This window comes from Physella acuta, unplaced genomic scaffold, assembly GCF_028476545.2.
Source record: "Physella acuta isolate Inbredline_101_S28 unplaced genomic scaffold, ASM2847654v3 ptg001299l, whole genome shotgun sequence".
NCBI classification, from domain to species: Eukaryota; Metazoa; Mollusca; class Gastropoda; family Physidae; genus Physella; species Physella acuta.
The window spans coordinates 1-55,327 of NW_026732814.1; the positions used below are offsets into that span (position 1 = coordinate 1).

Here is a 55,327-nt window from a genome sequence, read left to right on the forward strand (position 1 = left end):
GCTCTATATAAGCCTCCTCCCCCCTCAAGCACATGCACCATATAACCCCCCCCCCCCCTCAAGCACAGCACTATATAAACCTCCTCTCCCTCAAGCACGGCACTTTATAACCCCCCCCCCCCCCCCCCCCCCCCCCCCCTCATACACGGCACTTTATAAACCTTCCCCCTCCCCCCCCCCCCCCCCTCATGCACGGCACTATATAAACCTCCTCCCCCCTTTAGTACCGTACTAAATGAATCTTCCTCTGCTACACGGTACTATATAAACCTCACAAGTATTTCAACAACACGACAAATGAGCACTCGATGTTTTTTGTAGCAAACAGAAAAAAAATAAATAACAATAACAACAGCAACGAAATATTCTTAAAAATTATTTATATTTTTTCTCACCAAGATCAAAATGTAGATTCAAAATATTTTATCTCAGATGACGCTCTAGAGAACAAGTTGTCGCAGCTGCCGCCCTCTCCCCTCCCGTAACTCTCAGGCACGGGGAGCTAGAACAAAATAGAAACTACCAACCCCACCCCGGGACAGTAGAATGAGAAACAGCATAGCTATACTTATGTAAGAAGACCTTTTTGAAAAGCCTGGGAGAAAGTTGAACCACAAGAAATGCCTCATCAACTTATAAAATGTTCGAAATCCTTTGTGGAGAATACTAAACCAGCGGAGGTCAAGGGCAAACCAGCGGAGGTCAAAGGCAAACCAGCGAAGGTCAAAGGCAACCAATCGTCGGTGGTCGACACCAAAAAACACAGCAAGCCGGAGATCCATTGCAATGAATGCATCAATCTGTTTAAGAAAAAAGGGAGTTGAGGGAACAACACAAGCTGATCTGTAATGCTCTCATGTCCCACGAAAAGCTCGCCCCACAAATCGAGAGAACCCAGACAACAGGTGGCGCCAGCAGTTTCCAAACGAAACAGCGACGTGGGAAAAACACCAGCGCGAGACATCGAGCACGTTGTGAACATCTTTCCCTTCCTGAAAGTCACCAAAAGCCTGTCAGTGTCCCGCCGAGGCCACTGCGGAAGAGGCTGATCGGCAAGTCTGCGGTGTCTATCGGCACCAAAGTGACGGTCTCAGCGAGCCCTGGCTATAGGTGCTGGTAGATGGTCAACGAGAGATGGCTTAGGCAGCGAACAGTTGAAATATTTGGTAAAAACTTCCTAAAATATATTTACCAGAAGGATCCTCGTACTGAAAGGCACAAGACCATAGAGTTACATCCACGCCACTGCCATCCTGCACTCGTTGCTTTTTTTCTTTTAACTCAACAATACAATTTCAGACACGAATAAAAACTGTAAAATGTAATAAAGCCAGCATTGAAACCATTTGCTTCTATGCTTATTAATGTTTGGGTGCATGCAGTTTTTTTTTTTAGCAAATGTGATTTCGTATAGCCCGTAAGGAGTCATCCATTTATGGACGTTTAGGGGTAGAGGGTTCAAAAACTACTTGTGTGGTGGACGTGGGAAGAGAGGGGGGGGGGGGTGTGCTGATTAATTTGGACGTCCACTTATAAAATTTAACATAAAAATGTGTTGCAATAAATACTTGACCCTCATATATGTATTTTAACGGCAGTGCGGTTCAGGCATTGCTCACTAGTATTCAATGAAATCACGGTATTTATAAAAAGGAGTACCTCTGTGATAAGCGAGCAATAAAGGAATATAAATAGGGGACATAAGCAAGGGGTGGCTTTTTGACTTGATGATTGACTACTATGCTACCTGTCATGTTGTTGTACTTAAACACACGACTTAACGTAACAACGGCTGTGAACTTTTAAAAACTTTTTATTCCAGTTTTCGGTTTCAAATGAAAACAATCACAGTGTGTAGGGGAGGGTTTTTTTTTTTTTACACTAGGTTGGTTGTAGGGGTCCAAAATATTCCCCGATATACTATTGTATTTGTATGAAAACTTTCAGTGATTAATGTGAGTCATGATGTTTTAATTTACCCAGCTGTTTCAATAGATAGTGATGAGTATATTCAGAGGCGTAGCGACCCTTCCGGCGCCGGGGACAAACTTTTCAATTTGCACCCCCCTCAAACTTTCGATTTGCACCCCCCCTCAAGATTTTGATTTGCACCCCCCCCCCCTCAAGATTTTGATTTGCATCCCCCCTCAAACTTTCAATTTGCACCCCCCTCAAGCTTTCAATTTATTTTTCCAACCCATTTTGGTCAACATCGTGTATTTTAAAACACGAAATAAAAAGACTAAAATTCAGTTTCTATCATTACTTTAAAAAAATGCAATAGTGTGACGTAACTCTACCCCCACCCTTCTCCCCTTCATCACACATAGTAAAAATATTTCGACCAGTGTTTCTTCCAGACTTTTTTCTCCGGGGGGGGGGGGGGGCACTTGAAATTTTCGGGTGGGGCGGTAGACTTTCTTCGGGGGGGGGGGGGGGGGCGGACACTGTTAAAAGTATATATTTTCTATATGAATTATATAAACTCTGATTTCGACCCCCCCCCCCATCCAGGAGTGTGACGTCATTTATGGACGACCCCCCCCCCCCCCCCCAGAATAAAATGAATTCAATGAGAAAAAAGGGCTATGTTCCGGAAGGCTCCAGTGCCTTAATTGGTTGGCTGCTAATGACTTTAAAGACGGCAATAATTGCATCGAGATATCGTCACAATGGCCGAGTCAGGGAAGCGATCAACTTCAGTTAATACATCTACTGGTACTGGTGTATTTGTGGAAAGACACAGTTTTATATGTATTTTTTCATTTTTAAAAAGATATTCTAAAGTTGCTGTATTTTTAAAAAGGCTGGGGAAATTCTCCATTATAGCATTTTGAAAATAAAAGTGAAGGCCTATTGCACTAAAAAAAAAGTAAAACGAAGGGGAAAAAGAGACGTGTATCAGTGAATAGGGCCTCTGATTTCTACATCTTTCAATGTTAATATAACGTTTTCATGCATGAAGGAAAATAATAACGAAAGGGAGGCAACCTATTTCTGTGTGGATCCGGCATTTATCGTTTAAGGTTCCTGCATTCCAAGAAGACGTTCTATGGCCGAAGAACCAAAGTCTGGCTTCACATTTCCTGGTCTGATAAAGATCTCTCGTATGCGCGCGCATGTGTGCTTGTATGTGTGTTCATAGTTGGATACCGCACTTTTGTTGTGTGTGTGTGTGTGTGTGTGTGTAGATGTATTTTATGTATGTGTGTTGGGGACCTAGGAAAAAAAACTAATTTTATTTATAACTGCTGTATCATTAGTATCATTGTTGTGTTATTGGATCTGTGTGTTGCCCTGATCCTGATTGGGTTTGGGTTCCGATAAGATCTTACATATTTTAAATAACTAAATTTTTAATAAACTTTCCCAACTTTTCCCAACTTCATCTTTAAAACGACCCTACTAGATACAGCAGTTTTAACGTGTTACTTGCCCAATAATGGTACGTGAAGGAAACGTTATTTGTCTTGTGCAATGTACCGAGACTAAAAAGTTGGTTTAGACAAGAAAAACAGTTGAAGACTGAAGAGTTATTTCCGGCACAATCATGCATGTAAAAAGAGACAGCTAATTGTATCAACCAGTCTAAACACGACAACAACCTCCGTTAGAAACTCGCGGGTGATGGCACAGAGTGATGACTATCTGGCCTTATCTTTCAACCACCAACATGCCAATATCTGGCAACCCAAAGCCCAGTGTATAGAATGCTAGATGGCAGACGGCAACTTGATCCACGGCGACGCCCATTGAGGACTGGGAATAGTAATCTAATAAGGGAAACTTTAGCTTGAAGGGGATACCGGATACAAAGACCGGATTACAGTTGTCGTGAGAGAAGCGCTGTCCCTGAGACGGTGTCACTATACGTTGTTTTTGTCCACGGGCCGTTGACGTCGTCGCTCCTGTCCGACCCCAGTCCGGCTGGAAGAGAAAACTAAATCCCTGGTCAGGAGTGTCGCCCCTCCCCCCGTCACCCCCCCCCCCCCCCCCTCAAGATTCTTCACTCCGTGAGAGCGTATCGAGTACTATAATTAACGTGTCTAATGTCAGCGGAGACTTGTGAATCTTTCGGTGTACGTGGAGTTGTTTTTACACACCTATGTGTGATTGTTGCCTGTTTGTAAACTTGGTTTTAAAGAAGAAAAACTTTCTTGGCATGCATGTATTCGCTTTATTTAGGACGAAAGGTTTAAGTGGAACGAAAATTTAAGTTGGGGACCAGGGGAGGTCGATAATAGACTCTAGACACTAAAGATCGATTAAGTAGTTAACAGTCAGCAGAGTTGTAGGCCCATAGGGGGTTGTATATCTAGACTCGACGGTCTAATCGGGACACAATGTTTTTTTAAAGAGGGGAGAATATTTAAGGTCTTACGATAGAAAGAAGGTATTGTGTTTACAATAGGTCACTTGACTATAGGTGTAAAATGTCCAGGATGGTCGAATTGTGACAGTAGTTTTAATGATGTAAGGGCAACTACAGAGGTTAATGGTTATAAATAATCTAATGGCAACAATTGGTCTAATGACAAAGGTGGGTCAAATGTGAACACAAGGGAATATATTTTCTTAGTATCCTTTGAAATATCGTTAACCATAAATTAGTGTTATGGTGCGGCACCACTAAAGACGCGTTTGATTGTCGTTTTGGTGTAACATTTTAAAAGTCGCCAGTCTTAAACAAAATTTTATAATTTTATTCTAATAAGTAATGGTCAGTACAGGTTGTTTAAATCACAAGTTCCCAGACTTTTTTCGAGTGACATCCCCTTTTTACTTTCTCGTATATACGAAGTATAGAGAAAGTCTTGTAATCGTGCACAAAAATCACATTAAATTTTGACAGTTTTCACCGTTTTACTCCTCAGTCCTTCATCACATCCGGGATATAGAAGACTTATTTTAATCGGGCAAAAATAATAAACTCAGATATATAAAAATTTTGGCGTTTTATGCGTAATGGAGTTGGAAAAACTGGATTATCCAATTCTGTCCGTGTGTGTGTCCGTGTGTAAACACGATAACTTTAGTACCGTTACAGCTAGGTTGATGAAATTTCATATATAAGTATTTTATCAAAATCGTAGATCCGTATCAACTTTTGAGCGATTTCCGATAACCGGAAGTGGTACTTTTTTTACTTTGAATTTTTCAAAAGCCTATAACTTGAGTACTATTTCAGATAGATAAATGAAATTTGATATGTAAGTAGAAGATCTAATTCTCTACCTTCTGTCAAATTTTGAGTAATTTCCGTTTATCGGAAGTACTTATTTACGCTACTTCCGATTTCTCAAAAAACGCATGTAAATTTATAAAGTACTAATAATATTGCGCACTATTATGCACATCTTTATTTAGCGTTCACTTGGTGTGCATTTCTTTTTTCTACGAGATTATATTCTATTTTAAAAAATTTGAGTATTTAAAATGGATTAAAAATCATGTCTAGAAGTATATATCCCGAGTTGCCATCCCCCGTAGTGTTATATTAGAATATTTGAGAAAGTTTAGGGGAGATCACTCCCGATTTATTATAAAAGCTAAGCAACCCGCAATTTTGTTTTTTTCCCACGTTTTCTTTAACTTGCTTTCTCTGTTTGTTTGTCTTTCCAATCAAATCTTGCGATCGAAATTTCTGGCACTTCCCAGTTAGCTAGCGCGCTGAAATTTTCAGGGAAGCTTTCTTTTGGATGACCATTGAATATTCAATTGTTATTATTACTAAATTGATCAATGGAAACATTTTATTGAGCATTTTAGACCGCTATATAATCTATATATATAATTCTCCTCTGCTAGCGTTAGAAAAAAAACCAGCGACGCGTACCTCGCGCGCAGTGAAGCGAACGATCACATGTCGCCACAGGCTTAGGGGCAGAGAATTTAGCTTGAACCGAGTTTAAACTTACAGGAGGTAGGCCAGTTTGGGGGAGACGATATGGTCGAGTGGTTGGGCACACGATTGCTATCCCACTCGACACGGGTTCAAATCTATGTGTTCTAGTCAGTAACGTATTCAAACAACGTGTTTTTTACGAGTTGTCTTTTTACGAGTTGTCTTTTTACGAGTTGTCTTTTTACGAGTTGTCTTCGTTTACCCAAAAAAAGTGAAAAGATAAAATCGATAGCAAGATTTTAATGCAAACAAACAGACAAAGACTAAAAAGTAGAAAATAATAATCATTAAAAAAGTTTCAAAAAACCCACGTTTTCTGATTGAACTAAAAAGTAGAAAATAAATGCTATAGGCCCTACATCACAATAATGCAAGCGATCACTCTACTATAAGCGAGCAAAAACGTGGGGCGCCGTGATTTTCTTACAGTTTCTAATACTGTTGACTCTCTACAAGCTCCCTAATAAAAGTCAATAGTATTATCTAATCAATAGTAATATAACTTTTACTTCGGCGCCCCACGTTTTTGCTCGCTTATAGTAGAGTGATCGCTTGCATTATTGTGATGTAGGGCCTATAGCATTTATTTTCTACTTTTTAGTTCAATCAGAAAACGTGGGTTTTTTAAAACTTTTTTAATGATTATTATTTGTTTTGGTTTAATCTACAAGTCGGAAAACCCTTCGTTGGGGTCGCGACCCAAAGATTGGGAACCCGTGTTCTAAAGTGTTACTTACATTTCTTCTTACTTTTTACAACAATTTTAACGCGAACAGCTGTTCTAAATTTGTGTTGTACAGTGGTTTTCACAAAACTCATTTCATATAATTATATATAGATCTAAATGCATGACACGGCATCTTACAAATGTAGGTTTAGTTGAGTCATCTATACACATTTTACAAAAACAACTGCACTGTATGCACAAAGAACATGCGTCCTCTCGCTTGTTAAAATAAAATATCACTTGATCAATTTGCCCCCTGTCACCTTCTTGTGAGGCCGGGTTTCAGCTTCACGATTAACATATCAATTAAAAAGATAAAACTGATTTAGTTACGGGCAATATCCGTACCATTGTGAACTGCCGGCTGGGCCCCCGCGTGTGACCCGTTGCTCCCTGCTGAGATCTCTCAACACCCCTCTCACACCCAGCCATTTAACTGACACAAGGAAAAAATAAGGCACATTAAAAAAATAATTGTCGGTGTATTATTTTTTTTTACGCGACAACCTGTATGATCACCGTCAAATGAAATGTTGTATAAGGTAACCCGTGACTGACAGTCAATGATACAAACTGTCTTAGCGCTTCGTCACGCTGCCGAGAAAACGATACATAAATTAAGAGTTTATTACCAAGGTTAAGGTCAGAAATGGAATGTGATTTTTTCTCATGGAGTCTAAGTTTCTATTCTATAAAACTTCAAGGGGTGTTCTAAAAAAATATGAATATTATATAACAACACGGTTGGATGTTCTAAAAACGTATGAATGCTATATTAAAACCATGAAGGGATGTTCTAAAAAACGAAATATGTTATATAACATCAAGGGATGTTCTAAAGAAATATATTATGTTAAGTTACATCAAGGGAGGGTCTAAATAAACATGTAAGCTGTGTAATATAAGTGGTTAGTCTAAAAAATAAAAGGGACATTATGTGGACGGTTCACTTGCAATTGTGTGTTGATGACAGCTATGCTATGCTGTAATACTTGGTAATATTCAACATTTAAACAAACATTTTTCAAACAAAATGGCCGAATGGTGGAAAATTAAGAGCAGTTAAGATCGGAAGTGGCAGACAATTGGCAGAGAAACGGCAGACAATTCTCAGAGAAATGGCAGACTATTGGCAGAGGAAAGGCAGACATATTTACTTCATCTTCCCGACGTTGATGTCCTAAAAATAAACATATTTGATGAATCTGATGCCCTTTGTCCAACATTTTAAAAACCCCATTTCAGCCACACCCCCACTATCGCTACATCACCGTCAACCGGAGAGATACTGTTGACAATGTTTATCTCTGTCGACACGCAGGAAATAGTTCACACTGCTTTATAAAATATTCAAACTTAATTGTTTATGAAATGCAGATAAATATACGTCAAAGGAGAATCATATTTTTTTTCCTGAGCCGTGCACGGGCCGCCGCCCTCACCCTCCGTGGGCCCAACTGACGTGGCCACAAGTCTACTTCACTCACACGACCCGGGGCGAGATCACGGCTTAGAGATTAGTTTCCCTTCCCCCCTGCGAAAACTCGCCCTGACAAGATATGGAAGCGAGACAGCCGCCGCCATATTGTCTGCCATTCTTTGATTAGCAATGATGGGAAAAATTATTTCGATACGCTGAAATTCTTTCCTTCCCTACGCGACCTTCATCAATTTGCTCTTTCTCTCGTTCTCGAAAAAAATATTTTTAGTGGTTTGTTCCAGATTTTCTCGCATGCTGCTAAAGATGGCTGGTAGCATTAGCAACAGATCCACGGAGACTTTGTTCGGAGCAGTGCTTGTATCAACCGATACATAAAAGTATCATGCACTGGTTGAATCAATTGATACATACAAGTATCATGCACTGGTTGTATCAATTGATACATAAAAGTATCATGCACTGGTTGAATCAATTGATACATAAAAGTATCATGCACTGGTTGTATGAATTGATACATAAAAGTATCATGCACTGGTTGTATCAATTGATACATAAAAGTATCATGCACTGGTTGTATGAATTGATACATAAAAGTATTATGCACTGGTTGTATCAATTGATACATAAAAGTATCATGCACTGGTTGTATCCATTGTTACATTGAAGTATCAAGTACAATATACAATAAACCAACACAGCTGTACAACAACAGACATCAAAACATCCCCTCACATGAAAACATCCCCTCACATGAAAACATCCCCTCACATGAAAACATCCCCTCACATGAAAACATCCCCTCACATGAAAACATCCCCTCACATGAAAACATCCCCTCACATCAAAACATCACCTCACATCAAAACATCACCTCACATCAAAACATCACCTCACATCAAAACAACCCCCCCATATCAAAACATCCCCTCACATCAAAACATCCCCTCACATCAAAACACCCCTTACATCAAAACACCCCTCACATCAAAACACCCCTTACATAAAAACATCCCCTCACATCAAAACAACCCCCATATCAAAACATCCCCTCACGTCAAAACATCCCCTCACAACAAAACATCCCCTCACATAAAAAACCCCCTCACGTCAAAACATCCCCTCACGTCAAAACATCCCCTCACAACAAAACACCCCTCACATCAAAACATCCCCACATATCAAAGCAACCTCTCACATCCCTTTGCTCGCAAGAGGACATAATATTTGATTTGTTTACTTAAGACCACGTTGTCATGGAAACATCATATACAGCCCACAGTCCGGTTCCATTTGTAGTGGAACTTTTTAAAGCAAGATTATATTCAAATGTTTTTCTTTCAAATAAAACAAAATAAGAACCTTATCAAAAAACTTGTTTAGACAAATAATACATTTAATCATGGTGAAACGTTATCCCATTAGCGTTCACTGATATTACATGATATCACATTATATTACATTATATTACAAGCACATTGAAGCAAGCTTCATGTCAAGACAACCGCGTCCCGTTAGCGTAACCTATAGTCAAGAGTTATTAACCCTTAATAAGATCCGTACGTTATTTTGTTTCTAGTACTGTAGTGGATGATTTCTTCCTTAAACTTGGGCCATCAACAACTTCGACCCACAAGTTTAGTTAGAATTTTGCTAGTTTGTTTCTGTGGTCTTGTGAGCTTGTTTGGTTCGCTGTAGTGGTGGGGGCTGAGGCTAGGGAGGGGGGGGGGTAATCTACAACCCGTTATACTGTAATTAAATATTCCAGGTCACGCGAGTTCTGGGTTAATTAACTAGGGCTGCCACAGGAGATGTACATTTACAGATGGTGGCGTGGACTCGCAAAGTTTTCGGCCGTTGGTACCTAACCCTAGGGGTCCCACATTGTACAACATTCATCGGCTCCTATTGGGTATAATTTAGACTCGCATGTCTTAATGCTCAGGGACCTTCCATAGTAAACCATTCAGAAGTGCACTATTGTATATATCTTGAGGAACACCCTATTCTATACCATTTAGGAGCACGCTAATGATTATAATTCAAGCATCCTAATGTATATCATTCAAACACCCTATTGTATATCATTCATGCACCTTATTGTATATCATTCAAGCACCCTATTGTATATCATTCAAGCACCCGATTGTATATAATTCAGGATCATCCTACAAGAAGATGAACAGCGCCTTGGTCTCTTAACCAGCTCGTACTAGTCGATATTTCATTGTTGACTACAGAAATTCATGTTAAACATCTTGTCACTGATTATAAATATTTCATGTGTTCCAATATCTGTTGTCATAACAATCGATGGACAGTTTGCATGTGTTGTGGCGATAGCTTTAAAAAAAAAACAATCTTTCATTAGCGACTCATTTTATTCATACATTTTTTCAGCGATTACCACCCTCCCCTTACAACCCCCCTACCCACACACACATTTCGCCAACTCCGACATCATGATCCGAGATGTAGACGATATCTCTAATTGCCTCTACCAACCATTTATATGGCAACCACTGGGTAATAAAACATAAGCGAACAAAGAGATTGCCTCAAATACACGCTGACCTTCTCCCACACTTCAAGGGATGTAATACATCAAAGGGAGAGCAATACATTTTAAACATTTAAACCTTAAGCAATGTGTGTACAACTTTGTGAAAATACGATGCAATAAATTAAGTAAACAAAATAAAAAAATAAAAAACACGGCTGTCCTTTTGAAAATAATAGAATCAAGTGCACCGCGTTCATCTTGAATGTAGTGCCGACAGCAGGACTGTGCGGTTGTATTCACGTCTCTACAATTCTGTGTCGGTCCTGGGTCTCCCCCTCTGGACCGATGATTGCGCTATTACCCGGCCTGCCGCAGCGCTCAACTATAGCATGACGGCATCACGGGGTGCTGGCACCACTGCCAGGAACCCGATACCTGTAATGAGGTCTGTGTCTTGCTCTAGACCTCCCACCCCCGCTCCCCTCCCCTAAACCGCCGTGGCGCTTATGGATATAGCATATTTAATTGATTCAAATTGCGCGTTTTAAAAGCCCTCATAATGGAGGGGAGGTGGGGGAGGTGGTGGGGTTTTCCGTCAACAATCGTGTCTAGAATAAATTAGTTATTTTTAAACGTACAAGGGAGGTTAGTTGCGTGCGTGGATATTATTATTAATAACACAATATGAAAACATGCAATGTGATGTAACAATAATTAATTGCATGAAATGAAAATATCGTGCTGATATTCAGATGTTCAACTTTTTCATCATTCAAACTGTTGACACGAGCTCTTTATCTGATTACTCTACATATAACACGTACTCAAAGAGGCGATATTTTGATTTAGGGTCAACATCAAATTACTCTTTGTAGACAAACTGACCATTAAGAACAACATCAAATTACTCGAAATTGACAAAATAAAATCTACACAGTCCATTTTCCCGCTGTGTCGACGGTAAGCACTATTCACATACTGTTTGCCTTTCATGATCTCAAGCAGATGGGTTAAACGCTTTCCGACTTCTGATACAAAGTAACCAATACCTGCATTAATGCCTACATTAATGCCTACATTAATGCCTAGATTAACGCCTACATTATGGGGACCGATACAAGTGAGCGTCTAGCAGTACCTTAGATGCTAATTTGTCTACATAGCCAGGTTTCCACGTCTACACGTTTTTAATTGCCAGTTTCCTGTTTTGACGGAAGTTAAAAAAAAAAACCCGCAATATGACACATGTCACATCCATTTATCACCAGCGGTGTCATCTTATAAACGTAACATGAATAAATCATTTATGAACATTTCTTACATTGTTGCAGCCTTATTCTTAGCATGTGTATTGTGTAATTGGAATGGCAAGTGTTGTTTACGTTTAACTACGTAATGATAAGTTATTTTAAACGAAAATAAAATGATACAGATGCAGTGGCGTAGCCAGGATCGTCTCAAGGGGGGGGGGGGGTTTACAATTTTTACCCGGGGACAAATTTTCGATTTGCACCACCACCCCTCAGACTTTTTATTTGCACCCCCCCCCTCAAACTTTCGATTTGCATCCCCCCCCTCAAACTTTCGATTTGCACCCCCCTCAGACTTTATATATATACCAAGGGGTATATGGGGGAGGGGTTATGACCCCCCTAACCCCCCCCCCCCCCCTGCCTACGCCACTGTACAGATGGTATAGTCCTAAGCAAAACATACATAAAATTTGGGTGTAAAAATTTAGGTTCTAAAACAAAAGAAAATTAACCTTTAATTAATACATTCTTAGTGTCTTTAAACGCTTGTTATAAAGGTGCGTATATTCGTTTTATTTTGTCCTTTTTACTTTCTCGTATATACGTAGTAGGCCTATAGAGAAAGTATTGTAATCGTGCAAAAAAAAAAAATCGAGATTTTTACAAATCTCGACGTTTTACACCTCACTGATACGGAAAAACATAATTTTGCAATCTTGTCCGTATGTCTGTGTGTGTGTGTGTGTGTGTGTCTGTCTGTGTGTCCGTGTGTAAACACGATAACTTGAGTACCGTTACAGCTAGGTTAATGAAATTTCATATATAAGTATTATATCAAAATCGTAGATCCGTATCAACTTTTGAGCGATTTCCGATAACCGGAAGTGGTACTTTTCCTACTTTGAATTTTTCAAAAGCCTATAACTTGAGTACTATTTCAGATAGATAAATGAAATTTCACATGTAAGTAAAAGATCTAATTCTCTACCTTCTGGTAAATTTTGAGTAATTTCCGTTGACTGGAAGTAGTAATTTACGCTACTTCCGATTTCTCAAAAAACTAATGTAAATTTTAAAAGTACTAATAATATTGCGCACTATTATGCGCTTTTTTATTGGGCGTTCACTTGGTGTGCAATTAATTTGTCTACGAGATTTTATTCTATTTTTAAAACTTTAAGTATTTAAAATGGATTAAAAATCATGTCTATAGCCCGAGTTCCCATCCCCTGTTATTTTATATAAGAATATTCGAGAAAGTTTAGGGGAGATCACTCCCGGTTTATTAGAATCTAGGAATTGTAAAAATCAAACATAAATAATTGAGAACTCATTAATATCACTTTAAACTGCCAAATCTGCATAAGTACAGTATTTACGTACAGTACTCACGTTTGATGCTGGTCTGCCAGACTTGACCTTGCAGATCTAGAGACCACTGCCATCACAGGTTGAGCAGACGCCAAAGCTTCCAGACATTCGATCTATTTGGCATGGAGGATTGCATAATTTCTGCATTAGTTGTGCTAATACAATTGAGCCCTCTTTCTAGATTATAAATTTCTCTATGTAACATTTACCCTCAGTAACTTTTTTTTTCTGTAACTTTTTACTTTCTCGTATATACGTAGTATAGAGAAAGTATTGTAATCGTGCAAAAAAAAAAAAAATCGAGATTTTTACAAATCTCGACGTTTTACACCTCACTGATACGGAAAAACATAATTTTGCAATCTTGTCCGTATGTCTGTGTGTCTGTCTGTGTGTCTGTCTGTCTGTCTGTCTGTGTGTCCGTGTGTAAACACGATAACTTGAGTACCGTTACAGCTAGGTTGATGAAATTTCATATATAAGTATTTTATCAAAATCGTAGATCCGTATCAACTTTTAAGCGATTTCCGATAACCGGAAGTGGTAATTTTCCTACTTTGAATTTTTCAAAAGCCTATAACTTGAGTACTATTTCAGATAGATAAATGAAATTTCACATGTAAGTACACGATCTAATTCTCTACCTTCTGTTAAATTTTGAGTAATTTCCGTTGACGGGAAGTACTAATTTACGCTATTTCCGATTTCTCAAAAACGCATCTAAATTTATAAAGTACTAATAATATTGCGCACCATTATGAACATCTTTATTCGGCGTTCGCTTGGTGTGCAATACTTTTTTCTATGAGATTCTATTTTATTTTAAAAAGTTTATGTATTTAAAATTGATTAAAAATCATAACTATATCCCGAGTTCCCATCCCCTGTTGTTTTATATAAGAATATTCGAGAAAGTTTAGGGGAGATCACTCCCGGTTTATTTTCTCTTGCTGTGACTTTTTCTTTTAGTACATTTTGCTCTTTTTAATTTCATATATCAGTAAATTTCTGCTTTACAGCATTTTCTCTCTAGATCTTTTCCTATAACTTTTTTCTTTGTAAATATCTCTAAGTAGGCCTACCTTTATATCTTAATAGCTTCATCTCTGTGGATCTTTTCTTTGTGGATCTTTTCTTTGTGTATCTTTATGTCAGTAACACGATCCCTTCGTAACTTTTTACCCTCTCGTGCATTTCATTAGTTTTTATTTTCTAAAATAATAGTTCGTTATTCTGTAACTTTTTTTTTTATTGTTGCATAAGTTCCCATAAATCTCTTGCTAGTTGATTTGAATTACTTAAAATTTATCTGGCCAATTTCCCCCTTAGCCCAAGTGTTGTTGTTCCCTTACCGGTGGCAAACGCCAGTAGTTGTCGGGATTGTACGGGCCGCTCCTTCAGCCGTCTGGTTAACGTGTGGAACCACACCGTGACGGATGAAGACAATTTTCCAGGCGACACCCAGACACACAAATGAAACAAGGTGGATTCAAGTACGCTATTCATAATGAAAAAAATGGGGAGGGGGAAATGGTGCGTTGAAAAAAGAACCTTAAAATTTTTTTTTGCTAGCGCCACGAGTCACCGGCCCCTACCCCCGAGTGATCTCCCCGCTCGCTAGCGACGACGGCGGACGGCGGTCCAACCGTCGCGGCGTCGCTCTTCTGTGAGTGGGGGTTGAAAAAAAATACACCGCGAAGAAGGTAGACGGGGGCTGGCGTTAAAAGTTTGTAGTTGCGGGGAGGTCGCGAGGCTAGGGCGCATTACTTGAGCGTGAGTGGATGTAAACAGGCCAGCGATTACCGCAGTGAGTGTTTTTGTTTGAGAAAAAAAGGGGAAGTGTCCGTGTCTTTCACCTGAAGGCGGAGGAAAGGGTTGCTGTTGTGATTCGTATACGGACCAGTGATCTATTTATTTATAAATATTTGAGGTTTATGTTTCTGTTTACCTCTCGACCCGACGGGGTAAACATCGGTGCGTGTGTGTGATCAAGCGTGGTGTAGTTTATTTCATCAATGAGCTGAGTAAGGTAGATGAAAACGTTCATTGGCGTGGTCGTCTTACGACTTTATAATTAATTAGTGCCTGGATGATTATTTCTGCGTTATACGCCAGACCAGGATGGTGTCTGCTTCACGGATGGCTGACCACCTGAGTTGTCTGGAACCCAGGTGTAGGTGAGCACAGGATCGTTGAGTGCTGACCAGTAGGTGTTGACCTAAGGGGAGCTACAATGGAGGTTTGCTGGACACAGAGGATTTACCTGTTGAGCCAAGTCTTAATGGTGTGGGTCACTTCTAGCTATGGTAAGTAATTTTTTTCCCCTCTTGAAACATATTCTGCGGGCCTACTGTAGTGAGCGATTATGGTTGACAATAATAAAATACAACATAAAAATGAAGTAAGTTTTATTAGCTCATAAATCAATGACTAACAATTTAATTAAGCAAAAATTAATTTAAAAACAAGTTTATAAAACTGTGTACAAGGCTAGCTAACCTAGCTAGATTTATTAAAATGTTTCAAACTTAATGTTCAGTTTAATATGCGAAACGTCAGTTAAAAATTCAATAAATATTTTATAATGAGTGTGAGTTTTTTATATCATAAAATAAAATGTCAAATAATATAAAATGATTAAAACAAGCGCGCTCTGACCAGAAAACTGCAAGTAAGAAAAACATATCGACCTAAATTAGAGATCAACCGCAAGGACAAACGTCACTACACACGATTAGTAACACACGTCCAGACAAACGTCACTACACACGTCCAGACAAACGTCACTACACACGTCAGACAAACGTCACTACACACGTCCAGACAAACGTCTTTTTATACGTCGCCGACACGTCATCTTATAATAGCCTGATAGTGTGCCGGTCTTATGTTAGATTTAAGCGTCTCTAATTTCAAAGTCTTATATTTTAGTGTCTTAAACATTGAAAGATATTAATATATATGTAGTTTGTTTAATCGCCCAAACATTAATGCTATATTTTAATGCGTTCAGTCGTCCGTGTTAGCTTAAGGACACATTGGTAAGATCTAATTTCCACCGTTGACTTTAAAATACCTGCACCGACATACACATTAGCTCGTGCTGCTTTGCTATACAGGGTACACTAGTGAGCTCAAAATTTTGTCTACCAACTTACTAAAGAAAGACATAAACAGAATTCTTTTTACACAGATAAGCAGATTTTAGACCTAAGCAGATTTTTTTTAGACATAAGCAGAAAGTATTTAGACGTATGTAGAAAGTCTCCAGACCTAAGCAGAATTTCTTTTAGACCTACGCAGAAAGTATTTAGACCTAAGTAGAATATTTTTTTTAGACCTAAGAAGAAAGTCTTCAGACCTAAGCAGAAAGTATTTAGACCTAAGTAGAAAGTATTTAGTCCTAAGCAGAAAGTATTTAGTCCTAAGCAGAAAGTATTTAGTCCTAAGCAGAAAGTATTTAGTCTTAAGCAGAAAGTATTTAGACCTAAGTAGAAAGTATTTAGTCCTAAGCAGAAAGTATTTAGTCCTAAGCAGAAAGTATTTAGTCCTAAGCAGAAAGTATTTAGTCCTAAGCAGAAAGTATTTAGTCCTAAGCAGAAAGTATTTAGACCTAAGCAGAAAGTCTTTAGACCTATGTAGAAAGTATTTAGACCTATGTAGAAACTCTTTAGACCTAAGCAGAAAGTCTTTAGACCTATGTAGAAAGTCTTTAGACCTATGTAGAAAGTCTTCAGACCTAAGCAGAAAGTCTTCAGACCAAAGCAGAAAGTATATAGTCCTAAGCAGAAAGTCTTTAGACCTATGTAGAAAGTCTTTAGACCTATGTAGAAAGTATTTAGACCTATGTAGAAAGTATATAGTCCTAAGCATAAAGTATTTAAACATTTACCTTTTCCCTTGACAAACCCGGGACTAACCCAATAAGCCGTTTACGTGCTTCTTTTGTCAATGTCCCCCTCTACAGCGTGCCTATTTCTGCCGTATTTAACCCAAAAGATCGGTCTGTTTTTTTAAAACATGAATAGAAATAAGAAGAGTACATTTCGCTAATCGCCTGCTACGTTGGATGAACAAGGATAATGGACCGCGGAAAGGGGCTTTGAGATCAGGTATATAACCGGCTATTGTAGCATACGAACGGCAGTTACGCCGAACCCACATCGCTGACGATGAAATCCCCGGAGCCAATTTGAGCTAGAACAGGTATATTATACCTGTTGAGCTAGCTCACTTGGGCTCAAGTTGTATAGACCATCAAGAGCGATCTTGACTGAATGAAGTTGCGGCGGTACGGGCCGCTTGACGGGGGGACAAGGACCTGTTAACAAATTGACGGCATCCAAACTGTGTCGGTAGATGCCGATAGAAGTTCTGGGGGACAAAATACACCAGCGATTACATCAGTCAATTATCCATTAGCTCATCATTTATATTCGCACTGTGCACAACACATCCAACTGTGTTGAAAATAAAACACGTGTGTTGTGTCGTTAGACGTGTTGTAGCCATAAAATAAATTTACCACTCGGAGAAAAATAGAGAAATAATGAAACATAACGTTTCTATTTTTTTGAGGGTTGATATAATTTGTTTAGGTATGAAGCTAGCGGCATGATAGTTGCTTGATTCAGCATTCAAAAGTCTTACATTCCTTATTACAGAAAGCCAAAATCTTACATTCCTTATTACAGAAAGCTAAAGTCTTACATTCCTTATTACAGAAAGCCAAAGTCTTACATTCCTTATTACAGAAAGCCAAAGTCTTACATTCCTTATAACAGAAAGCCAAAGTCTTACATTCCCTATTACAGAAAGCTAAAGTCTTACATTCCCTATTACAGAAAGCCAAAGTCTTACATTCCATATTACAGAAAGCCAAAGTCTTACATTCCCTATTACAAAAAGCCAAAGTCTTACATTCCTTATTACAGAAAGCCAAAGTCTTACATTCCTTATTACAGAAAGCCAAAGTCTTACATTCCTTATTACAGAAAGTCAAAGTCTTACATTCCTTATTACAGAAATTTTATTACATATATCCTTGGATGAGTTATTGCAAGAATATTAAGTTTGGATTTGACCTATCTTGATATTTTCGGATCAATACACACACAAGTTAAAGGTACAGCTAAAAAGTGAACCTTCTAATAACTAGCTTGACACTGACACCAGACCCTATTATAGAAAAGCATTATTTATCAAAATCCTGTATCTCGACTATGTCAGGTATGTTACCCCATCCCTCTCCAACAATTGTTCACTTTTGGTTTGATGTCACCCCTCTCCCCCACTACTTAAAAAAAAATTACGTGATTAAACATTGTTTTGAAAGTTAGTTTACTTTTTATCAAATGGGTGTCACCCCCCCCCCCTCACACACACACACACACAATCCACTCCCGCCCCGTGACGCTTATTATATACAACTATTATAGCCAGGAATTTCAAGTCAGTGGTCATCTTATACGCAGGATGTCGTCAATTTAGTGCGAGTGTATCCTAATTCTATTTTAAAACTTAAAAAATTGGATGGGGGGGGGGGGGGGTTATGTATAGGCCTGAAAATACCATATTTCTTTTCCCCGACCAAATAGGTACACATGTTAAGAGTCGTTTAATTTTAACTATCGACACAAATGAACTGAATTTAGGGAGGGATTCCGTGTTTAGTTTGATAAGACACCAGACAGTGATTCAGTTCTATCCAAGGCGGCTGTCTCTAACGATCGCGGTGCACGAGACGTGTCTTGAAGACGCTAGTCTAGACGGGTCATCCCACAGTGATATTGTCCAGGACAAATCTATCTCGCTGTGGGAATTCCCGATGAGAAAATATGTTTCCTTATATTGGCTGAGTTCCATTTAGGGCAACATAACATCCATGTTTGTAAACAACACACAAGGACACACACAAACACATACGTGCTCGTATATATATATATATATATATATATATATATATATATATATATATATATATATATATATATATATAATACAATGTATCAACATAGCACGCATATCACGGAGAAGTGCTATCTACATCATAAAAGGGGAGGGTGAACCCAAGGCCTTATTTAAGCGGACTCAAAAATGTACACTTGTATATGTATGTATCGAATGTATATTATTATGATGAATATGCTGTAAATGAAGTTGGTTATAAATGTTTTGTATGGCGTATATTATGTACATCGTATTTTTAAAAAAAAAATTGAATCCGTCCCGCTTTATTCAGGAGCGTTTCTTGACTCTGTCCTGACTCCAACACCTCTCGAGTCTGTAGAGAAGAAAAGTGCCCATGTTTGGAATAAAAAGGGAAGATTCCATGTGGACCACTAAGAGAAAAACCTGATTGTTTAGATTGTAAGACGTACTTGGTTGTTTGATGAAGTTTACCCAACGGTCTTAACGTGGTCGGGCTAGGACATGGTCCTATAGGCTTATATTAGACGTATACTTAAAGACTTTCACTAATATTAGACATATACTTTTACTATAAACTAGTATTAGGCCCAACACCAACTCTTTGTCGGCCGAGGACATTGTCCTATCCGACCATTTCTTTCAGCCAGCCTACTTGTGTCATGTCCTCCCCGACAATTTCGTTCAGCCAGTCTACTTGTGTCACACGACTGGCATCTAGGCACGTTCTGCGATCACCAGAGAAAACAACGGAGGGCCCCTGTGCCCCCCGGACAGAATGGTCGACTGTTCCAGGTCACGTGATAGCCGTGGCAAGCCTGGCTGATCGAACAGACGGCGTACAAACACCAACACGCACTGATACGTAAGCCATCAGGTCCAGCTAATGGGTACTCACACTGAAGAAAGTGAAAAAATGTAACATGCTGGTACCATTGTATGGCCAAGGTACAACAAACTATTTACTGTTTAAACTTGTTAGATGTTTTTTATACAGGCGATTGGTTGATTAAAATGTTTATCGTATTTTTAAAAGGTTGATGTTTTTAGCATTATTGTTGTGACCGATGTTCTTTCTGTCATTAGCATGAGATTTATAATTAGATTCACAAGTTTAGAGTTGTACATTTTTTTGTGTAGCACTGGCATAGTATTGTAAATGCGTTCGGGGAGGGTAAATCATAATAGATTCAATTAACAAAATCGTAAGGTACGAATTCCAGTTATAATTATTAGGGATAGGGTAAAGTTTAATCATCCTTCTCAAAAGCCTATGCGTATATATATATATATATATATATATATATATATATATATATATATATATATATATATATATATATATATATATATATATATATATATAGAGAGAGAGAGAGAGAGAGAGAGAGCATCTATACACATAAATAATGTACATACATGTGTGTTTTGTTTTATATACATGTATATATTTTTTGACTATAGATATAACGTGTACAATGTGAATTGGCATTTGTGCATCTCAATGCGACATAAACTAAAGCAGGGGTCTCCAAACTACGGCCCGCGGGCCGGGTGCGGCCCGCGAGGTCCTCTCTTCCGGCCCGCGGAGATCTTTTTGTCCACGGAAAAAAACGTTTGTTGGTGATGGCTGAGGAATTTTGCCCAGAAAAATCAAAGACACACTGGAAGAAACTGGCCCTCGAACTGAAATTTTATAGTTAATGCGGCCCTTGGACTGAAAAGTTTGGAGACCCCTGAACTAAAGAGACTGGTCAGGCAAGCATTGAGTAATTATGTATTGATTTGTTGACAGCGCTAATTAAGCTTATGGCCGGCTGACCTCTTAAAAATGTCGTCATAGAATGGTTGGGGACATTCCAGAACCGATTGAGTCCCACTTAATCCCTACATAACTGATGTATGGCTGTTAGGTTTGATGAGTCCCACCTAATCCCTACATAACTGATGTATGGCTGTTAGGTTTGATGAGTCCCACTTAATCCCTACATAACTGATGTATGGCTGTTAGGTTTGATGAGTCCCACCTAATCCCTACATAACTGATGTTTGGCTGTTAGGTTTGATGAGTCCCACCTAATCCCTACATAACTGATGTATGGCTGTTAGGTTTGATGAGTCCCACATAACTGATGTATGGCTGTTAGGTTTGATGAGTCCCACTTAATCCCTACATAACTGATGTATGGCTGTTAGGTTTGATGAGTCCCACCCAATCCCTACATAACTGATGTATGGCTGTTAGGTTTGATGAGTCCCACTTAATCCCTACATAGCTGATGTATGGCTGTTAGGTTTGATGAGTCCCACTTAATCCTTACATAACTGATGTATGGCTGTTAGGTTTGATGAGTCCCACTTAATCCCTACATAACTGATGTATGGCTGTTAGGTTTGATGAGTCCCACTTAATCCCTACATAACTGATGTATGGCTGTTAGGTTTGATGAGTCCTACCTAATCCCTACATAACTGATGTATGGCTGTTAGGTTTGATGTGTCCCACTTAATCCCTACATAACTGATGTATGGCTGTTAGGTTTGATGAGTCCCACCTAATCCCTACATAACTGATGTATGGCTGTTAGGTTTGATGAGTCCCACTTAATCCCTACATAGCTGATGTATGGCTGTTAGGTTTGATGAGTCCCACTTAATCCTTACATAACTGATGTATGGCTGTTAGGTTTGATGAGTCCCACTTAATCCTTACATAACTGATGTATGGCTGTTAGGTTTGATGAGTCCTACCTAATCCCTACATAACTGATGTATGGCTGTTAGGTTTGATGAGTCCCACTTAATCCTTACATAACTGATGTATGGCTGTTAGGTTTGATGAGTCCCACTTAATCCTTACATAACTGATGTATGGCTGTTAGGTTTGATGAGTCCTACCTAATCCCTACATAACTGATGTATGGCTGTTAGGTTTGATGTGTCCCACCTAATCCCCACATAACTGATGTATGGCTGTTAGGTTTGATGTGTCCCACCTAATCCCCACATAACTGATGTATGGCTGTTAGGTTTGATGAGTCCCACCTAATCCCTACATAACTGATGTATGGCTGTTAGGTTTGATGTGTCCCACCTAATCCCTACATAACTGATGTATGGCTGTTAGGTTCGATGAGTCCCACCTAATCCCTACATAACTGATGTATGGCTGTTAGGTTTGATGAGTCCCACCTAATCCCTACATAACTGATGTATGGCTGTTAGGTTTGATGAGTCCCACCTAATCCCTACATCACTGATGTATGGCTGTTAGGTTTGATGAGTCCCACATAACTGATGTATGGCTGTTAGGTTTGATGAGTCCCACCTAATCCCTACATCACTGATGTATGGCTGTTAGGTTTGATGAGTCCCACCTAATCCCTACATAACTGATGTATGGCTGTTAGGTTTGATGAGTCCCACATAACTGATGTATGGCTGTTAGGTTTGATGAGTCCCACCTAATCCCTACATAACTGATGTATGGCTGTTAGGTTTGATGAGTCCCACCTAATCCCTACATCACTGATGTATGGCTGTTAGGTTTGATGAGTCCCACCTAATCCCTACATCACTGATGTATGGCTGTTAGGTTTGATGAGTCCCACCTAATCCCTACATAACTGATGTATGGCTGTTAGGTTTGATGAGTCCCACCTAATCCCTACATAACTGATGTATGGCTGTTAGGTTTGATGAGTCCCACATAACTGATGTATGGCTGTTAGGTTTGATGAGTCCCACCTTATCCCTACATCACTGATGTATGGCTGTTAGGTTTTGATGAGTCCCACTTAATCCCTACATCACTGATGTATGGCTGTTAGGTTTGATGAGTCCCACCTAATCCCTACATAGCTGATGTATGGCTGTTAGGTTTGATGAGTCCCACCTTATCCCTACATAACTGATGTATGGCTGTTAGGTTTTGATGAGTCCCACCTTATCCCTACATAACTGATGTATGGCTGTTAGGTTTGATGAGTCCCACCTAATCCTTACATAACTGATGTATGGCTGTTAGGTTTGATGAGTCCCACCTTATCCCTACATAGCTGATGTATGGCTGTTAGGTTTTGATGAGTCCCACCTAATCCCTACATAGCTGATGTATGGCTGTTAGGTTTGATGAGTCCCACCTTATCCCTACATAACTGATGTATGGCTGTTGATGAGTCCCACTTAATCCCTACATAACTGATGTATGGCTGTTGATGAGTCCCACTTAATCCCTACATAACTGATGTATGGCTGTTAGGTTTGATGAGTCCCACCTAATCCCTACATAACTGATTTATGGCTGTTAGGTTTGATGTCTTGTGTTTTTATGTCTGTGGGCTACTGGGGTTTATCGCTTTCTGTTTGTCAGTGTGCTTTTATAGCTGAGCGTGAGTTTGGTCGTGCTTATATAGCTGTGTGATTGTATGGCTGTATACTCGTTAAGGTGTACGCTTGTATAACTGTGCTTATATAGTTGTGTGATTGTATGGCTGTAAACTCGTTATGCTTGTATAACTGTGCTTAAACAGTTGTACGCTTATATTGCTTGTATGCTCGCCGTGTACTTGCACGGCTATCTAAATTAAATATTCTCTATACTGAATTATGTCGTCGAATAGTTTTCAAAGTCCAAACCAAGTCACGGACCACCTTGTTTTAAATGAATTGAATCTCCATGCATTAGACTTGTATTTCACGCTTGCTATTTCCTCTGACAGAGAGGTTTCTTACCCTCGCCTACATTTGTGTAAGGGCTTATCTAGAAGTGCTTACACAATGATCAGTCGTTTGGCTTAGTATTTAATTACCATGGTATTTAATCTTCGCTTGCTAGAACAAACGTTAAAGGAAGATTTCTAATTTTTATGTCTCGATCTCTTGTGTTGACAGTTAGCTAAGTCCTTAAATTTTTTAACTGAAACAGATAAACTGATTTCCTTTTCGTAAGCCGTCATTCATAATTATGACTACTTGATTAAATCATCAAGCGTATTAATTATTTTTCACTTAATATTTTAATGAAATATTTTCAAAACATCAAGAAAATGATCAACTTTACACCAAGACCTAAAAGATAGCCACGCAATGTGTCAAAACTTGAGTTTAAAATGTGGAAACACAACCAGACGATCACTCTCATAGACCATTAAAAACATCCGTCAAGTGCCCTTCAGCTAAGCAGGGATAAGAGCTCGTGTTTTTCCTGTGAAGGTAAGCCCGTGGGTGGACAAAAGACAGAGGGCTGGGAGAACGGGGAGAACAAACCGAGACGCCCCCTGCCGGCTGCCGTGAAAAGAGTCTTTCCGCTCCCTTGATCCTCCCTGGTGTCTGTAGAATGATCTCAATAAGTTCGGCGCCCCCCCCTAGGATTGGCGCCCCGTGGGTCCCTTGTGATGCCTCTATCACAGCATGTTCAAACATGTGTGGGGATGAGAGGGAGGGGCATCAGGAGATACGTTTTTTTAATTTTATTTATAAAACGGTCATGCGTGAAACACGGTCAACCAGTAGAGTTTTGACTGTTCTTATGGCTGCTTGCAGAAAGGTTTAGGTCGCTGAAGGAATTTTTGAAAATTTTCTCAAATTAATTCTTTGAAATTAATTTGAAACATTTATATGGCATAGGCGACAGAATGCAAGTTACAGTATACTATAGATTATTGCTCTTATGCTTTCAAAAAATAAATAGGGGATATTAATGAATTTAACGAAGTTTATAGTTGAGGTACATGGGACGTGGCAATCTGAATCTTAAGTTCATCTAGGATCCTTGCCCACTTGGCTGGGGTCCTAAGTCACCACTTGGTTGGGGTCCTAAGTCACCACTTGGCTGGGGTCCTAAGTCACCACTTGGCTGGGGTCCTAAGTCACCACTTGGCTGGGGTCCTAAGTCACCACTTGGCTGTCCTAAGTCACCACTTGGTTGGGGTCCTAAGTCACCACTTGGCTGGGGTCCTAAGTCACCACTTGGCTGGGGTCCTAAGTCACCACTTGGCTGGGGTCCTAAGTCACCACTTGTCTGGGGTCCTAAGTCACCACTTGGCTGGGGTCCTAAGTCACCACTTGGCTGGGGTCCTAAGTCACCACTTGCCTGGGGTCCTAAGTCACCACTTGTCTGGGGTCCTAAGTCACCACTTGGCTGGGGTCCTAAGTCACCACTTGGCTGGGGTCCTAAGTCACCACTTGGCTGGGGTCCTAAGTCACCACTTGGCTGGGGTCCTAAGTCACCACTTGGCTGGGGTCCTAAGTCACCACTTGTCTGGGGTCCTAAGTCACCACTTGGCTGGGGTCCTAAGTCACCACTTGGCTGGGGTCCTAAGTCACCACTTGGCTGGGGTCCTAAGTCACCACTTGGCTGGGGTCCTAAGTCACCACTTGGCTGGGGTCCTAAGTCACCACTTGGCTGGGGTCCTAAGTCACCACTTGGCTGGGGTCCTAAGTCACCACTTGGCTGGGGTCCTAAGTCACCACTTGGCTGGGGTCCTAAGTCACCACTTGGCTGGGGTCCTAAGTCACCACTTGGCTGGGGTCCTAAGTCACCACTTGGCTGGGGTCCTAAGTCACCACTTGGCTGGGGTCCTAAGTCACCACTTGGCTGGGGTCCTAAGTCACCACTTGGCTGGGGTCCTAAGTCACCACTTGGCTGGGGTCCTAAGTCACCACTTGGCTGGGGTCCTAAGTCACCACTTGGCTGGGGTCCTAAGTCACCACTTGGCTGGGGTCCTAAGTCACCACTTGGCTGGTATCATCCTTGGTACTGCTGACGTAACATGTCGACAATTCCCCATGTCATTTAATACGTGTCCGTTTCCTCGTATTATTCAAAGAGCGCGTTCTTTCTTTATGTGTTTAAATGCGTGCACTGTTTCTCAATGTCATTCAATCCGTGCAGTGTTTCTTCATATGATTTAATGCGTGCGCTGTTTCTTTATGTAAATGCTTATATCAAAGCCGTCTCTTGTTCTAGCACCCCCTCCCCTACACCCTTCAAACCACTTTGTGTTTCCACCCCCTATCGCCTTCTAGTTTTGGTATCCTGTTTCCAGCTGTTGCCGGATGGTAGATGTTGCTACCCATGGTGCTTTGTTGTTGGCCACGTGACTAGCTTAACACTGCCATGTTGTTGCAGAACTGCGTCCGTTGTCACGTGATTAGAATAACTGTGCCTCGTCTCATGTGAAGTTTTCACCCCCACAATCACATTTAAAAACCCATTTACCCCCCCCCCCCACAATCACAGTTAAAAACACAATCCACTTACCCCACAATCACATTTAAAAACAAAATCCATTTACCCCCACAATGACAGTTACAAACAAAATCCATTTACCCATACAATCACAGTTACAAAAAAAACACACCCCCCCCCCACAATAACATTTACAAACAAAATCCATTTACCCACACAATCACATGTACAAACAAAATCCATTTCCCCCCCCCCACCCACAATCACAGTTACAAACACAATCCATTTACCTACACAATTACCTTTATCTCAACGACTCATTTACCCACAGAACGCCTTCAGCTTGATCTTGTAGGATTACAACGCTGCAAAATTTTCCCCAAAGACGTTTAAAATCACATTAAAATTATAAAGTAATTAACTGTTTGACCTCACACACATTAAAATAAATAGTTTGTTATTGTTGCTGTATACTTTATTAATCATCCCTCACTAAGGCAAACAAACAAACACAAAAATGTGCTCACGGTTTACCCATAGTGCCATGCGAACACAAGGTAAAAAAAAAACAAGAACAGTCACCGATGTAGTGATAAGCGAAAGATTTTCTCGCTCAAAATGAAACAGAATGGAAACGAAGTATGTAAGAGGGGTGTGGATTGGGGTGTGTGGAGAGAAAAGCGGGTGGGGGGAGGGGTGGAAGCTAAAAATTCCTGCTACTTCCCTGGCAGAGTTCTAGAGAAGGAGGAACGTCTGCAGCCATACATCAAGTCCAGTGACAAGTGGGTTCGCTAGTCTACAGCCCGCTCTCATAAATCCTGGACTTTATTAGACGTCTTGCAGCTCACACAAGCCTCAGTTTCAAGCCCACTTGAGGGATATGTGGTCCCCGGTACAAAGCCTTAGTTCCAAGCCCACTTCAGGGATATGTGGTCCCCGGTACAAAGCCTTAGTTCCAAGCCCACTTCAGGGATATGTGGTCCCCGGTACAAAGTCTTAGTTCCAAGCCAACTTGAGGGAGATGTGGTCCCCGGCCCAAAGCCTTAATTCCAAGCCCACTTGAGTGAGACGTGGTCCCCGGTACAAAGCCTTAATTCCAAGCCCATTTCAACGAGATGTGGTCCCTTGTACTCCCACGATGTAACACAATAAATAGAAATAGTGATGGAGACGCTCTGGACACAATTTTCCAGGAAACTATTTAGTCCAGTCATGTTATTGTTTGAGTCATTTCAATTGCAATTTTACTGATAAATATAGTAATATCAGCAACATTTCCCTTAATAAGCATCTTAAGTGTATGTGAAAAAGTATTTTCTAGCTGCGGTGCTCTAAAATCACGGAATGTAATGTTATATGTATGTTACAAGTTGACAAGTAGGCTTGATTATCATGCATGCATCTACATACTGCTCTTTTCTATTGAACACAAATTACACTTTTACACAATACTAAAAATACTCTTCCCACGGTTGTTTCTTTCTTGCCAGAGCTACTGATGCAAGTAAGGTTACTCTGTAGTGCTCCATTTGTCCAACGCTTTTCGACACCACAATGATAATGACAGCGGTTTCTATAAATAATTATTTAAATTTTTTTTTCCAACCAGCGAGCCGAGATTTTAAATCCTGCCTCGATTATCAATCATGTGTTTATAGTGGGAGACACGGGCGGATCTCAGAGGATACGTTGTGTGTATTTGTATGTGTGTGTGCCCTTAACAAATGAGTTAGATCATGAAATGTTAATACAACAATATCATTAATAATTGATTCACACGCCCCCCACACTCTCTATACCAAAATACACCAGACAACGCGTGCTAAGGTTCGTGTTAGGAATGTATATTAGGTTAGATCGTGGTTAATTAACTCACAGAGCGGGTGGGGGAGGGGGGAGATGGGCGTAGGAGGCAAGGGAATCAGCAACGACAACCGCAGCAAGAGGTACAGCTTAGTTAGGATTTCTTGGAGAAAGGAGTAGATAGAATTGTATTGTGTATGGCTTAGTGGATACTGAAAGATGGCCAATGGTATGTGGATGGCTTGGTGGATAATGAAAGATGGCCAATGTTATGTGGCCTTCATGGCTTGGTGGATAATGAAAGATGGCCAATTTTATGTGGCCTTTATGGCTTGGTGGATAATGAAAGATGGCCAATGGTATGTGGCCTTCGTTGGCTTGGTGGATACTGAAAGATGGCCAATGGTATGTGGATGGTTTGGTGGATACTGAAAGATGGCTAATGGTATGTGGCCTTCATGGCTTGGTGGATACTGAAAGTTGGCCAATGGTATGTGGATGGCTTGGTGGATAATGAAAGATGGCCAATAGTATGTGGCCTTCATGGCTTGGTGGATACTGAAAGATGGCCAATGGTATGTGGATGGCTTGGTGGATAGTGAAAGATGGCTAATAGTATGTGGCCTTCATGGCTTGGTGGATACTGAAAGATGGCCAATGGTATGTGGATGGCTTGGTGGATACTGAAAGATGGCCAATAGTATGTGGCCTTCATGGCTTGATGGATACTGAAAAATGGCCAATTTTATGTGGCCTTCATGGCTTGTTCGATAATGAAACTATATTTTTCTATACTAAAGTTTTTTCCCTTTACATGATCTCCTTCTCACCACACACCCTTATGTCTACATCCCCTCCCCCCCCCCCCCCAAATGAACACAATCTCTATGCTTGTGCCGCCCTACCCTCATATCATACAGACCCCGTTTCACCCCGACCCCATATCCCCCCGACCCCATATCCCCCGGACCCCATATCCCCCCGACCCCATATCCCCCCGACCCCCATTCACTACATGCCAGACCGACCTGTAAATAGAAAATAAATTCAGCCATGCTGGTAAGATCGCCATTAATTATTGTCAAGGGAGGGAAGCGGATTAAACTTGTCAAAGTAACGTTTCCTGAACGTCACCAGCACACGTCACGTGACCCTCATCTCGCCAGATGCCGCAGTTAAATCAACACCTCACACACCTACTGGGGGGGGGGGGGGGGGGCTCACTCTGGCAGTTTCTTAACAAATGAATGATTTATAGATATTGTCGGGGCTATCCCTATGATAGTTTCTTAACAAATGAATGTTATGCACTGTGGGGTGGGTGAGAGGTGGCGAAATTAAGGTGCCCTGCCTGCGATATTTCTTAAAAAATGAACGTAACGTTGTATAAATGATTTTTGGATCTCTACCTCTGATAGTTTCTTAACAAATGAATGTTGTATAAAAGTTTCTTAACAAATGAATGTTGTATAAAGCATTTTTGGGCTCTACCTCTGATAGTTTCTTAACAAATGAATGTTGTATAAAAGTTTCTTAACAAATGAATGTTGTATAAAGCATATTTGGGGCTCTACCTCTAATAGTTTTTTAACAAATGAATGTTGTGCACGCTTGGGAAATGTGTTGGGGTCCCCTCTCTAGTCCGTTCATAGTAAAATAATTGTTTCAGTAGAAATGTTACCCTTGCTTGTTATTGTCCAACATAAAGAGAAGTGTGGTATTTCTTTTGTTAATCTAGCCTACACTTCTTTGTTTATTTGTGTTTTAGATTTCAGCTCTACAAATGTGTTTTGTTATTTACAAATATATTGTTAGTCCCCATATATTTATATAACATGTATGGACCATACTCGTCGTGCTCAACACGAGCTACACGTACGCATCAGAAACACACACACACACATACACACACATACACACACACATTCCGCACAGTCCAGTAATTCACACAGATAATTATCCGATTCTCTCCATCTCCCTATATTTCTTACTTATCTCGTCCGTCTATCTTGAGTTTTGTCAGTGCTGTCCTCGCCCCACCCTCACACCCTGGTCTCCCCCCCCCTCACCCAGGAGCTCCAATAGGTACAATAGGTAGAGAGGCACGGGCTGGCGTCTGTGTGCCGCTCCAACTAAAAGCAGATCGGGGGCCGCGATAAGCGAGGGGTAACCTGTCAGGACGCGGGGGTGATTGGCATAGACAACAGTCAAACCTTATTTCCTCATCACCTTTTTCTACGGGGGGTGGGGGTAGTGGTGGCTGGGGGGGGGGGGGGGTGTAGATGGAGAATAAAATGTGTGTTAAGAGAAAGCAAGATAACAAAATGTAAAAAAAAAAGAACCGTTAAAAGGCTAACAATAGATTCGTGTTTTTTTTTGTTTTAGTTCCAGAAGATAGAGTAAGTAATATGAGAATAATAAAATCTTAAAGAGCGTCTTATTTGTGTAATATATGGGCGTGTTAGTATTGGAAGGAGGAGGGGGGAGAGCAGTGGCATTAGCACCAATAGTTTGTACACACTCAAATAATCCATCTTGCCTACACGGTCATCACCGTGTTAATTTGTACAGTTTTCTAGTCCGCCACTAGTCAGTGTGCTGAGATATTTAGCGCATGTTCTTATTTGCAGGTACTAATTGTTACTTTTTAATTATCCAGCTATCTACATTCCTAACCTAGACTTTTCCTAACCTTAATTCTATCCCAATATCTGAATACATCTCACGACCCTAAAAAAAAACTACTTGAGATTGTGGATATATTTTGACAAAGTTTTTACCGAACACTTGCTTGACAGAAGTACTAATAATTCTTTAACGCCATTACATCATACAAGCAAACATCATTTTTTCTTCTTCCACTATTCAGTTATTGTTTCCACCAGACCACCCCTCCCGCACGCCCGTAGTTCCCGGGAACAAATCAAGTAAAAAAAATTAGCCTTGTTCGTTTGTTGAGAAAGACAACATAAAGAAACGCTCGGAGAAGCCCCCAGCCTGCTAAGCAATGCTTTTAAAGCTGCAACGAGTAGCTTCATCCTTGTACGCCCGCCGCCCGCTTCCCAGCCGTCTGCCGCGGATAAATGGCGAAACGAAACAAACTTCCAGTTTTTGAGCGACTGCTAACAGAGAAATGTTTTTTTTCCCTTGAAATAGTTTCGGTAACCGAGGAGGAAGTATATAAAAAAAAAATGCTTGCTTATTGTTTCTGTAGCTGGAGGAGTTAAATGTTGGATTCGTATTTGGTTGAATAAGTCACGTGGTGGCGGATTAGGCTAGTCACGCGTGCAGTAGATTAGATTAACTGCGATGCGGTAGATTAGATAAGATAAAGCAAGTGGAGTTGGATTAGAAGATATACACCACTACACCAGCGTGTAACAGCTGGGTTTAATGTACACATATGAAAAATTGATTGATACCTTTTTTGTTTGTTTGTTTTTTAAATAAAGGAATCGTATCAGATAACTCTTGTGGGCCTCATCTTAGTGGTGAAGTAATGAGATAGGTAATAAGGAGGGAGATAAGGGAGGTAATGAGGGAGGTAATCAGAAGAGTAGTAAGGGAGGTAATAAGGGGGGTGTAGAGTGAGGTAAGTATTTATATGAGTGATGCAATGGGGGAAGTAATCAGGGGTTATTTAAGGGGGTATAGAGGAGATGATGGGGGAGGTATAGAGGGAAATGATGAGAGGGAGGTATAGATTGAAGTAAGTATTGATATAATGAGGGAGTGAATAATAGAGGAAGTAATGGAGTTAATGATGAGAAGTAGAGTGAGGAAATGTGTGATGTAATTAGGGATTTAATGAAGGAGGTAATGTGTGAGGTAATCAGTTAGGTATTGAGGGAGCTATTAGGGAGGTATTGAAGGATATATATATATATATATATATATATATATATATATATATATATACTGAGGTTTATGATTAAGGTGGACCACTATATAAAAGTATTAATCAGTCTGTATTATGTTTACCTCGCTGCTATCAGTCTATAACTGCTATGGCAAAACCAAACCAGCTTGTCTGCTATAGAAAAGTAAAACTTGTCTGAAACCGACCGCTGTTTAAAGCAGGCTATAAAGATTACCACCGCTGTTTGCTCGTCTCCTTTCCGTGTTGTCTTGGGGTGGTGCTATTTCCATGCGTAAAACACCGCATTCTATATTTTTTTGTGTTTGTTTTCAGTCTATTCTATCACTAACATCGGGAAAATCGCGCGGCAATCTATTGGTTACCGTGTTAAACGACTGGAATCGTCAGGTGATGAAAACAAGTAGCAACATTCCTTCTATCTAGGTGCGTCAGACAATAAACCATCAATACAGGCGCCCAATGTATCGCACCATCACCAGGGGGCGTAAATATGCCAGCCCTACCCTCTGCATTGTTCCCCTTACTTCAACCCCAAAAGCAAATATGGCTGTACCCGAATATTTCCCCCCTCCCCGGATCCTAAAGATTTACAGCCAATACTAAAACTCGTACAGTGCCAGACTTGCCGGCGACACACGTCGAAGACTTACAATTTGGTTTTTTTTAATAATCGGCTGACGTCACCCTTCGTTTTTTTTTCCAATCGTGGTTTGTAAACATTTGATTTTTTCAATCACCCTTTTTTTTAAAACGTCGTTTGTAAACAATTTATTTATATAAAAAAAAAAAAACAACCAAAAAACAACTGCTCCTATAACTTTAATAGTTCTCACTTTCCTATGTCGTTTTTTTTAAGAGACCATTTTTTAAGTGGTCAAATTGTTTAAAGAAATCATATCTATTTTTTATAGTGCAATTTTCAAGTCGTCATTTTAAAGTAATTAAATATCTTTTATCCTGACAAATGACACAGTTCATTGTGTTGAAAGAAATCCGATCCAATATTACAATTAAGAGGTCAACACTGTAACAAAAGATTCTGTACTTTATACAGGAGTTTACTTTTTTTCTGAGTTTTTCTTCTTTGTTTTCTACGGACTTTTGTTTAAGATGTTAGGGTTAGGTTAGGGTCAGGGCTAATATTAATGAGTATTTGATATTTCCTAAGCACGTATTGGTCCCTATACTCCCATTAACGGATACATATATATAAGAAAGATATATGAAAGCTCCTTCATTGCTCCTATCTCTTGTACAGAAAAGGAAATTGTCCTGTTGAATTAAAATCTTCATTTCTCACAAGTGTCACACAAAGTATAACCAAAACGTTTGCATAAAAGATGATGCTGGGAGTTGGGAAGGGGTTGGGGGGTGTAGAGATGGGTTGCTGATAAAGACATCGGATATCATATCACTTACATAGAGGCATTATAGATTATAAATATAAGAAAGTTTTAAAAGTATTCTCAGTTTTATTAACAGATCCTTGTCATTCAGCATTGCAAATTGTTTTAACAAACAGTCGTATGCCCAGTTTATTTAAAAAAAAAAAAGAAAAAAAAATTCCCTGAATTCTGGAATCACTTTTGTTTAAACTCCCCCAATGTGTATGTTTACCTTTTTCAGTTGGTTTTTTCCCCTCAACAAAGCAATGAGGTAATCTCCCCTGTTTGTGCGCACTGGCTTAGCCACCCCCTCTGAATCCACAATAAACAATCAAATCTGACTTCCTTTATTCAGTGATCACTCGAACTCCCCGGGTCCATTATAGGAGCCATTATTTAACACGGCCCAAGATTTAATATTTGCTTGAAAGGCTTTCCTCCCCTTCTTCATCCCTTATCACTGTCTGGCTATCTTGTGTTGTCTGCCCCTGAATTTCTTTAATCTTTACCTCCCCTTAGTTTGCATTACGTCCAATCTATTTCAACCTTTTATCACGCTTATTTAAAAACCACTTCCAGTGGGTCTTCTTCATTACGTTTAAGCACGCGTTTAAAAAAAAACTCTATATAAAACTCACGTCAAAGTAAACAATAGCAATTTACCCAACTAGAGAGGCCTGCTAGTTGTCTGCCCTAACGAGGGAGCCACAGTTCTTATACACAAGAGCAACTAAAAGCATACATATAAACATAAAACATTAGAAGCTCTTTAGTTTGCCAGACAATTCAAATGTAGGAGAATGCAAACAGTTGTACATTTTGTCATTTTGTCCCTGGTTGGGGCAGGGAGTAGAGAGAAAGGGAAAGCAAGCTTACAAGCATGCTTTATATATATATATATATATATATATATATATATATATATATATATATATATATATGGCCTATATGTGTCTGTGTGTTTGTGTGTTTTAATATGGATGCCCTCATGATTTAAAAAATAAAATAGTCTCATTTAATTTTATTTTTCCTGGCGCTATCAGTTAACCCACATGGAACGCCAATGCCATAGTAAAAGATGTCTCTCTTTCTCTCTGTATATTATATATATATATATATATATATATATATATATATATATATATATATATATATATATATATATATATATATGTAAATGTAAATTAATTTATATAACAAATGTTGGCATATGAAATATAACATGCTGACGACAGACTGTGTTTACAGACCTTAAAACAATCCACTCACGCTGACCACTATACATCACAGAGTTTTTGTACATTGAAATTCCCGGCCGGCAAAGGGACCCCAAAGTTCCTTGCAGACAAGTGGATTACAAGTTCCCTGCAGACGCGGGGATCCCGAGTTCCCTACAGACGCAAGGATCCCGTGATCCCGTCCTTGATGTCGAGTACTTATGTTCGTGGCGCCCTCAGACGGAGAGTTAATGGATTTCTGCGGCTCCAGGAAACAGCCCGTCTCCCCCGGGTCTTGTTTAGTGATCTCGGGGCGAGGGTTGGGGGCGGGGAGTGGTTGGGGATCGGGAAAGTTATCGATGCTAATAAGGTGTGCGGGGGAGGGGAGAGTATTATACCATATCACAGCCGAGACAACTTGTACTACAGTATATAATAAGCTTGTCATTTATTCGTTTTTCGTTTTGAAAATGTTAGCTTTATCTGTTTAACTGAGTGTGATAATAGAGTTGGCCAGGAAAAATGGATTGATCCAAAGATAACTGAATCAACAGATTCACACCTGGGCCGATGTATAGTACTGTGGTAATAGATACATTCTACAACACATCGTGTGATCTAGCATGACAAAAAGGTGTAAGAATCACACGTTAACGTTTGTTATCCTGCGTTATACAGAGTTGACTCATCAATTACAGCAACAGTGTAGAGTGTAGATGAAAGTTTTTGACAGCTTCACACATTTTAAAAAAAAAACACATTTAGGAGCTAGACATTTATTTCACTTATACGATTACTATCATGTCTATATTCCTTAATTGTATTGAAATCGTTTATGTTTTAAGCAAATTTAATACTATAAAATAAAAAACAAATTTAGTTAGAAAAACAGAAAAAAAAGTTTATTGGATCAGTTATGTCTAGCACTGTTTACAACTTTGTTAAAAATCAACTTAAAGTACCAGCAAGTGGACCCGTCCATGGAGGTACCAACTGTATAGCACCAGCAAGTGGACCCGTCCATGGAGGTACCAACTGTATAGCACCAGCAAGTGGACCCGTCCATGGAGGTACCAACTGTATAGTACCAGCAAGTGGACCCGTCCATGGAGGTACCAACTGTATAGTACCAGCAAGTGGACCCGTCCATGGATGTACCAACTGTATATTACCAGCAAGTGGACCCGTCCATGGATTGCGCATGACCCTCTGAACGCAACCAATAGATCAAGCAGGAATTGATTGCCTCGCTGACTTCCTCGACTAGCTATGGTACCCATTTATCATGGACGGTGATAGTACAAGATACTGGGGTAGTCAGGGGGGAAAGGGGCGCTCAGTTTCTATAGTCACCATAGCAACCGATTAACATTTATATGATTTGTGAAGCCAATGTAAACGCGGCCACTGGCTGCGGTCATGAATAAGGCAGTAAAACTGGCGACACGCTGTCCAGACCCAGTCACCATTTTAGTACTATTTGATAATTGTAGTGGCGAGAGGGGGGCGGGGCGATGACGAGGGCAAGCCATGGGCAATTATCTCCCTTCTATCTGATTTCCTCCACATAGTCAATATCTGATCTAGCTTTGTTGCTTATTCGCATAATAAAACCATACATTTTACTCGTTATTTTTACATCATTTGTTATCGTCTATGATGACTAAATGAATATCTTTTAGACATCTAAACTGCCTTATCTTCTATCCTGCAACTAATTTATCAGTCCAGAAAATACGTTTGCCTCCATCTAATTTAAATTTTTTAAATAAAATTTAATACACAGTTCTTAAAAAGTAATTTCAAAAGCTTCGTTAGCAACAAAGGCAAAATGTTGGCCGCGCCAATTGTCTGCTTTATAAAATGTATACTTTATAAAATGTCTGCCTCGTGAAATGTCACTTCCTACGGGTGCTTTGAAAATCTCGTGAAAATAAAGCCAAGTGATCCCCGCCCATATGGGCAGCCCCCTTCCATTAGTGAATTAAAGCAGCTCCGATCACCGCAGGAATTCTGCTCTTCTGATCTCTCTATTCTCCCACAACGGCCAACGGTTTTTCTAAGAGTAAAGGGAAATAAAGGGAGACAAGTATAGATACAGAGAAAAAAATAATTTAAAAACTACAGAATGGGGTATGTGGCTGTAGCATGTACTACACCGCGTCAGTTAGTAGCAGTTACTGCCCTTATCCCACCAGCTGTGTGAGTCACGGGCCTATTTTCTCCGGCTGTGAGTTAGAAACGGACGTTATTTCTCCGGCTGTGTGAGTTACGGTCGTTATTTCTCCGGCTGTGTGAGTTAGAAAAGACTGTTATTTCTCCGGCTGTGAGTTAGAGACGGCCGTTATTTCTCCGGCTGTGTGAGTTAGAGACGGCCGTTATTTCTCCGGCTGTGTGAGTTAGAGACGGCCGTTATTTCCCCGGCTGTGTGCGTTAGAGACGGTCGTTATTTCTTTAGCTGTGTGAGTTAGAGACGGCCGTTATTTCTCCGGCTGTGTGAGTTAGAGACGGTCGTTTTTTTCTCCGGCTGTGTGAGATAGAGACGGTCGTTTTTTTCTCCGGCTGTGTGAGATAGAGACGGCCATTATTTCTCCGGCTGTGTGAGTTAGACACGGTCGCTATTTCTCCGGCTGTGTGCGTTAGAGACGGCCTTTATTTCTCCGGCTGTGTGAGTTAGAGACGGCCGTAATTTCTCCGGCTGTGAGTTAGAGAAGACTGTTATTTCTCCGGCTGTGAGTTAGAGACGGCCTTTATTTCTCCGGCTGTGAGTTAGAGACGGCCTTTATTTCTCCGGCTGTGTGAGTAAGAGACGGCCGTTATTTTTCTGGCTGTGTGCGTGACGGCTTTCCTTTTTCTCCAGCCGCGTGAGACAACTCGTGAGTGCCTGACGGCCATAAAACGAGGTCCCTGGGTATGCCAGAGCTTCTTGACGAGACGAATGCTGGAATCTGCTGTCCAAAGCAATCAGTGACGTCGAATGTATGGCGTTACATCTCCTGTAGGGGTGGCCAGGTGTGGAGTTATCTCCCCGCCCTGTTCTCTATCTCCGACCTAGAATAATCTAGGGAAACATGGAGCGGACTGGTTGAGAACCGAATAGAACTTGAGCTCAACCATTGGTTGTTACACTTCAGTAACGCGCCATTTTAATGGAGATCTGCGCAAGGAAAGAGAGGGATGAATTTTATATTATGATCACAGCGAATTGTACACGTATTATGTAACAAAATCAAACATAAATAGGAAATTACTTTTGACCCATATGAACGTAACATTTTAAAACTGTATTTCTCAAAATACCATAAAAAATTTTATTAAAAAAAACAACCACTGAAAATGATTGTTTTTCCACACAATAAATGGTTTTGTTGTAGACACATAAACAACATGATTTTGTTGTAGACACATAAACAACATGATTTTGTTGTAGACACATAACATGATTTTGTTGTAGACACGTAAACAACATGATTTTGTTGTTGGCACATAAACAACATGATTTTGTTGTTGGCACATCAACAACATGATTTTGTTGTAGACACGTAACCAACTTGATTTTGTTGTAGACACATAAACATGATTTTGTTGTTGGCACATCAACAACATGATTTTGTTGTTGGCACATCAACAACATGATTTTGTTGTAGACACATCAACAACATAATTTTGTTGTAGACACATAAACAACATAATTTTATTGTAGACACATCAACATGATTTTGTTGTTGGCACGTAAAGAACAAGGTTTACTGTCGGCAGACCTAATCAAACTGGAGACAAAAATCGTTTTTTCAAAATGTTTCGCTAATCCAAAATGTTTTAACCGCGTCACTGCAGTATTTTTTTCTCTAAAATGAGCCACCGTTCTCAGCGTTTTTTGACATGCTTAGTTAGCATCTAACTAATGCTGTTAATTTCAAGAAAAGATGGCAGTGTAGCCCGTAGCGTCGAGGCGAGAACACCTTTAAAATGGAGGATTTGATTAAAAACAAACGCGTTAAAAAATGGCGGTAGACACGCTAGGATTAACAGACCGTCGCCAGTGGGGTGAAGACATCCCTGCTCCTAGTACAGTTCACGTGGAAATACGTTTTAATTAAGTCATTAGATAAGGTAAGTCGGGATATGGGAATATTCTCTCCCCGCCCCCTCCACACTCACCACTAGAGATAAAGTATAATGAATTTTCATATGCGTTATACTTACAATATTGCGTTTTTTCAAATTACACTTGATTTAAAATATGAGTTAAATTAATGTTTATTGAAGTTATTTAAAGTAAATGTAATCATTTGGCCATTTAAAATAAAAATCGATATGATAATTCGTAATAAAAATACGTTTTCTAAACCACTAATGATAGTAACTTAACTTTAACTTTTAGTTAGCGGAGAAGAGGTTTAGCGTTTACTCCTACAGAACATGCAAAGCAACAAACTGTTGTAATACTTTAAGATTGAGTTTTTTAGACGGCGCACAATTTTTGTTGGCTCGGGTTGTTTTCCCTCGCCATGGCAGCCATCAGCACTAATTCAAGTTGAGTAACGGCAGGCAGTGTGTTTTAGACGCTGTCAGTGTCAGCTTTACGGTTATAAACAGCCATGTAGCGCACACAGTAGGGGTGGGGGTGGCACGCAAATTGCGGGTGGGTGTGTCACACACTGGGGGTGGGGGTGTCATACACACTCGGGGTGGGGGTGTCATACACACTCGGGGTGGGGGTGTCATACACACTCGGGGTGGGGGTGTTATATAAATTGAGGGTGGGGGTGTTATACACACATGGACTGGGGGTGTCATACATACCGGGGTGGGGGTGCTGAATGTAAACAGTCACTATAGCACAAGTGTGTGTGTGTGGGGGGGGGGGGGTGGTGGTTTACACCAGAGAGTAGTTGTCAAAAAATAAGAGATCTAGTGAAATGGGCTCATTCTGCGGGTGTTATATCCCTACACTGCTTTAAGTGCCCGTTTACCATTACGCTACTGCTAGTTTTCAATCGATAAGAAAAGTCGGCCAGGGTAACTGTTGTTTCATCATTATTTGACAGATTCTATTAGCTAGCTCCATCATAGGAATGTTTCTGTCTTACTCTTTTATGCACGTACTATAAGCCTCACCCCCCTTCCCTACCTTCCACAGCCACACAATTCCGGCTTTGTGTTGATTACCATCATGAAAAAAAAAAACCCAACTGTAACTGATATCCTGGCTTCAACACTTGGGTCTCGCCCACCGCCATGATTGTAGTTGTCCGTGGATGGAACAGAAATGGATTTGCGAATCACAGTCCTCATCCGTGTCCGCCCGTTAACAACCCCCTTCCTGCCCTACTGTCCATCCCCCCTCCTTCGACCCATTTTCCGTATACGCCCCTGATCCAACCTGTTTTATTTTCAATGTTGGGGCCAACTCCGGGGACGTGACGTCAAACAGGAGGGGACAATGGGCTTCAATTACCCCTGGTTCAGCAGGCCCGAGCGACGTTTCGGGTCGGTCTTCTAGGTATCCATTACATGGAGTTTTCTCCCCCTGCCCAACCTGTTCTTTCTTTCGGCTAAGCCAAGTGATCCCCCCTGTCAGACAAGTGACGCTCCTGACGCCACGTTAATTACAATGTTTCCAAATACGTGGCTGGGGATTCAATAGAAAATTTAGAATCCCGCACAGCTACCTATAATTCTTTTTTTCCTTCTTTTTCGCCCTTTCTTTTACAAAATTATTGTGGATAAAAATGGTGAATTTTTTTTTTAGGATTTATTCGCCAATAAAAATACACATGAAAAATGCGACGGGGTGGTTGAGTGGTAAGGCATATAACTGCTAACCCAAAAGTCTCGAGTTTGAATCCGGGTTCAAGTACGTAGAACGTCATTGAGTCCTACCTACGCTACATCACTTGCCCCATGGACCGTCAGGTTCGAAAAGGAACTTAACATTTTCCTACTAAGGCACAAGTTCCATTACCGGGCATGCCAAGTTTGGTCTCTGGTCTAGAATCAACCCATGATCGGCACTTATGGAGATGTTAATTGGCGTTGATCATGCAACATGACCACGTTATTCGAGTTTATTATAGATAAAACAAGGAAGTTCTAATTTGACAGAAGAGTTTCAATCGTATATAGCAGTTAGATTAAGTGTACACTTGTATATATATATATATATATATATATATATATATATATATATATATATAAATATATATATATATATATATAAATATATATATATATATATATATATATATATATATATATATATATATATATATATATATATATATATATATATATATATATATATATATATATATATATATATATATATATATGAGGTTGGGTAAATGGGTTTGGGTGTGTTCCCGAACGCCAGAACTTGTTAAAATTTCATGTCAGGCCTGTAAGACTGAGGGGGCTAACTCGTCTAGGCGTTTTGGGTACACCCATCAGAGCCATGTCACATCCCATAATTACAGTCTCGTCACGGTACCCTCAGATGCCCAGATACAGCCAGTAGATAGACAATCTCCCAGATAACTGGGGTGAGGCAGGGGCAGCACTGAGGGGAAAGTGAAAGTACGTCACGGCGATAAAAGGGAGATTGGGATGGGGGGGGGGGGGGGGGTGTGCGTGCTTGGGGGAGGGTAGTTTTGGAGGACGCATATTGGTCACGCATATTTTGGATTAAGGAAGGGTGGTTAGGTAGAAAGGGGGGGGGGGCTGACTGTTAAGAAAAAAAAATTCAAACGAAATTGTTTTTTGTCTTGTATTCGTCAATTTTCCTTTCTTTCTCTCCCACTATACTGTTTAGGAGTTTGTTTTCAACAAGCACCGAATGGAAATTAAACAGGGGGGGGGGGGTGTGCGTGCTTGGGGGAGGGTAGTTTTGGAGGACGCATATTGGTCACGCATATTTTGGATTAAGGAAGGGTGGTTAGGTAGAAAGGGGGGGGGGGGGCTGACTGTTAAGAAAAAAAAATTCAAACGAAATTGTTTTTTGTCTTGTATTCGTCAATTTTCCTTTCTTTCTCTCCCACTATACTGTTTAGGAGTTTGTTTTCAACAAGCACCGAATGGAAATTAAACAGGGGGGGGGGGGGGGAGGGGGTGAATATAGTCGACAAAGATTTAAGCAAAGACGTGTTTTAGATCGAGATAAAGATACCCCTGCAACAAACGAGAGAAAATACTGATGAGATGGGCTGATACAATCTGGAACTAACCGAAACGACCCTCAATAAACGAAACGAAAACGTTCCAACTTTTTACTCCACCAGCCAGTTTGAATAGCGATGTTGATGGGCCAGAGTACGTCCCTGTAAAAATGTAATCACTGATCAGTCATCTCCCTTGATTCCATCAGTACCGGTCAGTTCAGTAAAGGGAGATGTGAGATGGCTATCTGACTTCTCGTCTAGGGTATGGGCTGTGGGGGGGGGGGGGGGGGCTGGGAGTGGGGGATGTTGGTGTAATGTAGAGTTCCTGTTTGATGATGAACTGCTGTAACATACCGGCCACACATTCTAACAGAAATTTTACTTGTCATGTAAAGGGTTTCAGTTTTTCTGATGAATAGTACTTTGACTAATTAGTAATACTTTTATATTGTAGGCATTACTTTTATTAAAGGTATTAGATTTGTTACTGAGTGTAATACTTATATTGAAAGTAATTCGATTGCAACGAGTATTACTCTTGTGGTGGTCGTGATTATTCTGTTATGGGTAATACTTTACTATGGCATTATAAGTGCTTTAATGAGTGTTACTTATGTATTACTTATGTAATAATGAGTGTTAGGTTGGTTATTCTGATGTTAAGTAATACATGTGTAAATACTTCCGTAACAAGTATAGTATTGCTCACAAGAATAAGGCATCCATGGCCTTGTAAAAAAAACTATAAATAGCGATGACCAGACCAGCAAGGTGTAACCTGGCGTCACGTGTGCTTAGCTGCACGTGCTCATCCTGGCCGAGTTGTAGGAAAGAGCTCGTGGAGAATCTTGTGGGAGGGGCGTCTGCTGGTCTCAGTGGGCATCCACCCGTCACCCCGTGCACAGAGCGGCGCTAATGTCGCCACGGAGGCGCTTGACTAGGACACCCTGGGGACGCCAAAACACGAGAAAACCAAAACAAACAATGACGAGTTATGTGGACAATCAGCCGGAACTCAGCTACACGGCTCCATCGGGAGCCACATTAGAGGGGAGTCGCCCCCCACCTCACGGCTACACGGCTCCATCGGGAGCCACACGAGAGGGGAGTCGCCCCCCACCCCATCCGAGCACCGATCCAGAAATGTTTAACATTTGAGTTTCCAGATAACCTCGATGCCTAAAAGTGAGTTGGCTAAGGGAGTCACCTAGCAAGAGTCACAAAATTTGGAGTCATTCAACAGGGAGTCGCCCAATCAAAGCAGCCGCCAACCCCATGGAGTCACTCTACAGGAATCACTTAACAAGGGAGCAAACCAACATATGAGTCACCCAAAAGGGGAGTCACCCATCACTCTGTCCTTGTATGTTTGTGGGGTATATTAACCTCATGCGGCATGAGCACTCAAACTAAAGTTTACGAAGACTTACAGAAAGGTAAACTTCAATCCTACCCAACAAAAAACTACAGACCCCCTACCCCCCATCCCTACCTCCAAAAAATTGACATTTGACACATCACCAGGGCGTCGCAATGATTGCATGCAATGTTTTGGCAGCTCCCATATTGACGCTAATAACACCCCGTATTTCACAAGGACCCCTCCCCCATTTCTCTGTACCTCTATTTGAAGGACCATCCCTTGGCTCCACGGTTCTGCCTTTAATAAAATCTCGGGATGGTCACAGAAAGGCTGGAAAAAATAAAATTCTTGAACAACGCAGTAGATACATTTTTAACATAGTAAATGAAGGCTTACGTAGAAGAGGCGAGGTAATGTACCGGAAACTCGTCGGTTAATTAAGTAACCTTCAAATCCGCGAAGAAACTTTCAACTTAAAATTATAATTTAACTTCAAAATACACAAACAATCGGTTTTTGTAACATTATTAATTTTGTAGTTCACAGCACTGCAACTCCTTTACCCTTGTTAGTTTGTTTTATAGGCGCTATGATGCGAACATGGTCTGAAAAGTTAATTAAAAATAACTTTTTAAAACTGTAGAACCTTATTTCTTGTATTGAAATTGTAATAAAGCTTACAGTGCAAAGCTGACAAAGAGCTAATCAAGACTATACTAATTGGCAATGGATTGATTTAAGTAATAACGTGCTTTAAACAACACAAGAAAAACAACTTCAAACCACAAGACAGAAGTAACTTCCCCTTATCCTAGATGGCAAAACAAACTTGACAAAAAACTTGACAAAAACAACCCAGTGTGTCGTGGGGAGAACGTCTGAGTGAGGCAGAATGTCAGTGTCAAGACTATGTCGTCATCCCCAGCCCCAGCCCTCCCCCACCCCCGCCTGTGTGCTCACCCAGGATCCCATATCCGCTCCTGATGTCAGGTCCCAGCCGGGCCGGCGTCGTAAATAATTTAGTAGCGGGGAGAACAAAAGATGGTTCTTGATCGTAGAATTAGTTCACCCCACCCCCCTGCTCCACTCACAGCTTATTGTTGCCAGGGAAAGCATACCAGACCAGCGGTTCTCACTAGCTGTAGGATGTCTTTGTTTTTACCTCAACAATGGCACGATTGTAAACACGTCAGAAACCACTTTTTTTTTCATATTGGTTGGTGAAATGTGACCACAAAAATAAATAAACAATCAAATAATTAAAAAAAAAATTACAATAAAAATACATAGCATAGTAGATCAAGTTAAATAATCTTTTTAAACATTTAAAAAAATTATTGCAACTCATAATCTGATGTGATGATCGTAACACGGTTACATAAGACGAAACCTAAAACCGGAACATAACACATGATCGTAGCATGGAACACCAAATAAAAACAACACAACCCGGACATTCCCGTGGGGGTATAACAACTAATCATAATTTATAACCACAATTACTCTCCCCGGGAGTTGGTTGCGACGGGACCCTCCCCACAGTCTAGCGCAGAACATACATCAGTGGCCAGACTGCACAGCTTACCCGTGTAGCCCATTGGGGGCTATTTGTCTTCATTTATCGAGCACCACTTTGTCCTCAATGGTTACGTTAATTACCAGCATCAGTCTGGCATCGCCCAGCATACCTCATGTTTAGGCATGACCAGTCCTGCAGCTTCAATGACCCCCCCCCCCCCCTAATAAAACAATATTGTCTTCCATGACTTCACTGATTCGTGACGCGTACAAACCATCTCACAACACTTTCACTTAGTGTATAAACTTCATAATTGATGCACCCACCTATATATATATATATATTATATATATACATATACATACATACATACATATATATATATATATATATATATATATATATATATATATATATATATATATATATATATATATATATATATTCACACACACACAAGGTGAATGGTTTTAATTACAGACAATAGCTGATTAGGCTAAGACCACTGATACAGCTACAGCATGACGTAATTGATGCTTGGTCCTAGCATGGCAGACTGCTTTAAACTGGGGAGGAAATGAGAATGGCCAGGGAATAGGGAGGTTGGGGTGTGTGTGTGTGTGTGTGTGTGTGTGGTTCTGTAACAGTTGGCATGGGGCGGAGTGAATTTGACAGCAGCGCCAGACTGTCTTGTGCCATATCGCCTGTAGGAGACACATGCGAAATGTCCCTGGGGGTGGGATGGGTGGGGGTGAGGCGCTGCCAGCAGAGAGCGTATTTTTCTCACCCCCCCCCCTCATTAGTTATTGATATCCAACCACGGCTGTCCATCTGGACAGTCTCTGCAATAAACATAGTAAAAATCATTGTGTGTACGTACGTGTATTTGTGTGTGTGTGTGTGTGGTGTGTGTGTGTGTGTGAATATAAGTTTATCTCTGCGTGTGTAAGTAATTATTTGTATTAGTATGCTCGTTTTTCTGTGTACGTTTTTTAGTGGTTGCAAGTGTGTGTGTGTGTATTTGTTAGATTGTGGATTGTGTTACTGGGTGTACTTGTATGAAGAGGTGAAAACTATTGTATGAATTGTGGCTCTCTAATCTTTGATAAACTAATAACTTCCTAAAGCTTGTTACAGTAGAGATATAGAATTAGAAACTGATCATTTGTAGTTAAAATTTATTGAAAGCAAAACGAGGACAAGACTGTGGTGGTGTTGTGGTCTGGCAGCATCTATTCGCGGGGGTGGGGGGGGGGGGGGGGAGGGAATTTTTATTCGGTTGCCGTTTTGTCCGATTCACTGGCCAACTTCACTTTGTCGCCGTTTTGTCCGATTCACTGGCCAACTTCACTCGGTTGCCGTTTTGTCCGATTCACTGGCCAACATCACTTGGTCGCCGTTTTGTCCGATTCACTGGTCAACTTTATTTGGTTGCCGTTTTGTCCGATTCACTGGCCAACTTTATTTGGTCGCCGTTTTGTCCGATTCACTGGCCAACTTTATTTGGTCGCCGTTTTGTCCGATTTACTGGCCAACTTTATTTGGTCGCCGTTTTGTCCGATTCACTGGCCAACTTTATTTGGTCGCCGTTTTGTCCGATTCACTGGCCAACTTTATTTGGTTGCCGTTTTGTCCGATTCACTGGCCAACTTTATTTGGTCGCCGTTTTGTCCGATTCACTGGCCAACTTTATTTGGTCGCCGTTTTGTCCAATTCACTGGCCAACTTTATTTGGTTGCCGTTTTGTCCGATTCACTGGCCAACTTTATGTGGTTGCCGTTTTGTCCAATTCAGTGGTCAACTTTATTTGGTTGCCGTTTTGTCCGATTCACTGGCCAACTTCATTTGGTTGCCGTTTTGTCCGATTCACTGGCCAACTTTATTTGGTTGCCGTTTTGTCCGATTCACTGGCCAACTTTATGTGGTTGCCGTTTTGTCCGATTCACTGGCCAACGTGAGTTCCAGGCGCCGGTCGTCTGTTGAGTAATAGACCCTGAGTGCACATGCGTGATTTTATCAGACTCCCCCCCCCCTCCCCACTCCGTACTCTGCTCGAGTCGCCACCCCGCTCACACGGCACGCACGTATTAAAACCGGACTCACGTTTAAATAGCTATTCGTCGGCGGAGTTTAATGTTAATCATCCGATATATTTGATGTCGTTTATGTTTTTTCTTGTTTAATTTTTTAAAAAATGTGGTGATGGAATTGTATTTTTGTTTTGTTTCGCCTCTTGTAGTAAATTAAATTTTAAAATAAAGAACACACGTTTTATTCGAACTCCATTATTTTAGATTTGGTGTTTCACATGTAATAAAAAAAAAACTTTATTAAAAGATAATTTGATTTCAGATTATGAATTAATTCCTGTATTTTTTTTTTGGTTTGATTTGTAGTAATGTTAAATCTTATACTTTGGCTTAGAACGTAATTGTGATTAAGATAAAGAAAATATTTGTGCAGGCATAATGTTATCTATGTTAAATTATTGGCTATATTCATCAGTAAACAAACAACACACCCGAAACAAATTTTTCGGTTCATGGGCTCCTGTCTGTAAACATGCTGGAGTCCATTCAGCACAAATGGGTACCTGAATATAGATGACACATGTAAGGACGGCTGGACATAGTACTAATCAGACACTATTAAAATTCCATCGTTAAAGAAACAGCCGAACTCTGTTTCATCTTCTCCGTGGAGTGTCAGGTCTAAAACTTTAATTTACTCCAAAATTTTTCCTCTTTATGATTTTCTGTGCTATGTTTCTAGCTATGTCATAGCACGTGGCAAGAAAAAAAATGGCCCTTCTCTAAAATAAAACGTACAGAAAATCCGCGAAGGACAGATTTAATTTTAAAGCTAAAACAATCACGTGCTCATCAATTATTTAAGGAAAATAGACCACCGGTGCTGAGAAAAAAAATATTGATTATTCAAGTGGAGAAAATCAACGGTGATTCTGGGCAGCAGGGCGGTGGGTTGGCGCCTGATGAAATGGGATTTTATGATTTAATGTCGCCCCTTGCTGGTGGACTTGTGTCTTAGGGGCGGGGGTGGGGCGGTGCACACATGGCGCCCAGAGACTTGGTGGCGGGCTTCCTGACCAGACTTTAGGCACGGCCATCTTATTTAAATTTCAAATTTGTCACTTTTCCGATAATTTGCACTCTTTAATGTTGGAACACGCAGACGATGTGTGTGTGTGTGTGGGGGGGGGGAGGGGTTGTCTGCAGAAAGCACCAGACACCTCTAGCCGGTTAAAAGGGGTGGGGGTGGGTGATACAAAACTAATCTCTGAGATGAAGTGAGGTTTGTAAATGATATGCGGTATTAGAAGAAATACCGGCCTGTCCGTCTTGCAGTAATGGCCATTGATTCTTGTTGCCCCACGTTGGCATTAATGAACCGATTGAATACAGCTTGTGAGTTATGTGAGCATTTAGTGGGAAGGTATTTCCTCATGGACACAAGGAAGCAGCAATACAACATTGTAATAAAGTAATAAAGTTAGAAGGGGCATGATAAAATAAATGAACTCTAGCTGGTAATATCAAATTACGCCACCAATAAAATACATATGAATTGATTGTTAACTTAATTAAGCTATAGAAAAAATTGTAAGCATCTTCGACGCTATTGTTCAATATAATAGAGCTTTTTAAAAAGCAATTCCCTGACCCCCCCCCCCCCTACAATTGAATTTTGGAACCCTACTACTTCCCTGCTAAATATGTGGTACTATCAAGTACCCCACAACCTCCTTGCTAAAACAGTGGTACTATCAAGTACCCCAATACCTCCCTGCTATAACTGTTGTACTATCAAATACCCCTCTACTTCTTTGGGTCAAGACAGCTGGAAATGTGCCATGACCCTAATTTTCACAGACCAGTCCCCCGGGTTTTCGGGAGATCTCTTTTTCGCTTTACCCTAACGGGTAAGCCGTTGGTACCCTAACCTTTTGCTTAGTGTATAAATAATAAGCCCCCTACTACCCCGTGTATAAAACTCAACCCCCTCATAAACCAATAATAAGCCATTTGTTTGAACACAACTAGGGGGAAACTACTCTACCTCAAGCCCCGCGACTGGGGTGTCTTAACCAAGAAAAAAAAAACAAGAAAAAAAACTGCTCGCGATGATCTTGATAAGCGATCACCACTAAATCAACATTTAACATACACAAATTCTCCGCAAGCAATCGGGAATTCCCGGCCACTCGAGGCACGGCCGGATGGGAGAGCAAACACGGCGCTAATATGCCGGATTGGTCCCCAGCTTTACAAACTTGGAACTTGAGACCCTGGGTCCGGACTGACTCCCCTGTGTGACTCTCTGCTGACTCCCCTGTGCGACTTTCTACTGACTCCCCAGTGCGACTTTCTACTGACTCTCCAGTGCGACTTTCTACTGACTCCCCAGTGCGACTTTCTACTGACTCCCCAGTGTGACATTGTACTGACTCCCCAGTGTGACATTCTGCTGACTCCCCAGCCTCGATGGCCTTGGTGAACTTTTTATCTGACTTTTTACAAAATACGGATTACAAACTCCTTGTAGAAGGACTACAGAGTTGACATAATAAACTATAGTTGTTCAAGAGATCCAATCACATCCTTAGATCCCACCCTAACATACCTATAGATCCCAACCTACGATGTCCCCAGTTCCCATACCACCATATTCCCAGATCCCATCCTACGATGTCACCAGTTCCCATACTACCTTATTCCCAGATCTCATCCTACGATGTCACCTGTTCCCATACTACCATATTCCCAGATCCCATCCTACGATGTCACCAGTTCCCATACTACCATATTCCCAGATCCCATCCTACGATGTCCCCAGTTCCCATACTACCATATTCCCAGATCCCATCCTACGATGTCACCAGTTCCCATACTACCATATTCCCAGATCCCATCCTACGATGTCACCAGTTCCCATACTACCATATTCCCAGATCCCATCCTACGATGTCACCAGTTCCCATACTACCATATTCCCAGATCCCATCCTACGATGTCACCAGTTCCCATACTACCATATTCCCAGATCCCATCCTACGATGTCACCAGTTCCCATACTACCATATTCCCAGATCCCATCCTACGATGTCTCCAGTTCCCATACTACCATATTCCCAGATCCCATCCTACGATGTCACCAGTTCCCATACTACCATATTCCCAGATCCCATCCTACGATGTCCCCAGTTCCCATACTACCATATTCCCAGATCCCATCCTACGATGTCACCAGTTCCCATACTACCATATTCCCAGATCCCATCCTACGATGTCCCCAGTTCCCATACTACCATATTCCCAGATCCCATCCTACGATGTCACCAGTTCCCATACTACCATATTCCCAGATCCCATCCTACGATGTCACCAGTTCCCATACTACCATATTCCCAGATCCCATCCTACGATGTCTCCAGTTCCCATACTACCATATTCCCAGATCCCATCCTACGATGTCACCAGTTCCCATACTACCATATTCCCAGATCCCATCCTACGATGTCCCCAGTTCCCATACTACCATATTCCCAGATCCCATCCTACGATGTCACCAGTTCCCATACTACCATATTCCCAGATCCCATCCTACGATGTCCCCAGTTCCCATACTACCATATTCCCAGATCCCATCCTACGATGTCACCAGTTCCCATACTACCATATTCCCAGATCCCATCCTGCGATGTCACCAGTTCCCATACTACCATATTCCCAGATCCCATCCTACGATATCGCCAGTTCCCATACTACCATATTCCCAGATCCCATCCTACGATATCACCAGTTCCCATACTACCATATTCCCAGATCCCATCCTACGATGTCCCCAGTTCCCATACTACCATATTCCCAGATCCCATCCTACCCTATCCCATCCTACTATGTCCCCAGATCCCATCCTACCCTATCCCATCCTAGCATGTCCCCAGATCCACCTGGTGGCAACCACCAGGCTACCCCCCCCCCCCCCCACACACACCTAAATCCGATGTTCTCATCGACTTGGCGACCAATCTTAACCTCCGTCTAAGCCTAAGCAAACAAAATGCCATCAATAACTCCATTAAAGCTCTTAAACTTAAATGTACAAAATAAATTAAAAGGGTTACTGGTGGGTCACAATGGCGGTTAATCCCAGTTCTGGCTCGTATTACTCTGGTGCCCTTAAGCCGGGACCCTAAACTCTCTTGTCCTGGGGTTCCATTACTTAAAATTCAGTCGGGGGCCGCGGGGACAAGGGTAGGGGGGGGGTATTGTTGACTTAAAGGATCGCCCTGACTTATGAACATATTAATGTCGTGCGTGTTGTGTGTAGTGTGCGCTGTGTAAGGGGAAGACACCGTGTGCTAGGTAGTGTCGTGTATCTAGGTTGTAATGTCGTGAATATCATTTCAAGTGTCATTTGAAATGCCATGGTGTGTGTAATGCAGGGGTGTTGTGTGGTGTGGATGTATGTCTATGTTCAGTGTTGTGTATGTATCGTGTGAAGGAGGGGTGTCGTGTCAGATGGTACCCCAGCTAATAGACCTGTATATAAGAAGAAGTGCCGAATATAATAGCGTCGGATCACAGTGGAGGAAAATCGTGTGCACCAGCTGAGGTGTCTTGTGTCTTTTACAACTGTGCACTCGCATCCATATTCATTACTAGGTTCATTAATTAAAACATTTATTCATTCATTGAAGCCCATGCTGTTTTACAACATATCCCTATATCTTCACAAAGCGACACAAAACTAAAAAAAAAAACAACAACAAAAAGCAATAGCGCCCAATCCTTTTAACGTTACACCGTATTTTTATTTCTTGAACAAGAATATCTATGATGACCGATTGCACGAACCCATTTCTAAAATTGCATTTGGGGAGATTTTGGCGCGAATATTGTGGGTTGGCGCCATTCACCGCTGTGTGTTGATAAACACGGGAGACGCCGCCACATCTTGGTGTATTCTTATTTACAAACTTGATGTAAACAGACAAATAGACATACTTTTTCCTGTTGTTTTAATTAGAGCCGCGTTTTTTTTCTTTCTAATATGTGTATTCGTTAACTCAGTTACGAAACGGTATGAAGTCACTTAGTACAAATGTTATTGCTCAGACCATACACTGTGCAGTTTCGTAGACGTTAGCTTTTGATAATCATAAAGGATGACGGATAAAGTGATAAGAAGTATAACACTCTTTTAAAAAAGCCTAATAATAGTAAACTTAATAAAAAAAATAGACAAATACTAGTAGCATTGTCAATATATATGTCTAAATAATTACATATAATCTTATTATTGATACAATGTTGTCAAACAACAACAACAACAACAACAACACACACTGATTTAAGAATGAATGATATTCCATTTGCACCATTGATACGCCCTTGTCCAGAGTGTAAAGTATAATAAATGTGCCTTCAACGTTTGTCAACTATTAATGTCTTGCATCTGCAGGTATCATCAGGTGCGACTGCAACACTCAGGAGTGCAAGGACAGCGGGAAGACGACCTGTGTCGGCACCAAGACCTGCTACACGGAACTCTATCAGAACAACCTACAACGGGGCTGCGACCCAACGCCCCTGGCGTGTGAGAACCGCCGACCCCTGATGGGGGAGGGGGTGGAGTGGCCGGCCTTGTACTGCTGTAATCACAAGGATTTATGTAACAAATTTGCAACACCCATCATCTCGACGCCTGGCGTCACAGGTACGTTGTGGCCGTGAACTTGTGCGACTCCTATAGTCAAGTCACTAAACACCTCGGTCTATAACACTGACAATAGCAAAAATCTGGCCAATGATATAGTTATCATTGTAGTAAAACCTAACAAAACATTGTTTTATCTGTAATAGTAAACGTTAAAATGTACATACACGTGCAGAGTTTGTCGCTATATTTATTCAAATTAACTATTAAGATCCTTCCGACCAGATAAGATATTTTACCTATATGAAGATCAAGTTATCGTTTCTTGAGATCTAGGGATCAGAATAAATGTACCCATTATATCAGGAAATGCGGCCCCATGTGTCTTGGGCAAAAACGAGAAAAGATGATATCAATAAATTACACGAAACTTAAACAAGCATACATAACATATCAATCTCAATCTAAAAGAATTGATGCTATATATGGTTGGATATAATCGTAAATTCCCCATAACAGAAACGTGTCATAGCAATCTTCAGTATTTCCCACTGCATTTCTTACATCCTTTACTTCTACTCCCCAGATAAAGATGTCCCCGTGGACAGCCCCAGCACATTCGTCCCCCCAGTTTTGAACTGCTCCGACGCCCAGCACCGCACGTCACAGACCCGGATCATCAACCCCATCTACATCGCCGTGCCAGTCGCCGGCGTGTGCGTGCTGCTGGCGCTGGTCATCTTCGCCATGTACCTGCTCCGTCGTCGCACGGACTACCACCACGACAGCTCCTACTACCACGAGCACGCGACCAACGCGACCCCCAAGCAGAACGTCGCGCCCCATCACTGCCAGTGCTTGTGTAAAAAACAGACGGTCCCGCCGTGCACTAAGGGCAACCGCTGCACGGACAGCGAGAGGTCATCCTCTGGCAGCGAGACCAAGTTCTTCCTCCAGTCCTGACAGCTGCGGGGCGGGGTCGTCGACCTGGTGTAAATAAAAAACTACAGGCAGGGCAGCTGGGTTCTATGCTGGGGGCTGGTCAGTGGACAGAGAACAGCTGGGTTTATGCTGGGGGCTGGTCAGTGGACAGAGAACAGCTGGGTTTATGCTGGAGGCTGGTCAGTGGTCAGAGAACAGCTGGGTTTATGCTGGAGGCTGGTCAGTGGACAGTTGGATTCTAGAGGAGGCTGGTCAGTGGACAGTGAAAAGCTGGGTTCTATGCTGGGGGCTGGTCAGTGGACAGAGAACAGCTGGGTTTATGCTGGAGGCTGGTCAGTGGTCAGAGAACAGCTGGGTTTATGCTGGAGGCTGGTCAGTGGACAGAGAACAGCTGGTTTCTATGCTGGTCTGGCCAGTGGGCAGAGAACGGCTGGGTTCTAGAGGAGGCTGGTCAGTGGACAGAGAACAGCTGGTTTCTATGCTGGTCTGGTCAGTGGGCAGAGAACGGCTGGGTTCTAGAGGAGGCTGGTCAGTGGACAGAGAACAGCTGGGTTCCATGCTGGGGACTGGCCAGTGGGCAGCTGGGTTCTAGAGGAGGCTGACCAGTGGACAGAGAACAGTTGGGTTCTAGAGGAGGCTGGCCAGTGGACAGAGAACAGTTGGGTTCTAGAGGAGGCTGGCCAGTGGGCAGCTGGGTTCTAGAGGAGGCTGGTCAGTGGACAGAGAACAGCTGGGTTCTAGAGGAGGCTGACCAGTGGACAGAGAACAGTTGGGTTCTAGAGGAGGCTGGCCAGTGGACAGAGAACAGTTGGGTTCTAGAGGAGGCTGGCCAGTGGGCAGCTGGGTTCTAGAGGAGGCTGGTCAGTGGACAGAGAACAGCTGGGTTCTAGAGGAGGCTGACCAGTGGACAGAGAACAGTTGGGTTCTAGAGGAGGCTGGCCAGTGGGCAGCTGGGTTCTAGAGGAGGCTGGTCAGTGGACAGAGAACAGCTGGGTTCTAGAGGAGGCTGACCAGTGGACAGAGAACAGTTGGGTTCTAGAGGAGGCTGGCCAGTGGGCAGCTGGGTTCTAGAGGAGGCTGGTCAGTGGGCAGAGAACAGCTGGGTTCTAGAGGAGGCTGGTCAGTGGGCAGAGAACATCTGGGTTCTAGAGGAGGCTGGTCAGTGGACAGAACAGCTGGGTTTATGCTGGAGGCTGGTCAGTGGACAGAAAACAGCTGGGTTCTAGAGGATGCTGTCCAGTGGGCAGAGAACGGCTGGGTTTTATGCTGGAAGCTGGCCAATGGGCGAAGACCTGTTTCTGCCAAATTCTGAGTCGAGGAAGCGTGCCAAAACTCAGCATCCAGTGTATAGAAAACAACCTAGGAGTCCTCATAATAAATAATTCCGGAAATAATGTGCAAAGCTAAACCTAATTTTATTTTCATGTGGATGTTTATGTTCTTGTAGCAAACAAAACAAAAGGAAGTTGAAAATAAAATAAAAAACGTGATGAAAACGGAGTAGGAATGAGAGGAATTATGAAATGGGACCCACATGTACGACTTACAGAAAACTAAAAGGAGCTTTAAGACGCTGGAACTATTTGAAATGGTCTATTCTGAAATTGATCGGAAATTTTGCCTACAGCTGATATTGTTCAAACGCTTTCCTTAAAGCTGACTTTAATGAAGTGAACTAATCTTGACAGATTAGTAAATTAATAGACATTAACATATTGCTCAATTATGCAGGTTTTTGACTAAGCATTCATCTGTTCTGGTGAATTGCTTTACTCGTATTTGATGATACCGACTTCCAGTGGCGCTGTAAGTAAAGTAAATAGCTTCCTGCTATTTCGGCCAAATGTATATAATGACTTAGATGACTTTGTAAATGTACAACAAAATGATACCAAAGATAAAACTATGTTTGATCTATTACACCGTGGATTGCGTGATTTTCGCCTGCGTCAACAATGGCAGCACATGCGCGCGCAAGATTCGGGTCTTAGATTTGTAATACTTCTTAATGTGGCACATTGTTTTCATACTTTAAACTTCATCTAAATGCTTCACATATAT

The 55,327-nt window shown here is 41.1% G+C and overlaps 1 protein-coding gene across 1 annotated transcript; it reads left to right on the top strand.

The window, feature by feature from the left end:
• The first annotated feature begins 14,884 nt into the window (after positions 1–14,884).
• Positions 14,885–53,434, top strand: LOC131958200 (uncharacterized). Its single transcript, XM_059323078.1, has 3 exons — positions 14,885–15,503; positions 52,130–52,384; positions 52,911–53,434. The coding sequence occupies exons 1-3, from the start codon at positions 15,431–15,433 to the stop codon at positions 53,285–53,287; spliced, it is 705 nt and encodes a 234-aa protein (XP_059179061.1). The 5' UTR covers positions 14,885–15,430; the 3' UTR covers positions 53,288–53,434.
• The last annotated feature ends 1,893 nt before the right edge of the window (positions 53,435–55,327 follow it).

Bases quoted from the DNA above. Each gene is read 5' to 3' on its own strand.
- LOC131958200 (XM_059323078.1), top strand. From the start codon at position 15,431: ATGGAGGTTTGCTGGACACAGAGGATTTACCTGTTGAGCCAAGTCTTA. The intron at 15,504-52,129 runs GTAAGTAATTTT...TTGCATCTGCAG, and splicing joins GTGGGTCACTTCTAGCTATG to GTATCATCAGGTGCGACTGC. The intron at 52,385-52,910 runs GTACGTTGTGGC...TCTACTCCCCAG, and splicing joins CTCGACGCCTGGCGTCACAG to ATAAAGATGTCCCCGTGGAC.